The sequence below is a fragment of the Lolium perenne genome, chromosome 2, assembly GCF_019359855.2.
Source record: "Lolium perenne isolate Kyuss_39 chromosome 2, Kyuss_2.0, whole genome shotgun sequence".
Taxonomy (NCBI): Eukaryota; Viridiplantae; Streptophyta; class Magnoliopsida; order Poales; family Poaceae; genus Lolium; species Lolium perenne.
Genome location: NC_067245.2, coordinates 31,136,284 through 31,207,121, shown reverse-complemented (window position 1 = coordinate 31,207,121; position 70,838 = coordinate 31,136,284). Strand labels below are relative to the sequence as shown.

Genomic DNA, 70,838 nt, shown 5'->3' with positions numbered 1-70,838 from the left:
CCGGCCCGAATGGCCGGTACTTCCGGTGGAAGCCGGAACTTCCGGCCATCCTGGCCGGAACTTTCGGTGTAAGTGGAATTCGTCCCCAACGGTCAGATCTGAAAGCTCCACCCATATAAATAGCTCTCTTCTCCAAAGGGACAAGTTGCTCAATCATTGCAAGAAAAATCTGCCAAGCTTCACCACCATTAGAGCCACCTCAAGAACACAAGATTTGCAAGATCTCCTTCCTCCCCCAACCAAAGCTCTTGATCTTTGGGGATTCGAAGGAGAAGACACCGATCTACATCCTCACCGAAGCGTTCTTCATTTCCCCCTCTCTTGTTTGAGGGATCTCATGCTAGTGTTCCTATTTGGTTCCCTAGTTGATTTGTGTTGATGTATTGTTGTTGATTGTTGTGTTGTAACAGATTTGGGAGCCTCCAATTTGGTTGTGGATGTGTGCCCCAAGAACCTTGTAAAGGCCCGGTTTCCGCCTCGAGGAAATCCCTTAGTGGAAGTGGGCTAGGCCTTCGTGGCGTTGCTCACCGGAGATCTGAGTGAAGCCTTCGTGGCTGTTGGTTTGGCTTTCGTAGCAACCACACTCCTCCAAACGTAGACGTACCTTCTTGCAAAGGAAGGGAACTACGGGAATCATCTCCGTGTCATCGCGTGCTCCACTCTCGGTTACTCTATCCTATTCTATCTCTATATTGCTTAGATATATCTTGCTTAGTTGTTAGCCTTGTCATATAGGTAAATTCACTTAGTTGCATATCTAGAGAATTTACCTTTTGTGTCAAGCCTAAATTGAAAAAGAACTAAAAATTGGTTAGCACCTATTCACCCCCCCCCCCTCTAGGTGCGGCATACGATCCTTTCAGATGATCATCCAAACCTTTTATGCATGATTAAATTTTTCTTCGAGGAACCTATTGGATTCAGCTGCTGGAGGTACTTTTATGTCCATCACTTTGGGTGCTGCAACAAAGCTTCTTGATGATATGATGATCAACTACTCTGAATGGCACACTGAAAGGACTCTTCAAGGTAAGAAGGTAAATTATGTTGAAGAAACCTCCTCCTTGAGTGATAAGATTGATGTTATTATGTCTATGCTTGTTAATGGTAGATCTCATGGTGATCCTAATAATGTTCCTTTAGCTTCATTGGTTGCTCAAGAAGAGCATGTTGATGTGAACTTCATTAAAAATAGTAATTTCAACAACAATTCTTATAGGAATAATTTTGGTAACAACAAATATATGCCATATCCTTCTAATAATGGTAATGGTTATGGTAATTCTTATGTTAATTCTTACAACAATAGTAGGAGTGTACCCTCTGGTCTTCAAGTCATGCTTAAAGAATTTATTAGTACACAAACTGCTTTCAACAAATCTGTTGAGGAAAAGTTTGGTAAAATTAATGTTCTTGCTTCTAAGGTTGATAGCCTTGCTGCTGATGTTGATCTTTTATAACTGAAAGTTATGCCTAATGAAACTAAAGATATTAAATCATTTGCTACAGCAAACGCTATCCAAGTTCGAATTAATGAAAATATTAGAATGATGGCTGAATTGCATGCTAGGTGGGAAAGAGAAGAAAAACTTGCTAAAGAGAATAATGTAGCTAAAGTTTGGACTATTACTACCACTAGTAATGTTGATGCTTCACATGTTGCTAAACCTCCTACTATTAATGGTAAAATAATTGGTGTTGGCAATGTTTCTACTTCTAATACAAAGCATGCAAAATTGCCTGAAACTGCTGAAACTGTTTGTGATAAAAGTGCTGAAATTTTTCAGAGCCACGATACGAGAAAAGTTACTGAGACGCCGTTGCTGTCAACCCCATCTCGGGGGGTTTTGAAGATCACCTCCGGCACCCTGCCGGAGAGGGGAATCATCACCGGAGGGCTCTACATCACCATGCCCGCTTCCGGACTAATGCGTGAGTAGTTCATCCTTGGACTATGGGTCCATAGCAGTAGCTAGATGGTTGTCTTCTCCTATTGTGTCATCATGTTTAGATCTTGTGAGCTGCCTATCATGATCAAGATCATTTATTTGTAATGCTACATGTTGTGTTTGTTGGGATCCGATGAATATGGAATATTATGTCAAGTTGATTATCGATCTATCATATATGTGTTGTTTATGATCTTGCATGCTCTCCGTTGCTAGTAGAGGATCTGGTCAAGTTGATACTTGTAACTCCAAGAGGGAGTATTTATGCTCGATAGTGGGTTCATGTCTCCATTGAATCTGGAGGAGTGACAGTAACCCCTAAGGTTATGGATGTGCTGTTGCCACTAGGGATAAAACATCAATGCTTTGTCTAAGGATATTTGTATTGTTTACATTACGCACAGTACTTAATGCAATTGTCTGTTGTTTGCAACTTAATACTGGAAAGGGTGCGGATGCTAACCCGAAGGTGGACTTTTTAGGCATAGATGCATGCTCGATAGCGGTCTATGTTCTTTGTCGTAATGCCCTAAGTAAATCTCATAGTAGTCATCATGATATGTATGTGCAGCAACTGTGTTTATAGTGTATAGTTTCATAGGTTGTACTATGTAATAATCTTCAACACATCATTTCTATTTTAGTTGAACTGGTAGCCTGTTGTGTAGTTTATTTTGTTTTAGTCACACTGTTTTAATTGATATAAGTTGTACTACTGTTGTAGTCACACTGTTATAATTAAGGAAGGGCATGCCCAAATTGTCAAGCTTTTATTTCTGTAGAATAATCTTTAATGGTACTGGTTTCCCTTGATATCATTCATAATTTGTTTGTACCGTCGTACGTTTTTTCTAGCTAGTTAGTTTGGGATGTGAGCCGGGCTTTGATTTAAAGAAAAACTCGTGATGCAGCCTCTGGTACAAGAAATGCTACACGAGTTGATGTTTCCATGGCCAAAAGGGACGAATATTTGATGTCCATCCATGAGTGTAATTATAAAATTGCAAATTATTAACCAGGACACATGCAGTGCTTCTTGTTCTACCTAAATAAGAATGGCCACCGAATCCGATGCTATCGTTAGGGAAAAACTAGAATTCAAATAAAACTCGGTACAGTTTGTGCTCATATGACTAGACGAACAAGGAATGTGAACATATTCATGTTGTTCCTAATTTTTTAGCCATATTAATTTCAGCGGGCATGCAGCTGTAGGTAGGTGGGTAATACAGAGAGAGAGAGCCAACAGGCCTAGCTTAACTAACTGGGAAAATCTGGTGGGTAACGAAGAGAGAGCGAGAGAGTGCGGATCTAGCTTAGCTAAATGAGAAAACCGAGACGGCCAGCGCATGCGATTCATTTGCTGATTGACTTGGATTCCACCCCCATAATAAAGCATGCATCTCACCGATCCGCTCACAATTGCAGTTAATTATGTGAGGCCAACTCAGCAATCCGTGGGACAACCCATCCCATCCGTCCAAAGAAGGAGCCAAGAGAAGATGAGAGCCGGTAGATTGAAAGTACGGCTGATTCATTGAGAAGTTGAACCCGTGTTCCCTCCAAAGTGAGCTTATAAATAGACGGCCATATCAAAACCGCGGGCGGCATCGCGTGCGTGACTCGTGACTGGTGACTTGTGACTTGTGACTTGTGACTTGTGACTTGTGACTTGTGACTTGTGACTTGTGACTTGTGACTTGTGACTTGTGACTTTGGACTTTGGCGAGGCGAGATGAGACGAGGCCATGGTGCTCCGGATCGCTTGCGAGCAGTCGGCCGACCAGTGTTCATCTTGCTGGTCGACGTCGCTCGATGGATTCATCAGAAGGTACGTGCGGTGACTCCCCTTGCCAGGTAGTTTCTTCTGTTTATGTCTTTGCCTTGTTTATTTTGTTTCCGACGCTAGACATGATTACTCAGCAGAAAAGCCCGTATCTCATCTCTTTGTTTCTTCTTCATGTGAGTAATAAAAGGGAAAAGGAGAAAAGGAAGCTGAAGTAGGCAGGTAGGAAGAGCAAACTGGGTCGGATGGATTAGTTTTGGGTGTACGTTCGTGTCACCCGGCTGGATGGACGCCACGCGGGCGGGGATCTAGTAAGTGATACCTTCTCTTCTGATACTATTTCATATTAAATTGCAATATCAGTATTACAGTAATGGTTTTATATGTTTTTTTTTGCTATATACTGAGATGTAAGATGCATATTGTCTTCTCCTCATCTGTTCAGGGCAAATGGTGTACCCCTTGAGAAGATTTATGTCCGCCGGAGTGGGAATGCCTGTGAGTCATGTCTTCTCCTCATATACCATTTGTATTTACTTGCAAAGGTTTGAGTATCGCTGGGCCTGGCCCATATTGGCGCGTGCGGGAGTACGACGAGGATGACCAAAGGTTTGAGTATCGCTGTCTGGGGAGAATAGGGAACCAGTTAGTCCTCAATGAAAGGGTATAGATAAACAATGCAGATGAATGATCACTTCTGATAAATTGTGTGGACAGTGCCTGAATTTTCTGAGGAATGATCTAGAGAGTAAATACTAACCAAGTACTGCCCTATAGTAGCAAAATCGTGTGAAAGTGCCATGTATTGTTTGTTAATATGTTAGGCCAAGCAAATAGATGACGACACTGACGTTTCAGAATTCCGACTTCTATGCACTAAATTTGATCCAAGTGGCCCATTCATAGCATTGTGCCAATTCTCTTAAGATGGAGCAAACTATTCTCTTATTAAATTGACATCACTCCTATATTTTTCTTAGAATGGCATGATACCTCAAATGTTAACTCAATAGCGCGAGTTCATTACCCATGTAATCAGTTGCAAGTAAAGTGGGAATGAGATAAGAGGTTGCAATAGTCAGCTCAAATGAAAATGCCTGGCTCAGTTTGTCACTGCAGCACAGAAGGATGATTCAAACCATTTTTTCTTGTCTCGCTTATGATTGATAAACAAGCCACACATGATAACCAAAGATAAACATACACTGATTGCGTGCCCCGACGGATTCCCTTCACGCGGAGGGAGACGTTATCCGGGCGGCGCGGATGGTGGTGTGCGGCGGCGGCGTGGTGTTCTCTGAGATCCGTCGTCGTGGTGGGCTGCGGCGTCGAGCTGGTGGCTGGCGCCATGGCCGGCGGTCTTGTGCAGGGGCCTGGGCTGCGCGTGTTCGCTCCGTGACGGTGGAAGACGCCTCCTCTCGCCTGCTCCCGGCGAGGTTTGGGGGTGTCCTCCGTCTCCGGCAGGTGACCGAGACTCCTGCTGGTTCCTGCTGCCTCGGCCTGCTGGAGGTTGTCGCGGTCCGGCGTTGTCTCGGTCGTGGCCATGGGATGGCGCCGGCGGGCCCAGATCTGGGCCGGCCGGTCCAGATCTGGGCCGGCCGCCTAGGTCTGGGATGCATCCTGGTGCTCTCGGCAGGGGCGGGTCACCTGGTCTCTCTCGCGGGCCTGCTCCGGCTCGTGAGGGCTTGGGATCATTGCCCGGTGGGGTGGTCAGGCAATGGTATAGTGACGGCTCAATATCACCAGCCCATTTCTCATTCTTGATAATGGCATCACGGACAGTTTTCATAAAGAATTTTCCAAAGTGTTAGAGTTCTTCAATACACTTAGCATTGGGGAATCTGGTAATGAATTGGTTCTCTGCAGCCACCTTGACATAGAATCTCTACTTATACCCTATGGAATCTGACCAGACTTGGAATTCATGTTCCATATCTCTAAATGTAACATCACCACGAACTACTGTTATCTGAGCATAATTCAGTAATTCTAAGGACTATACTTCAGCTTCCACATCATGAATCAAATAACAGCCTTGCCCAAAATCAGGGCTCCCATAGTATGGTGCACGATACTCCCATGGATCCCTCTTACAGAATCTTGATATGGTGGTTCTTGCCACAGTTCAGACAGCCAAGAAAATTTTCATTCCTGACATTCTGGAAGGGTAACATGCTCAAAGGAACGTCTCTACTAGCTGCAGCAGCCGATGGAGGTACACATGACCTCATCGGCGCCGTGCTGACCAATGGAACTATGGAAGACGTATTGGCTGATCTTCCTGCATTCGACTCAAGCGGATCTGGGGTTCTACCAGGGTTCACAAAACTTACCACGGTAGGTTGATGCGGAACAGTTGATGAAGGAGCGGTGGCGGATGAGTTTGCGGACGAATCAGCACGCGCTCCGGCCATTTCTTGCCGGTGAGCCCAGCGGTCGCGGTTGCTTGTCGCCGCCAAATCCTCCTTCCTCTGACGCTCCACCAACGCTCGTTCCCTTGTCGTCTTCTCAGTGATGCTGATGGTTTCTGCCCTACGCCGGTCTTCTTCCAACCTCCTCTCTTCGCTGCGACGGTGTTCTTCTGAGCGGTGCCTCATCTCTACCTCACGCCTCCTCTCCTCCTCCTTGCGGCGATCATCCTCCCTTCTTGCGTGTTCAAGCATCTACCGGAGCGATCTTGGAGTAAGGTGCATGGCTGGAAAGGTCAAGGCTTGTCAATGGAGGGTAAGGAAATTTTGATAAAATCGGTCCTGCAGGTCGTGCCTACATATCCAATGGGGTGCTTCAAGCTGTCACAGAAGACGTGCTCTAAGTTAACCTCCATCGCCACTGGGTTTTGGTGGGGGTCAGTTGATTTACATGGGAATCCCCTCCTCTTGTATTACTGGTATTTATATTCCCATTACTACCTGCTGGATGCCCTTCCTCCTCCCTCCCAGTTCTCGGTATTTTGGGTGAATTTTGTTGTGCACCCCCATTAGTATTTTCCACACCTGTAGCATAATAATTGGTAGGGGCGGAAGATGGATCAATGACTTCCCTGGTGTTGCGGTCAGAAACCCACCGGCGAGCAGCGACGGGCAACACAGGAGAGCCGGGAGCAACTTAGGGCTGCGGCTGGCCCTGGTCCCTCCGAGCGATGGCCCGCAAAGACTCCGGCACGCACGTCCGATGCTGGTGCAAAGGCGTGCCACCTGACCTATACCTGGTCAGGAAGGTGATGGAGATGCCTCGCTTAGTTTCCTGCATGGCATACACGTAAACATTAAATACGAGCCTCGATCGGCTCTCAGGTTGTCCTGTGAATCGGCTCAAAGAGCCGATCCACCCATGATTCGCACGAGGTGTACGAATATATGGTGGTCCTGCTTGATCAAGATAAAGCTAAAACGATCTACGACGATTTAGGGTTTTCACCGCATAATCGGAACGTCCTACTCGTGATTGGGCCTCGCGACCGCGTACGGTGATCGTAAGCCGATCCTAGACAGGGCCTAAAAACCAACACGAGGTTGATCCCCGGAACATCCTGTCTAGGGCTAGCAAACTACACCCTACGCGCCGCTGGATCCTCCAACCCTTTGTAAGGCCTAACTATGCAGATATTAAACTAATCCTTGAAGAACAAGGAGCAACCATAACGGATCGGATCTACTAAATAACGATCAAGCGGGGTGCCGCCCCTACACCTAAGATAGGTGTAAGGGCGGCTAGATGTCTAAGGGTTGCACTACGACAGCATATGATACGAAGAACAATGCTAACCCTAACACATCTAAGATAACTACGTTGCTCACCATCAAAAAGGCTTCAGTACGAGCAACGCATGAACGACGAATAAACTTGTACTGCCTAGATCGCAAGATGCGATCTAGGCAGCATGATGCTTACCCGGAAGAAACCCTCGAGACAAGGGAGTTGGTGATGCGCCTAGATTGATTTGTGATGAACGTGATTGTTGTTTATTTCATAAACCCTAGATACATATTTATAGTCCGTAGACTTTCTAACGTGGGAATAATCCCCACCGTGCACGAGACAAACTCTAACTAACCGACACGTATCCTACTATATTACAGATACACGGGCAAACTAGCCCAAACTTTGCATAACAGGCCGATTCACATATTTCTTCCATGTATATTCTTCAAGCCCATCTTGATCGCGGCCCACCTCTGACTCGGTCAAATTCTGGTGATAACACATGCCCCCTGGTTTTGGAATTGATAATTCCAAAATCACTCTGTTCTTTCTTCATCGGGTCATGTCGTGGCAGAACCGTCGCAGTATCCTTCATCATGATGCCTTGCCTTCTCAACTTCTCCGCGTGACCTGGCAGTTTTTTTTTGTTAAGCATCACTTCCTCGGAAACTGCTGTGGCATTGAATTTCCACTATATCCCCTTTTATTTAACCGCTCCAAACAGTTCGCTTCCGCATCCCCTTCGCATTAGCACTCCAAAAGCCCTCCTGCGCCACCATGTCTTCTTCCGCCTCTGCTTCATCGAATCTTTCCACCCAGTCCTCCTCTTCCCGCGAGCCGACGCCGGAGCAGAACCCGGAGGAGGTCCATGCGGCCAACACCCGCCGTGCCATCGAGGCCGGGGAGGAATCTAGCCATGATTTCTCCGTCTGGTCTGAGGACGACAAGTCCTTGACCGACGGAGAAAGTGACCTCCGCTTCCTCGCCGACGGGGAAACGGAGGAGGAGAGCGATGATGATCGCTTCTCCTGCGACGACTTCACCTCTCCCGAGGAGGAGGAGGAGGAGAAGGAGGAGGAGGAGGAGGACGACACCTCCTCCGACGAGCCGCCGGCCAAACGCTTCTGCCCCTGGCCGGGGAACCTCAGCGACTTCGACAAGCGGCAGGCAGCGGCCGACGAGGAGGATGAGGACAATGAGGGCCCGGCCGGCGGCCGCTGGAGCAGCGACGACGAGCCCGCCGGGAGTAGCGCCGACAGCGGCGACGACGGTGATGACGAGGGCAGCGACGGCCCATAGATAGGACCATTAGCATAGGATCAGTAGTAGTAGACGGGGCAATGTATCCCCTAGTACTTCCTTTTGAGAGCAATCAGCTCTTTATGTAAGAAATCTTGCTTATCAATGAAGAATTTCCCCAATTTGATTTTGCCGATTTCCCTTGAGCCAATTTAGCCGATTTCCCCTCATACTGATTTTGCCAATTTGTCCATTTAGCCAATGCTTAATGAGCCGATAGCAACTCATCGGTCCTTCATAATTCATCCTTCAATTCTTCAACTGCTGACTTTGAAATCTGGTGGATAATGTGGAGTCTTCAAGAAAACCCTTAAACTCCTCCCACCAGGTCCAGTGATCCTCTTCTGCAAGAATTCACCATTTTTGAAGAAGGTTGCGACGAGGGATCAGCCGATGACATCCCAATCGGCTTCTAAAACAGAGCATCTACCAGACCAGCTGCCCCCCGAGCCTCAGTCAAGGCGAGACTAGCGGTGAGGATGCACAGATCAAACAAAGGGCTTTGAGCTCAGGTAATCTGAGACAGCCACCACGCAAAGCGAGCCAAACTTGCCCCCATTGATCACCTTCCTTCCGCTGAAAGCCGATGTTGTAGATGAAACACCAGCAACTTAATGAGAAAGAGGCTGCCTTGCACGCCAAAACTGATGCTTCTGACAGTACTGCTGAACTGGCGCAAAGGGTTGGAAGTCCTCGAAGAGAAGATCCAGGCACCAAAATCGGCTCATTGTTCATTCCCTCGAGGAAACAGAAGGCCTCACAGCTGAACTGAAAACCGACCTGGTCGAAATCCGCGTCTTGAACACGCAGCTGGTAGATCTTGTGTAATCGTACTAGAGTCGATGGCTGTGCATCGGCTGTATATCGTGATGCTGATTTTTTTTTTACTGGCCGATTTTCCTATCGGCCCCCAACATTTCACTGCACACATGTTCATCTGCACATGTTCATCTGATTAGGTGCCCCCCGAGCCGAATCTGTCAGGTAACTGCAGATATCGGCTCTGTAGTTAGCCAAGGCACTGTATTTGCACGTCGGCTCCGGTAGGACCAATGTTGATTTTTCCTAACTCATCAGCCGACGTAGAACCGCTGCCAAGTAGATCGATGTTGAACACAAGCAGAACATGTGGTGAGGATAATTTTGGCCGATTGCTGGAATCGGCCTCCATATTGAATCGCTCAATGAAGGTTTTGTAATGTTCCTTCATAGATCCTTGGGGCCGATCCCAAGGATCGGCCTCGCCACGTTTGCTCATCGGTTTGTTCTTGCTACACGGTCAGGCCGGTGGATAAGACCAGCCTAACCCTGCCCTTCGTCACGTCGATGCGCTCGCAGTCGTCCAAATTGATACCTGAGAGTGGCTCTTGGCCTGCTGTTTCCCAAGCGTTCATGCCAGCCGTTGAAATCTCGGCTGAGTCATCGGCCTGGACGACCTCTACCTCATCTCCATCCCACTGTATTACGCATTGGTGCATCGTGGAGGGAATGCAACAGTTGGCGTGGATCCAATCTCTTCCTAGCAGAACAGCATAGGTGCTCTTGCTATCGACGATGAAGAACGTCGTAGGGATGGTTTTCCTTCCTACGGTCAGATCCACGTTCAGAACACCTTGTGCGTCCGACGCTTGGCCGTTGAAATCGCTCAATGTCACGTTGGTCTTGATCAGATCCGAGCTAGAGCGTCCCAACCGACGTAGCATAGAGTATGGCATAATGTTGACTGCCGCTCCGGTGTCCACGACATCTTGTTGACAGGCCTCCCATCGATATAACCTCGCAAGTACAGGGCCTTCAGATGTCTGTAGCTTCTTTCTCGTGGCTTCTCAAAGATAACCGGCCGTGGGCCGCAGTCAAGTTGTGCTACAGGTGCCTCGTCTAATCCTGGAGCGCTGAGCTCCGTAGGAAGGATGAACACCATGTTTGTGCCAGCCGATGTTTCATCATCGGCTTTCCTTTGCTTGGGGCGCTACTCCATTTTTTGTGGTCGACCCTCTTCATCCAGGGTTCGCTGGATCTTCGCGGCCAGATCAGGCCGCGCCTTCCTTAGCGTGTGCAGGTATAACCTTTCGGCTTCCTCCAAGCCGCGCAGTCGCTGAACCCTACGCTTTTGGGAACGGCTGAGTCCATCAGGGCACCACCTTGGCCGGTGGTACCTGTCTTCTTCTTCTTCATTGTCTTCCAAATCCTCGAGATCTTCCACCCGAGGGGACTCAGCGTGCTTGCTTCGAGGTGGGAGAGGCCCTAGACGTTTGAACACGGACACGTTAGCTGCATCCTTCCTCTTCTGTTTACATTCTGGGCAGTTGCCGATTGTAGGCAATCGGCTCATTCCTGAATCCCAGCAGTGTCTGAAGAAGGGGCAGTCCCAGTGCCTATCCTCGTCGTCTTGCTCCCTCGATTTTTCCTTGGCACGGCGCTCGTATTCCTCCTCGTCGCGATCATGCCGACGATGTCTCCTGGCGTCCCTAGCCAGACGGTCTCTATCATCATCGTCGCTGGATCATCGGCGTTGGCTATATTGACTCACGTACTTGTTGAGGAGGTGATCAGAGAGAGGTCGCTGATATCTTACGTTCCTTACTTCTCCCTCTGTGATATAGCGCTTGCCATCATGCCGGAGCCGATCGCGTGGAGCGGCCTCCTCTGTGTCCTTGCTACGAGAGCAGCTGCCCTCGTCTCCATCCTTGCCAGAGTGGTGTCCAGGTCCTACCATGTTGATGTTGAACGAGAATCCTGGCTGGCAACCTTCAGGGTAAGTGCACTCCACCATGTTAACAGCGGGGAAGGGGTGGGTGTCGACCTTCATGGCGTACTGGTTGAAAATCAGACATCCTTGTTCTATCGCCATTTGGATCTACTGATGCCACACCCTGCAGTCGTTGGTGGCATGGGAGAACGAGTTATGCCATTTGCAGTATGGCTTTTCCGTTCAGCTCCTGTACCGTGGGGATTTTGAGGCCTTCGGGTAACTTCAACAGCTTCTCCTTGAGTAAGAGGTCGAAGATTTGCTCAGTTTTAGTCACGTCAAAATCAAACCCTCTGGGCGGACCTGGTGGCTTAACCCATTTGCAGGACACGGGGGTTGCCCCCCGAGTCCATTCAGCCACTGCTACTTCTTGATCTCCCGCAGAGCCTTCGTCTTCATCTACCTCAACCAGGACTACCGCACGCTTGAATTTGTCCTGGTACAAGTCCGGGTGGCGCTGTTCATATAACGACAGTTTCTGAACCATGTGCGCCAGTGAAGGGTAGTCTGCTTGGGAGGCCATGTCCTTGATTGGTGATGCAAGGCCCACCACCGCCAACTCAACTGCTTCCTTTTCAGTCACACGAGCCGAATAACATCGGTTCCTAAGATTTCTGAAGCGCTGGACGTATTCTGCCACAGTTTCTCCACGCTTCTGACGTATTTGTGCTAGATCGGCAAGGCCAGACTCGGAAGCCTCTGAGTGATACTGCATGTGGAACTGTTCTTCCAACTGCCTCCAAGTCCGGATCGAGTCTGGTGGCAACGAAGTGTACCACCCGAAAGCCGATCCTGTGAGGGACTGTGCGAAGAACCTCACACGTAGCTCATCTGCTGTTGAGATCGTGCCCAGCTGTGCCAAGTATCGGCTCACATGCTCGATGGAGCTGGAACCATCTGATCCATTGAACTTGGAGAAATCAGGGAGCCGATATTTGGGTGGTAGCGGGATCAACTCGTACTCGTTGGGGTACGGCTTGGAATAGCCGATTGTCCTCCTTTTCGGCACCATGCCGAACTGGTCTCTCCGGATGGTTCTGATTTGCTGGGCGGGGCTGGCTGCAGGAGTCGAACTCTGAAGATTCACCGGAGTGGCATACTTAGCCAGCCATGCTTGCTTTTCCAGCTCTGAGCCAACTGCAGGAGCTGAGCTCTGGAGGTTTGTCGGAGTGGCATATTTAGCTAGCCACGTCTGCTTCTCAAGATCTATCGCTGACGTTCCTCCTGCTTTTCCAGAAGTCCCTGCTGCTGCGGCCTGGTTTGTGAGCGCCCAGTTACCGCAGTCTGGCACGTATGTGCACGTGTATCCGTGAGGGATCTCCTTAGGCGCCTCGTGCAAGAACTGGTAGTCACTAGGGTCACCACCGATCTTGTAGACGACGAATGTCGGTGAATTCGGCACTTCTGGTGCTGCCAACGCGAATGGCAATGGTGGACGGGACTGGAGTGGCATCTCTCCTTGGTATGTCCCGAGAGCTGGTCCTGACGGAGAGTACTGGTGCCTCATGATCTCCTGGATCACCCGAAGAGCGACACGCTCCAAAGTGTTCACCAGGTTCTCAGAGTGGCGGTGCAGCGAGTGAGCCACCATGTAGTTAATCTCCTGACGCAGGGACCTGGTGCGTTCTTCTGACGGGGCGGACAGGTCTATTCCATCGAGCGCACCTTCAGGCGAGAACCCTTTCCACCTGATGCCATGTGAACGGGTTCTGTGAAAAGAGCCGATGAGGTCGGCTTCGAGGATCGCTTTGACCTCGTCATACTTCTTCTTGAGCTCCTCGGTCAGATCCTCGTACGTGACTGGGGTGCCGTCCGCCATCTCAGATGTAGATGGCGATGTGGTTGATGTCGAAGATTATCCCACCGGGCGTGCCAGAATGTGTTGCGGTCAGAAACCCACCGGCGAGCAGCGACGGGCAACACAGGAGAGCCGGGAGCAACTTAGGGCTGCGGCTGGCCCTGGTCCCTCCGAGCGACGGCCCGCAAAGACTCCGGCACGCACGTCCGATGCTGGTGCAAAGGCGTGCCACCTGACCTATACCTGGTCAGGAAGGTGATGGAGATGCCTCGCTTAGTTTCCTGCATGGCTCTCAGGTTGTCCTGTGAATCGGCTCAAAGAGCCGATCCACCCATGATTCACACGAGGTGTACGAATATATGGTGGTCCTGCTTGATCAAGATAAAGCTAAAACGATCTACGACGATTTAGGGTTTTCACCGCATAATCGGAACGTCCTACTCGTGATTGGGCCTCGCGACCGCGTACGGTGATCGTAAGCCGATCCTAGACAGGGCCTAAAAACCAACACGAGGTTGATCCCCGGAACATCCTGTCTAGGGCTAGCAAACTACACCCTACACGCCGCTGGATCCTCCAACCCTTTGTAAGGCCTAACTATGCAGATATTAAACTAATCCTTGAAGAACAAGGAGCAACCATAACGGATCGGATCTACTAAATAACGATCAAGCGAGGTGAAGGGCGGCTAGATGTCTAGGGGTTGCACTACAACAGCATATGATACGAAGAACAATGCTAACCCTAACACATCTAAGATAACTACGTTGCTCGCCATCAAAAAGGCTTCAGTACGAGCAACGCATGAACGACGAATAAACTTGTACTGCCTAGATCGCAAGATGCGATCTAGGCAGCATGATGCTTACCCGGAAGAAACCCTCGAGACAAGGGAGTTGGCGATGCGCCTAGATTGATTTGTGATGAACGTGATTGTTGTTTATTTCATAAACCCTAGATACATATTTATAGTCCGTAGACTTTCTAACGTGGGAATAATCCTCACCGTGCACGAGACAAACTCTAACTAACCGACACGTATCCTACTATATTACAGATACACGGGCAAACTAGCCCAAACTTTGCATAACAGGCCGATTCACGTATTTCTTCCATGTATATTCTTCAAGCCCATCTTGATCGCGGCCCACCTCTGACTCGGTCAAATTCTGGTGATAACACCTGGTGAATTGGAACTCATAAAACCCCTTCTTGATGGTACCAATTCTTGAGCTGGGGACCAGTGCAGGGTCCTGGCAGCCAATCTTCACTCTAACATAAGCAAAGTTTCTGAGAAAATTCATATCAAGAGCCAAAGGCACTCCAGCCATGCTTGCAACATAATATACTGTGGATTTGTTTATGTATTTCATGGGGATCCCTCCATGACAGCAAAGGGCTCAATATCACCAGCCCATTTCTCAATCTTGATAATGGCATCAGGGACAGTTTTCATAAAGAATTTTCCAAAGTGTGAGAGTTCTTCAATACACTTAGCATTGGGGAATCTGGTAATGAATTGGTTCTCTGCAGCCACCTTGACATAGAATCTCCACTTATACCCCAAGGAATCTGACCAGACTTGGAATTAATGTTCCATATCTCTGAATGTAACATCACCACGAACTGTTATCTAAGCATAATTCAGTAATTCTAAGGACTGTACTTTAGCTTCCACAGCATGAATCAAATAAAAGCCTTGCCCAGAATCAGGGCTCCCATAGTATGGTGAACGGTACTCCCATGGATCCCTCTCCTGACAGATACTGATATGGTGGTTCTTGCCACAGTTCAGACAGCCAAGAAAATTTTCATTCCTGACATTCTGTAAGGGTAACGTGCTCAAATGAACGTCTCTACTAGCTGCAGCAGCCGATGGGGGTACACATGACCCCATCGGCGCCGTGCTGACCAATGGAACTATGGAAGACGTATTGGCTGATCTTCCTGCATTCGACTCAAGCGGATCTGGGGTTCTACCAGGGTTCATAGAACTTACCATGGTAGGTTGATGCGGAAGAGTTGATGAAGGAGCGGTGGCGAATGAGTTTGCGGACGAATCAGCACGCGCTCCGGCCATTTCTTGCCGGTGAGCCCAGCGGTCGCGGTTGCTTGTCGCCGCCAAATTCTCCTTCCTCTGACGCTCCGCCAACGCTCGTTCCCTTGTCGTCTTCTCAGTGATGCAGACGGTTTCTGCCCTACGCTGGTCTTCTTCCAACCTCCTCTCTTCGATGCGACAGCGTTCTTATGAGCGGCGACTCATCTCTACCTCAGGCCTCCTCTCCTCCTCCTTGCGTCGATCATCCTCCCTTCTTCTGTCTTCCTCCCAGCGTCGTTCCTCCTCCCACCTTCTCTCGTCTTGACGCCTTTCCTCGGCCGATCTGAACCGAGGATTGTACGGTGGTCTCTGGTACCCACCTCTCATCGGAGATCTGCGTGGTGGAGAACGGCGAGGGGGACGTCGATCCATCTCACTGACCACTTGTGCGCAGGATCTCCTGTCACCAGACCTCACCCCTTGCCAGATCCTCGGTGGAAGAGACGGTGGAGCTTGGATTCGGGGTGGATTTGGATCCCTCACGAAGATGACACCACACGTCGCCCTCGATCTAGGGTGTGGGGAGGGGAGATTGCGGGAGATGCGACCGAGGGGTGTCCCAGATAACCCACGGCCTGGACTCTCCAGAACTGTATTGGGTTGAGGCCTGCTAGGTGAAGCTTCAAACGCCATGGCCTCGTAGCGGGCCTGCAGCCCAGCAACCACGTTTCCCGCGCGTACACATGACGGCGAGATCGGTGGCGCTGACCCCTGCTCCGCCATGTCATCACCCCCGAGCTCACGGATCTGCGGGTCAATCAACACACGGTAGGTCGGGAACCATGGGCGGATGCAGGTACAAGCCTATGGGGGCCATTGCCCCCACTCAATTTTCACTAACAGGCTAATATGTTAATTTTTCACCATTGATGCCCCCTCTCACAAAGCTAAATACAACCCTGATGCCACAAATTGCCCCCTCTCAATTATATCCCTGGCTCCGCCCCTGCCGGGAACATCACCGTCATCCCATTCTCGATCTGCTGATCACCGATGATCCTCCCAATCTCCAATCCTGCGCCATCCAAGAGCAAGGTGATGTCGTGAGCGATTCGGAGAATTGAGCAGTACCTCCGCTGCCCCTCGTCAAAGTAGATCGCCTTCCATCTTCGACACCTCGCCGCGGTGCTGAACTCCGGTGGACGGGGATCCTCGGCGGCGGGGCGGCGCCAGAAGTGGGCAGCGTGTCGCCCTTGCGACGTGCGGCTCACAAAACGTGTCATCCTTCCCTGCTGTAATAGAGGATATATCCTGAAGACAAAATTAAGTAGCAGGGACTCACACATGTATTGTGTTTGGCAAAACAAACATACCTCTTATTAACATTCGCCGATAGCAATTAGAGAGGAGTAAAACCAAGTGCAATTAGAGTACTCCCTCCTATTAACATCGTCTGCAGGTTGTCTAGTTTTGCCTGCTAGAATGTGTCCTCGGCATTACGAGTTACCGATGAATGTGTGGCTATTTTTCTGTCGGCAGATGAACATGTCTGGAGTTTTGGTCGGATCCCTCTGGAACTGCATATCGAATCGACAGTTTAGTTGTGTATACACACATGTTAATAACTCATTCCAACCCCTCGCCTCGAATCCTTCTCCGCTCTTTCTCCACTCTAGTTGTCCGTCCAGCGGCTAGGGTTTTTGCGAGTTGTGTATCATGTTCGTGGCAAGGATTCTTGTTGAGACCACATCGTCAAACTCCCATTCCCACAACAGCATCGAGCTAACATTCCTAATATTCCCACGTTGTAGGCGGCTCAAGGCGCAATTTCATTTGGAAGATGTTGCACACCTTCAGGGCCTGAGAGGTCGTTCTTCGCCGTGGCCATACGAGGGTCGAGATGAAGGTAATTTCTTTTTCAAGAACACGCACGAGAATTGCGTGTCTTTCATGTTAAGATAGAAAGAGGCTTTAAGTACAAGAAACTCCACCGGAACTCAGATCACAGGCGATCGAGCTCCCAACACCTCCACTGAGACTCACGCGCTACTCCTCGCCAGTGCCCACATCTCCACACAGTTTTGCTCTTTTCCATTGAGCAAACTCTACTCTAAGTTAATTTCTGAGAAAATGTTATTCAACTTTTCTCGTACTACGTGACAATATGGAGATGGAATTTTTGTTCGGAATAACTTTTCACATTTTTCCTCTGCGGTTACTTCTTATGGATGACCTAATCCGAGCTATGATTGAGATTGATCGTAAGATATACTTGTGTTCAACTGTAGATCCGCAATAAGCTGTAGATGGTCCAGTTCAACACAAAACGCTAGGCTTGCAGACCGCCAATTTGCAGGAACATGTGGTCGATTTTAAAAATATATGGTTAGGCTTTGTGTTTTGTCATGTCTGTCTTTCTTATCTTAATGAAATCAGTCTCAACTATACAATGAAATTTCTGTGACATTGTATCATTTTGAAACCCATTATAATTCCAGCTATCTATCATGTGGTTCGCATTATTTTGTCCAAAGTAATCTGATAAAAGATAGAGTGAAATGCTGAAAAAATATGAGAAATTATATGGTGTTGTACAATCAAAGCCAAAAGAAAACCGTAAAACTTATTTACTTGCGGACAAATCTCAACGTAGCCTTAAGCAGCATCTAACTCCTGACGGGGCGCCTAGGGTGGCATTCAGAAATATATAAACCCGTAAATATGTCAACAACTTTAGCACTTTCGTTTATCACCTCTCTAGGTAGCGAAGGTTTCCCAACAAAAAAGACAAGGTCAGATTGACCTCAGGATATGCATTAAAAATGTATATGTTCGCGCTTTTTGTTATATTGGAAAGCTAGGTGCTGAAACAGAAGGTGTTGAAGTTTATCAATTATTAGTGAGCCGCAACTTTTGTGACAAGAATTTTACTAGAGTCAGCGACCAGAATCTTTCACCAATCGCTTGTGCAAACTGATTTGCACGGCATCACAGGCATGGTGTATGTCAAGAATAAACTACAGTTTTCTCTTGGAAGGAACAAAGTAATGCAGTAAAACCTAGAAAAGAGTGCAAACAAAAGCAGAAGTACAGAAGGGCACAATTTCCCCCATTTATAACAATACAGATATTGAACAGGATGGTCTCCATACTGATGACAAGAGAGATGATTTGTTCCAACTGGAAGCTCCATAGCCACGCCTTATGCAGCTTGCCTTAATTTATGTGTCTTCATCTTCAGTCGGTCCATGAACTGAGAATTAGCCTTAAGCCTCCCTTTAACATAAGCATTTCTAGCATCATCGGCCAACACGTCCGCTTTCATGGCATCTTCCACAAGAGCATACAGTGTCCTCAAGCAATCCTTTCTGTTCTCCTCCCGGTGATCAAATCTGCAGAAGTAATTGAACTGTTATCTACAAGTAGCAACAAGTGATGTTGTAAGAGTACTATCCAACCTTCTACCTTTTCGATGAAATAAAACACACTGGCTTTTTGCGTATTCTTGAAAAGAAAAGAAAAGAAAAGAAATGAAATGAAATGAAATGAAAAGGAGTACCATCCTGAAGTCTGCACGAATGATAAGCCGAAGAACCTTCATCTTAATAGGGTTTTTCACCATAACACATTTAAACTAAAATTTAATACTCCCTCCGATATCCATAATAACTGTCATGGTTTTAATTCAAATTTAAACTAAAAACCAAGACACTTATTATGGATCAGAGGGAGTAGCATTCTTAACTGTTTTCTGTATCAAAACATCAGCTTATATTCGCCAAAGCAGAAATTTTAAGCATACCTAATAAGCACCTTCGAAACTGAGCGGACACCTATCAGCAAACCTCACTGCTAAGTGCAGAGGCAGCAGCAACATAGAGATCGAACCAAATTGACTTACATGTCGAGAATGTTGAACATGGCAACCAGAAAATATAGGATTCCAGAACAGATATTATTTTCGCTTAACAAGTAAAGGAATGTGTACTTGGTTAACCATGTTTTTTTTGCATCTGATAATTATTAACAGTTGCAACCTTCATCTAACGAATGTTTCATTTTACAACCAGGATGAATCTGTGTGAAATTTCAAGCATCGACTATAGTCAATGTTATATTAAGGCACAGATGCATTTAGAGTAAGTACAGTTCTGCAGACAGTATAAACATTGGAAGCAGGATCATTGGGCATACCTTTCACTGGTTATTGTAAGCTCATCTTTTCCTGAGTTATACCTCTTTCCAACAACCTCACGTAGTCGACGGAAAGCATGCCGGGAAAGTCCCAGTTCCTTGACAGTTACACTGAGTTTAACTTTCCTATTTTTGGGATGCCATGCATCACCACCAGGAGCAAAGACAATAGTTGACTCCCACCTTAGAACAGGTCCCGCACCAGGTGGATCATTCAGCTCAACACTCTTCTTATCTTGTTCGGAAAGTTCATCAACAGTTGGTGGCTCTGCTTCCATTAGTTCTGTGCACTCTGAGACCATCTTATCCTCAAATTCTTTGAATAGCTCATAAGCCTGCTCAGGTTCAAGCTCCCCCCTCTCGCACATGTCCCCCAACTCATTAAATTTGGCATCCACCTTTTGCTTTATCTCATCTTGATGTAAATATAGCATATAGAAAAGGAGTCAAAAACATATCAACCACAGAAAACAAAATTATAGAGAATATCAGAAGGGCACAGACAGAGTATATACAGATATGAAAGTATGCTAAGGTATGCACACAAAATCTGATTTGGAGGATCTTCATATCTAGAGCTAGGTACTAACCTGCAGAAGTGAATAGCTAGGGTGTTTGCAACTACGCACCCGATTGAAAGCAAACCAGATATAGCATGTTAAAGGGGCCACATATCAGATAAAGATGTGCATTCGGTTGACAGGATATGATGATTGCCAGTATGCTAATATGAATGAATACCAACTCTATCTTTATAAAATAAGTCCTCGGTACCAAAATTATCTACAAATGCACAGAACAACCCTCGGCCCCCTGTTTCGTAGAAACAGTCCATCTGAAGACAAGCATACTGGGCATACACCTACTTTACGTGCCCAGAGACGCATAAAAAACTAATCTAGATATCGTGGAACTAGTGTGACAAATAACTCTTATTTAGATATCGTGGAACTAGTGTGACAAATAACTCTTATTTCTCATTATTTTGTTGAAAATATAAACTGCTTCATCTATGCTTTAGCCCGAAGTCCGTCAAAGGAAACTAGTACATTCTCCAAAAATTTGGATTTCTGCGCGTCAAGAACCCCACACCATCTCAACGAATCTGTGAGGTACCCCTCCTAACTTCCATATCCATATGCATCCTTCCCCATTGATTCCCTTGCAAAATGATGGCAAGATTGCGGCCTGTGTGAGCCTGCGAGGAACCCTGCCTAACCCTTGGACGAAAACTGCAGACAACCCGTTCGACGAAATGCGCAGGACAAACACCAGGCACCTGTGTTCGCACCGCCGTGCCGACAAGACGTCCCGTTCCGTCGGCGAGGCCCCGGACCGCCTCAGCGCCCTCCCGGACGCGCTCCTGCACCACATCATGTCCTTCCTCAAGGCGTGGGAGGCGGTGCCAACCTGCCTCCTCGCGCGGCGGTGGCGCCACCTCTGGGCGTCCGCGCCCTGCGTCGATATCCGCACGAGCTCCTCCAGCCGTGACGGCACGCCAAGCGAGCTCCGCGACTTCGTGAACTGCCTCCTCCTCTTCCGTGACGTGTCGGCGCCCGTGGTCACCCTCCGCCTGCGCACGACCGACGAGGACGAGGAGGAAGCCTTCGACGACGACGATGCCGACGCGTGGATCATGGCCGCTCTAAAGCGCAGGGCGCAGGTTATACACGTCGTCGGGCATCGGAAGTTTCCCGCGCCGTTGGACAGCATCTCCTTCGTCTCCTGCCACCTCAAGGTCTTGAAGCTGGCCTATGCGAGGCTCGATCGCGGGATCCTTCGGCAGCTTTCCTCTAGCTGCGCATCTTTGGAGGAGCTGGATCTCAAGGACTGCGTGGTGGCGGGCACTCGGATCGAGTCTGCCTCTTTGAAGACTCTGATCATGCTGAAGTGCACCATCAATCTGGACTTCTCCGTGGCTGCTCCGAACCTCGTGCTTCTGCACCTCGTCACACCTTATGGCCGAGTTCCGTCGTTTGAGAACCTCAAATCACTGGTCACTGCCACTATCATACTTGACGACTGCTTCTTGAGTGCTGATTTTGAACGCGGCAGCGATGATGATGATGATGATGATGACGGTGAGTTTGGTGAAACCACTGATGATGATAGTGATAAGATCGACAATTACAAGATTGGATATGGACATGGGTTGCCTCCAAAAGGATATGAGCTTCATGGTTACAAGGATAAGTATGGTTATGGCAGTGATATCGACCGCGATGAGAATACCTACAAAAAATATAGTGATATTGCAAGTGGCTACCTTAGCGATGGCCAGAATTTCAGCAAAGAGGGTAACTATCATGACTATGGAGGGAATGATGGATGCAATTATAGTACAGTTTTAGGTGGCTGTAATATTCTCGACAGCCTTTCGAGTGCTACCAGTTTGGAGTTGTTGGCTGATGCTGGAGAGGTATGTATAGGCTATCACCTGCTTTGTTGATATCCCTCTTTCAGCATGTATATGTATCCTGCTTCCTATGTAGCCAAAGTTATTTACACAGAACAATTGTTCTCATCAAAAACAATTTGTTCTCTGCACTAGAACACAGAGTGTCCATTAACTATACTTCTGATTTGCAATACTACCTATGTGCAGCTGACTTTAAAAGGAGTCTGCTTCATGAAAATACCTCTAGCTTAGATATGGAAATGTGTAGCTTTCATCAATTACTTTTAAGTTTTGAGGCGACCGCAGTCATCATTTCAAGTCATTACAGTTACTGTAGCTATTGGCTAATTTTGGTTTTTTTTCTCCGTATTAAATAATTCTCTTGCATCTGTATGCCAAATATGAAGTTAATGCAGATTATCATTGTTCTTTGCTGAATACTCTCTATGTATGCATTATGAAGGTGGTTCTGAGTAGAGAACTGAAAAGGTGTCCAACCTTTATCAACCTGAAGACCTTGTCCCTCGGTGAATGGTGTATGGCTACTGATTTTGATGCATTAATTTTCTTGCTGCAGCATTCACCTAATATAGAGAGACTTTTTCTCCACCTGAAATTGGTATGTGTAGTTACATATTTGTCGTATGCTACCTGATTATTGCGACACTTTGTATAAGTCTTGTGTACTCTAACCTGATTATATATATATGACTTGTAACAATTTTATTGTTCTGTAAAAAGGACTTCAATACCAGAGAGCCATCAAAAACAGGCATCGAACTGGTGGAGAGATCATTTACTTGCAATCATGTTAGAATTGTGAAGATCAAATGCTCGAAGGATGATGTCAGAGTCCATATGTTGGCACATTTGTTCATGGCAAATGGTATATCCCTTGACAATATATATGTCCGCCGCAGTGGGAGTGCTTGTGAGTCACACATTCTCTTCATCTGTGGTTTCATATTTATTTGTGTTATCATCATTACATACATTATCCGTTATCAGGTTACCACGTTTGTGAAAAGATAAATATGGTAAAATGGACATCTTGTCAGACTATTCTATTAAGTGATGAAAAAGCTACTCCGTTCACTCAGCCATTATCTTATTTTGTGCCAGATCTTCGTGACCAGCAGTCCATGAGAGATCTTGCCAAGAACGAACTGGACTTCTGGGGGGAGTAACTGCCAAGCATCTGATAGGCAAGAAATTAACCATGATTTTTGTCTGATGCTGAGGTGTGCTTTCAAAGCCGTGACATATATTTTGGTATTCTTGGTGGAGAAGTTAGAATGCAAGATTAAGTGTGGAATTACGTATGGCGGTCCACTTGTCAGAATGCTCTTATGTAGCGCGAGTTGAGACTTAGTAGTAGTTTGCCTGTTGATGTAGTCTGCAGCGGATCCTTCTCGTTGATGTTTTCTGTGGGAAAATTATTTGCTTGTGTGGAGACATTGTTGCCTTTTTGTTTTCACAGGGATGACACTTTTGGCTTTCTTTTTGGAACGGAACCACCTTCTTAGCTTGAATGTTCCAATGTGCTGTTGCTGCGATGCGGTATGCTATGCTTCGGTTCAGTATTTAGTGGGCATGACCAAACCCATGGACGAGCGGAACTTGGAAGAGTGCGCCCTGACATCTTTTTCGATAATGGAGCTTTATATTACTTAATAGTTCAATATTACATGTGGCTTCGCATAACTGAGATGCATGCAGCTGTACCAAACCAGATGACAAAGCGAAAAAAGTTCTCGGTGAGTATATAAACGCTCTGGCATCATCTATCAGGTGGATAGGGTGGCGTCTACCCTGTGTCAGTTACAAAGAAGGCGTACGTCCTTGCTCGCCTACATTTCCCATTGAGCAGGTTTAGTGATGGCATGGTGGTTCTTTGGGACGCGTGGAAGACTGATCAATAAAAATACAAAATAGAGACAGGAAATAATGGGAGAAGGAAAACTAAAATTAAAAGTTATGTTCTGCAAATTTATTTAATCTAAAGAAAAAAATTAGGTAAATAGCTTAGACTATACAAAAGTTTAGAAACAGTGTGTACTAACAAGATTGACAAAGTTTGTGTAGATCGAAAAGTAGAAAAGGGAGAATTAGCAAAATAAATGGAAATTTGGAAAAATCTTGGGGTATTCTAGTAAAATAGTGAAAATACAGTTTTGAAGTAAAAGTCAGAATCATTTTTTTATTTACAAAATTAAGTGCTTCCTAGATTATTTTATATGTACCAGCTCCATATACATGTTTTCTAAACAAAAGTTACTTTTCCCATATCCCCGATTTTAATGTTTTTGGGAATACTTAGCTAATGCCTAACGATGGATTATCGTGTATTGGAAGTTGTTGTGTGGAAGACCGGTTGATAAAAAAATACAAAATATTTATAGAAAACAATGGAGAAACGATTAGAAAGATTCAAATTTTTGTTCTATGGATTCGATTAATCTAAAGAAAAGGTGAGGGAAATAGCTTAAACTATGCAAAATTTAGAAACATTAGTTGGCAACATTGAATTTATTGAAAACATGAAGATTGGCAAAAATATGTTAAAATTAAAAAAATATAGAAAAATGAGGGAAGAATTAGAAAAATAACAAGAAATGTGAGTTTACATATCAAACTTACGGTATGATAATATTTGAAGGAACATTCTATTCTCCGGATATTTGAACTTATTTTAGGGAGGTTTCCCTCTAGAGAGTAGAGACCATATATAGGATTGCGCGGTGGCGCCAATATATAGGCACCGTTGCAAGCTAGTAGCTGTGCGTGCCTGCCGCGTAATTATGGAGTCCGATTGTAAAGCTTCTTATGGAAAGACGGCGGTTGTCGGCGTCGTCGGCGCGATCAGGATAACAAGGGAGAAGGTCTCCGGCGGCGTGCTGGGGCAGCCGCCGCCATTGATCAGGGACCAAGACCTGGCTGCAGTAACGCCAGTGGTGGCGCCCAGCTCCGACCTTCACGTGTTCACCTTCGCGGAGCTGAGCGCAGCGACAGAGGGGTTCGCCTTTGGAAACTATATAGGCGCGGGCGAGTTCGGAACTGTGTACAGGGGATTCGTCGAGGACGGCGTCCGGCCGGGGCTCCCGGCGCAGCACTTCGCCGTCAAGCGGTCGCGGGACCTTGACTACCGCATCGAGATACTACTGGTACAATCTGCCGATTGCAAATCATCTTCAAATACTATGTTGGCTCAACTCTAATTGCTCTTGAACTCCCGTCCGATGATCAGAAGGAGGCGATGTTCCTGCGCAAGTGCAGCTGCGGCATCCTTGCCTGGTGAAGATGATCGGCTACTGCTACGAGCGGCGGAACAGGCTCCTTGTGTACGAGTTCATGGCCCATGGCAGCTTGGACAACTACCTCTCCAAATGTACGTATGCAACACCATATATAATTAGTTCTTTCATGTCAACTACTCCGTGGAATTAGTTGCTAGCTAGTCGCTCGGTATTGTCTAACAATTCTTTTTTTAGACTAACAGGGAGCGCTCCCCAGCTTCATTTTCATTGAAAATGAAACATAACAGAGTTTTTGATGACAAGGTAATAAAAAGAATCCACCTCAGGATTGAAGCACCTAATTCAGAGAAAACCTAGCTAAACTGGGGGGGGTCTTAAGCACCTAAGACGATCCAGGGGAAAAGAACGACAGTTTTAACCAGCTAACCCGAACTCAGAGAAAACCACCACCTCTACGAAATATTCAGCTAAAACGCAGCAGCCTCACGCCAGGAAGCCAAGCCTCATCATATCACCACATGAATGCTGCCAGATTCCTCCGGGTGCTTCAGCAGGTAGGTTTCGGAGACACGTCCCTGATGGAGAAAAGTCGTAGATGATTTCCAGGTAGAAATCCAATCAAAGAACGTGCACTTCAGTCCAGCATCAGCGACGGCATCATCTTCAGTTTTCTCACCAGGGCAGCTTTGAAGCTTTCCACCAGATCCCACTCCAGGTTTTTGAAGGGGATCCGCCAATTCCTTAGGTATGACAGGATTAGCCCCCACACCTGTTTCATAGAAAGCCAAGTTTTTCTGTTAAACACCATGTGGTTCCTATTGTTCCAAATGCTCCACATAACAGCAGATGAAATAACATTCAACTGCTCAAATCTCTTATTGCAAAGCCATTTGGATGCAAGGGATAAGTAATCGATAATTTCTACATCAAAAATCTCTTGCACAACAATCCAAAGCAATCTAGATACTAGGCAGCCAAAGAACAGGTGTTTAACAGATTCTAGCTCACTACAAAGCTCACAAACCAAAGGTTTTTGTATACCTCTGTGCCTAAGATTATCTCTGATCATGATCTTGTTTTGAGATAACAGCAAGAGAAAATCTGCACTCTAGGTGGGATTTTTAGATCCCAAACAGAAGACAGGAAAACTGGTTGAATTCCTCTAAAATTAATGACATCATATAGAGATTTAGAGAAATAAAACCCTTTTGATTCATATTTCCAAATATGTTGGTCCTCTTCATCAGAAAAAGTAATAGTCTCTGCAATCTCTACTAACTCAAACAACATTTCCATCATGTTAAAAGTTCTCCTAAAATCTCATTTTAGCTATTGCTCATCCCACAAATCAGCAACAGTTTTCATCTATTGATTAACTACACAATAAATGTCCCAATATTGGGTAGACAAAGGTGCATTTCCAAACTAAGTGTCTTCCCAAAATCTAACAGTTCTACCATTTCCTATTTTTCATTTATATCCAAATTTATCAGCTCTAGATGCCCACATCAAACCCTTCCAGAAAACACAAGGATTTATGTCCTGTTAGCAAAAGATGTTAGGATTTCTGGTGTTATACTTAGCATTCACTATTCTTTTCCATAAACTACCCTCTCCATGGATATATCTCTTAATTCAGGAGCCAACTAGACAAATATTTAAATCTTGGAGATTAGGTATACCAAGCCCACCATACTATTTCTTCATACAAATAGAAGGCCAGTTGAATGTATTTTCTTATTTCCGTCTACATCATTCCACATACAATTAGCTATTTCGGTATTAATAAGATCTAGAGCAAATTTTGGGAATTTAAATACGGAAAGCATATAAATAGGAATACTAGATAAAATAGGCTGAATGAGTATTCTTTTTGCTTCCATGGATAAAAGTTTCCCCCTCCATCCTGCCATTCTACCAAGAAGATTATCAACTAGAGGCTGCAAGTCTTCACTTTTCAACTTACTAAAATGCAGAGGCAGACCTAGATACTTAACAGGGAATTTCCCAGCAACACATTGGAATATATCTAAAAAAGGCGCAAGCTCTACATTCTCCATGTTTATAGCCTTCAAATCACTCTTGTGATAGTTGATTTTCATCCCTGATACTTGTTCAAAGCAAGTAAGGGTTCACTTAAGATTTATAGCATTTCTCTCATCATTTTGTAAGAAAAGTAGGGTGTGTCATCTGCATATTGCAGACTAATCGCCCCATCAGGAACTAAATGTGGGCACAAGCCTATGATCATGCCACACAGGATGCACCTTTAGTTACCATTTTAGAGAAAACATCTACAACAAAATTAAACAACAGGGGAACAAAAGGATCATCATGTCTTAGACATTTACCAGTAAGGAAGAAATCACCCTCAACATCATTTACCTTGACTCCAACAGACCCTCCTTGGATAATTTGCTTAATCATAAAGATTATTTTATCCTCAAAACCTCTAAATTGCAAAATTTCATAAAGGAAATCTATATTTACTCTATCATAGGCTTTTTCATAGGATTTTTTCTAACAATTCGTTAACGGGAAATTTTCAGAACAAACGGAAACATCTGTAGTACACAACAATATCAGAAAATATCGCTGTTTCTGACGAGTGTTAATCCCATTCAAATTTAATTTGGATCTTCTCCAAGTGTTGAAGATAACATTTTTTGGGTACCAATCATAATACCTACGTGCCAAATAAGGAATAAGTGCAAACTCAAAGTCGCTTCATTTTAAAAGTGCAACAAGAAAAGGTTGGTTTAAGACTGACCATGGTGAGCCAGTGTATGGTAACTTTATAGGCATTTTATGCATGCAAAAAATCTGATGTGACTTGGCATGGTCAACAACATCAAGCCTCCTACTAAATGAATTTTTATTTTATTCCCCTGTAATTAATGGGCAATTGTACTAATAATCCATTCATATAGCAAGCTGATTCGAATAAATGAAATCCTAGCGACGGCTTATCTAACGTTAGTTGCACACTTGCATTGTGATACAACATGCAAGATCAATTTCTTGTGTGATGTGCGCACAAGAAGATTAAGCAATACTATGATATACTAAAAAGGATTAAATTAGACTACAATATCAGGTGAAATATTAACGAGTTTCTGTCGTGTGAACCATTCAGGTACTCATTCCATGATGCCGTGGTCAACTAGACTAAGTATTGCGCTAGCTACTGCAAAAGCGTTGGCATCCCTCCATGGAGAAAAGAAGCCCTTGATCTGCGGCGACTTCAAAGCCTCCAACATACTACTCGATTCGGTGATCGATCGACCATCCTAGATCACCTTAATTCCATTACACACTGAAAGATCGAGATGTCACCTAGAGGGGGGGGTTGAATAGGCAATTACAAACTCTTGCGGATTTGTCTTGTAAGAATGCGGAATTAAACTATCATTTAGTTTACAAGCACAAACCCTAAATATGCTAAGCTCAACTAAGTGTAACAATAGAAACTAGAGCTAAGCAAGATAGGCACAAGATATATGTAGCACAAGTGATAGCAAGATATATGTACTTCAAGCACGATGGCTATCACAAAGAAAGAGAGCTCGGGTATAGAAATAACCGAGGCACGCGGAGACGAGGATGTATTCCCGTGTTCCCTTGCTTTGCAACAAGGTACGTCACATTTGGAGGAGTGGAGGTCCCACGAAGGATTCCCCGCGCCACGAAGGCTCACCCTATTCTCCGAACCACACCCACGAAGGATAATGGCCCTTTCCTTATGGTTAGCTTTTCCTCCGCTCCGGAGATGGCAAGCTCCACAACCACTTCACAAGCTCCACGAAGGAGAAGCCCGGGCCCCTTCACAATCTTCCACGAAGAGATCACCGGGACACCAACCAAGCCAACTAGGAGGTCACCCTCCAAGAGTAACAAGCTCACGGTCTCTCACTCGAACAAATCGTGGTGGAGAGCTCAACACTATGCAATGATGCAAAGCAAGAACACTAGAGGTGTTCAAATCCTTCACTCTCAAATTCCACCCAAGCAACAAATGCTAAGATGAGATTGGAGAGGAAGAACAATGGGGAAAGTCAACAAAAGACTCCAAGATCTAGATCCCAAGAGTTCCCCTCACTTAGAGAAGAAATGGATTGGTGGAGGTTGTAGATCTAGATCTCCTCTCTTAGATCCCTCAAGAATGAGCAAGAATCATGGGAGGGAAGGGAGAGGAAGCAAGCTCAAGAGGTTCAACAATGGTGGTCAAAAACGTGCGCAAGAACCCTAGAAAACTGTTGGGGAAGAAGCCCCTTTTATAGCCAAACGAAATATGACCGTTTGGGGCAGATCTGGGAGTTTTTCGTGCAGCCTGGCGGAAAACCCGGTCAGACCGGGCCAGGGACCGGGCCGCCTGGCGGAAAACCCGGTCGACCGGGCCAGGGACCGGGCGCCCCTGAAAGCCCCCTGGAAACCGTCCGGATGGCACCGGTCTGGGAGCCGGTCTGTGCCGGACGACCCGGTGAGACAGCCGGCGCGCCGGGCCAAACATGAAAAACATGATTTACAAAAACCATGATAACTTTTGCGTCCGGACTCCGATTTCGATGATCTTGGGCTTGTTGGAATGAGAACAACAAGACCTACAACTTTATGCATAGAAACATCATTGTCCACCCACGGAGTAAAAACCATAAGATGAATGTTTGACCTATCTATAAAAGAGACACCGGTAAAACCTCCAAGATTGAAAACGCAATAGAAGATGCATATGGATTCCGTTTTAGATGAACTTGGGCTTGTTGTAAAGCTAGCAACAAGCTCAAGAACCTCACACAGAGAAACACCAAGAAGCAATAAGATTTATGGAATGCAAATCATGCAAAGGGTTGAGCTCCCTAAGACGATGTGATCAAGTTACCCAACCGAAAGCCCCTCTTGATAGTGCGGCTATGTATCCTATAACCCGGTCTCCCAACAACCACCTTGAGACCGGTAAAAGGAAATCCTAGCAAGGCCATACCTTTGCCTTGCGCATCCCGCTTGATCTTGATGATATCTCTTCAAGCTCCACTCAAGCCGGAATGCCTCACTTGATCATCGTTACTTCGTGAAGACTCACAAATGCTCCCCCATACACTATGATGGGAAAGCTCCATTGATATACATCTTCACATGTCCATTATCATCAAATGGACGTCAAGCTTCAAGCATATGATCCTCTCGAGATGCTCAATTTCAACTTGCCCAACTCAACCTTGATGACGATCACCACTTGACGTCATCCTCTCATGGGCTATATGAGATCTCACTTTTGATGCATGCCCATGGAAAGATACCTAACCCACATAGACAACACAAGGGAACATATATGATGGGTTAGTTCATAAAGCATAATTGAGACGGCTTACCATACCACATGATTTCTCGTGGCACATTCTTCATGCTTCATGTGTTGACCAAACTTTAATCTATTCTTCACTCTTTGTATTGGTCAACCTAGTATCTTCTCATGCTCTATCATACTATCTTGAGGTGTATATAGAATTCTTCACTTGGAATCAAGCACTCAAGATCTTGATCATTCATTGCTTATCACATAAGCTAGAGCATGGCTAATATTGAGTTCCACATAAGAACTCCATCTTCATTTCTTCTTCTTGATCATATCACATATATATCTTCAAATCGATGATCTTGATGCCAATACACAAGGTATATATTTATCTTCATGGCATCAATACTTGAATCCAACTCATGGAATACAAGTAGAACCTATGGAATATTCCTTCATATAAACTCAATGAAAACATTAGTCCATAGGGGTTGTCATTAATTACCAAAACCACACATAGGGGCAATATACCCTTACAATCTCCCCCATTTTGGTAATTGATGACAAACACAATAAGAGGGTTTATATAATGAATATTAGAAACAAGTACGCAACTTATCCGAGAATAAGTTGTATACAAGAGGTTGTATTTGATATGGTCAAGTAACACAAAGCAACTAGTCCATATCAAAACCGACTCTACTCACACAACTACAACAAATGCAATGGATGTGAGTAGAACCAATATATATAGAGAAAACTCCCCCACAATGTATGCACGTGTGATGAACATGAATTCATTGCATACATTGTCAAGATTAACCTTTGGGATAGTTTCCACTATATATATACAACCATGCAAGACATATAAATATGGAATGCATGAGAGGCAAAACACTTAAGCACAAACCAAGCTTAAGTATAAAACCATTCCCTTAAACCCTCTAAACTTCTCCCCCATTGGCATCGATTGTCAAAATGGGTGAAAAATTTAGAAGGCCAATATAATGTGAGTTCCTCCCCAAAGTGTGCACTTCTCATACTTTGAGTGGAATCAAGTGCACATATCCAATGATGAATACTTGAAGGAAATCAAACTATATTGAGGATCAAAGATTGCATAAAAATAACATGGTGAAGTGAGCTTCAACAAATAAAGCAAGCAATCAAATATCCAATTGGACAAACAAAGATATCATGATAAGAAAGATATAGTGCTCTAAAAATAAGAAAGCTCCCCAAGGTTCGTGCACAATTTATAATGTTTGCATTTGAATACAATATGCACAAACATGGAATCCTCACTCCCTATATATCATTTAGAACACAACTAAGATAAAGAGAGTATGCTTATCAAGAACAACTTGAGTCCAACAATTACGAGATATGAGTGCATGAAGAAAATAAATAAACCAAGCACTCATAAATTTTCTTTACCAACCCACTAAAAACAAAAGGGGTAAAAGATGGCCGGCAAAGATCAAGGATATCAAGGTGATGGATTAACACTCTTATGTATATGAGTTTCTAAAGTGGACAAAGTGATCCATAAAGAAACATGCACACACAAGAGGTTAACAAAATAGATAAAACAAGATATCCAAGATGAAGTCATAAAATATACCAAAGGATGTTTGCTTAAGAAGCATATATAGCCAATGGCTCCAATTTTCACTTATGGTATATATGAATGAACTTCAACCAAGTTAAACCTCAAAAGCATTACAACTAACAATAAGGGAAGTAGAGCTAGTTGGAGTATTTTGAGAAAGGCAACAAGTATCACAAATACGGATTTACTTCACAAATTCATCAATATTGCACACAAGAGCTCTTTGAGGAATTGATATGCAATAAATTGCTAGAGGGCATATTTGTGATAGGTGAATCATAAAATATGATATATATATATATAACCTATCATATGCATCTTCTCAAATTACTCAAATGTTCAATAAGAAGTTTTACTTTAAAAGGGTTTTTCAAGAACCGCAATATTTTCGAAATAAATAGTTTCATGCCAAGATACAACCTACAAGAGGTTGGATGCTATATGAGAGTGCATGAATAAGATACTTGTTACCGAGATAGCAATGGCTTGATGTAGTAGATAAGAGTTCATCGATCATCCTAGCTTGACTCCAACTTTCATATGGTGACAACACCTTCCTTATAGATGAGATAAGCCTCCATTGCATCTCCAATGTACCTAAAACATCATTCAAGTACATCTTGGTCCCCAAACTCATTGGGTCCAATATGGTTAGACTAACCACAATATATAGGACACACTCCATATAAACATGTGCATATTTAGATGAAATTTGAATTTCATGCACATCTTAGCCATTTAGGATTTGATGGAGTATATCCTACATAATGGATCAAAAGAAAGCAAGCATGCTATAAGTATAAACAAATTACATATAAGCATGCACCAAAACTTTTAAAGATCCAAGAAAGATATGCTTTGGACAAAACACCAAAAGAATTAAATAAGGCATAGAGGTGTTTACAAAACAAATTTGTTGTCCAAATTATATCTAAGAAGCAAATCTCAAAAGATTTGTTCAACAAAGTTCAACAAATGAACTAAGAAGAAACCATTGAGCATAAAGGATGAAATAAAGCAAACATGCTCAAAGATTTATCTCATTCAAGCTAATAAAATATGTAAGAAGGAATGAGATAGCAAAACTCCCAAAGGAGCAAGGTTCGAACAAATAAACCAAACCCACTACACTTTTCACAATGGCACAATGTACCGTAAGGAAAAGGTATGTATTCCAAAACAAACACTTGATATGAATCAAGGGGATTTATCAAAAGATTTTTCAAAGGGACAAGGAAGACATATGGGAATTATAAAGATTTCTTGGAATAAAATAAGGAAGTAAGAAACAATCCAAGGTGAAGATGATCCAAAAATTTAACCACATACAAGGTTATCAATTGTCAAAGACAATGAGTATATTGGAAATAATTTCCGGTGGAGTATTGACAATGATAGTAAGGATCAACTTCACAATAAAAGGCATAGGATAAGTATATAGAATTATGCACTATGCACGGATGAAGATTCTTGATAACTTCAACTAGTCACACAATCACGCACGGCAATGATTAGAATAACTTGAAGCAAACGGTGTCCCAAATAAGATATAGAGATATGTATTTGAGGAAAAACCGCACCAAGAATTTCATATTCAAACAAGAGCCCACAAGATGAGTAATAAAATATTTTTATTAGGAATGGAGCTTGTTTGAGCAAACATGCCACCTAGGAGCAAGATAATTAAGAGCATCAACTCTAAGTGGCATAACCTCATATGTTCACATTTTCTAGGCTTGTGATATGTACAAAACATATTACTCCCCCATAATGTGATAAAACATTTCTTCTAAATAAGAGGCAACTAAAATTCAACTAGAGATGATTAATGGATATTTAAAATTTGAATTTCTCATGAGTATGGCACACCACATAGTGACTAGATAATCTTGCAATATCAATACTAAGTGGTGGTACCCATGTACACACATTTTAAAGGAAGAGAGATGAACAAAGCATATCACTCCCCCAAAATGGGATGTTCCATTAATCACTTCAAAGAGAGCCAAATAAGATATCATCAAGATGCATTAGGCTCAAAACAATACACAAGTATATGATGAGTCAAACAAACATACTTGAATACACAAGATCGGCAAGTAAGACACAACACATACATACACATATTTGGTACAAAACCAAACATGCAAAGGGGCAAGTAACTTACCATAAACATGAAGAGTTGAAGTATAAGTTACCGCAAAGAGGAACATTGGATATAAGATATAGATGATAATCCATACGACTTGGCTTGGTAAAAATATAATATATGAAGATCCCTTAATTCTTCATGAATTAGCCAAGTCTCCAATGACCTCCACACGCACCTATTGATCACGTTTGAGCTTGTTGGTCCCCAACCAAGTTGGGTCCTAAGAGGTTAGTCACAATAGGCTTGGCAACCCAAATGGTCCTTTTCTTGAGAGCACTTTGAGTTCCAACAAACTTGGCAAACACATTGCCATCCTTATCCTTCCCTAGAGAATAATCATCATCAACAATTATAGGGTTAGATAAGGTACTACCTAAACATGAAGAAGCAAAGTGCCCCTTCTCACGGCATAAGTAGCAAGTGTTCCCCTTTCTCTTCTTTATTGATTTCTTCTCTTGGGGAACAATGTCTTGATTCTTCTTGGGAAGTGGCCTATCTTCAACTTGAGGTCGAGCATGAGCTTGACCTTGACCTTGTGGCCGTTTCCCTTGTTGTTTCTCACTCAAGTGCTTCTTTTTCTTCAATGGGCATGATCTAACATGATGCCCTTCAACCTTGCACTTGAAGCAAACCAACTTGGCCGAATCATTGACTTTGTCTTGGCCCTTCTTCTTGTTGTTCTTGCTCTTGGACTTGTTCTTGTTATTGGAGTTGAATCCAAGTCCACTCTTGTCATTGGGGGATTGTTGCACACTTAGCATCTTGTCAAGTGTGGATTTCCCTTCATGACGATTTTCCAAGTCTTTCTTCAAAGAAAGGACTTGGGCCTCGAGCTCTTTTATTTCCTCTACATGGTTAGTAGAAATACAAGTACTAGAGGAAGTAGAAGCTTCATTGTTAGAGCAACGAGGCAAAGCAATTAATCCAACACAAGGTGTGTCACTAGTTTGACTAGATGGATTACAAGGACTAGCACATGGCAATATAGCATTTGTAGTAGAGATTGTGCTAATGTCCATATGAGTCTCACAAGATGTTACCTTAGTGATACTTGCCTCATGAGCTAACTTTAGCTCATCGTAGGAAGTTAGAAGATCCTCAAGAGAGTGTGAGAGCGTTTTATTGCTTTCTTCCAATTCCCTACAATTGCTAGTTAGCCAATCAAGTTGAGCCCTTAGCTCAACATTCTTCTCTAATGTAGATGCTTCACAAGAATTAGAGTTAGTAGCACAAGCATCATCAATAGATTTTTCATTTTCAAGCTCATAGGATTCAATTTTTTGTGTGAGCATAAAATTAGTATGCTTCTCATCTTTTAGCTCTTGCTTGAGGAGATTGAATCTCATTTCCCCATTTTCAACATGGGACTCCAACTCCACTATGGTTTCCCTATATTTACTCAAGGTATCCATAGAGTGTTCGAGATTAGCACGAGCTTCTTTATTACCATGAAGAGAAGAATATACCATTGCCATATTATGCACCAAGATATTATATTCTTCATCATTATCATCATCATCACTCTCATCATTAGAGGAAGTGTTAGGAGTCAAAGTAGGAGATACCTTTGATCCATTTGCCATAAGGCACATGTGCATACCGGAGGATGAAGATAAAGAAATTCTTGAATCCTCATTTGAAAACATGTCTTGATCCATAGAGTGTTCGGTTTCCTCTACATTGTTAGTCAACAAAGAACTAGAGGAAATAGAAGCATTTTGATTATGGGAGCAAGACAAGGCAAGCATATCATCATGAGATTTATGTAAGCAATTTACACATGATATGCAAGGACTATCAACACAAGCATGTAGATTAATTTCAATGCTAGATGTGTTTAAGTCCAAAGAGGAAGCATTGCAATGGGAAAGAGATGAAGAATCATCACTATTGAGCACAATATCAATATTGCACTTTTCCTCACCACTCACCATATCATTACCTCGTGTCTTGCTACACGTTGGTGAAGTGGAAGAAGATGAGAACTCATCACGGCCGGAGGTGGAAGCAACTTGGAGCTCTTCATGATGTGAAGAAGAAGAGAGCTCCTCGGAGTCACCACCGACCAAATGAGAAGTGGATCCACCAAACATTTCCTTAAGCTTGATCCACATCTCATGAGTCGCTTTATATATATCAAGAACCTACGAAAATCGGGTCTCAAGGAGAATAAAAGCTCATTAGATACTTGAGCTTCAAGATGTAAGTTTTTCTCATCCTCTAAAGATAGATTTTGAGAATCCATCGGAGGAGAAAAACCGACATCTAGAAATTGCTCTATATGTGGACACAAGGTCCGAAGCTTACAAAGCAAGCAATTCCTCCATAAAAGATAATTTGTGCCATTAAAGACAATTGTGTCATTGTGCACTATACTAGCCGACATCTTTACTCTCAAGGCGGTGAAGCCTTAAACAAGGAGAGACCTTGCTCTGATACCAATTGAAAGATCGAGATGTCGCCTAGAGGGGGGGTGAATAGGCAATTACAAACTCTTGCGGATTTGTCTTGTAAGAATGCGGAATTAAACTATCATTTAGTTTACAAGCACAAACCCTAAATATGCTAAGCTCAACTAAGTGTAACAATAGAAACTAGAGCTAAGCAAGATAGGCACAAGATATATGTAGCACAAGTGATAGCAAGATATATGTACTTCAAGCACGATGGCTATCACAAAGAAAGAGAGCTCGGGTATAGAAATAACCGAGGCACGCGGAGACGAGGATGTATTCCCGTGTTCCCTTGCTTTGCAACAAGGTACGTCACGTTTGGAGGAGTGGAGGTCCCACGAAGGATTCCCCGCGCCACGAAGGCTCACCCTATTCTCCGAACCACACCCACGAAGGATAATGGCCCTTTCCTTATGGTTAGCTTTTCCTCCGCTCCGGAGATGGCAAGCTCCACAACCACTTCACAAGCTCCACGAAGGAGAAGCCCGGGCCCCTTCACAATCTTCCACGAAGAGATCACCGGGACACCAACCAAGCCAACTAGGAGGTCACCCTCCAAGAGTAACAAGCTCACGGTCTCTCACTCGAACAAATCGTGGTGGAGAGCTCAACACTATGCAATGATGCAAAGCAAGAACACTAGAGGTGTTCAAATCCTTCACTCTCAAATTCCACCCAAGCAACAAATGCTAAGATGAGATTGGAGAGGAAGAACAATGGGGAAAGTCAACAAAAGACTCCAAGATCTAGATCCCAAGAGTTCCCCTCACTTAGAGAAGAAATGGATTGGTGGAGGTTGTAGATCTAGATCTCCTCTCTTAGATCCCTCAAGAATGAGCAAGAATCATGGGAGGGAAGGGAGAGGAAGCAAGCTCAAGAGGTTCAACAATGGTGGTCAAAAACGTGCGCAAGAACCCTAGAAAACTGTTGGGGAAGAAGCCCCTTTTATAGCCAAACGAAATATGACCGTTTGGGGCAGATCTGGGAGTTTTTCGTGCAGCCTGGCGGAAAACCCGGTCAGACCGGGCCAGGGACCGGGCCGCCTGGCGGAAAACCCGGTCGACCGGGCCAGGGACCGGGCGCCCCTGAAAGCCCCCTGGAAACCGTCCGGATGGCACCGGTCTGGGAGCCGGTCTGTGCCGGACGACCCGGTGAGACAGCCGGCGCGCCGGGCCAAACATGAAAAACATGATTTACAAAAACCATGATAACTTTTGCGTACGGATTCCGATTTCGATGATCTTGGGCTTGTTGGAATGAGAACAACAAGACCTACAACTTTATGCATAGAAACATCATTGTCCACCCACGGAGTAAAAACCATAAGATGAATGTTTGACCTATCTATAAAAGAGACACCGGTAAAACCTCCAAGATTGAAAACGCAATAGAAGATGCATATGGATTCCGTTTTAGATGAACTTGGGCTTGTTGTAAAGCTAGCAACAAGCTCAAGAACCTCACACAGAGAAACACCAAGAAGCAATAAGATTTATGGAATGCAAATCATGCAAAGGGTTGAGCTCCCTAAGACGATGTGATCAAGTTACCCAACCGAAAGCCCCTCTTGATAGTGCGGCTATGTATCCTATAACCCGGTCTCCCAACAACCACCTTGAGACCGGTAAAAGGAAATCCTAGCAAGGCCATACCTTTGCCTTGCGCATCCCGCTTGATCTTGATGATATCTCTTCAAGCTCCACTCAAGCCGGAATGCCTCACTTGATCATCGTTACTTCGTGAAGACTCACAAATGCTCCCCCATACACTATGATGGGAAAGCTCCATTGATATACATCTTCACATGTCCATTATCATCAAATGGACGTCAAGCTTCAAGCATATGATCCTCTCGAGATGCTCAACTTGAACTTGCCCAACTCAACCTTGATGACGATCACCACTTGACGTCATCCTCTCATGGGCTATATGAGATCTCACTTTTGATGCATGCCCATGGAAAGATACCTAACCCACATAGACAACACAAGGGAACATATATGATGGGTTAGTTCATAAAGCATAATTGAGACGGCTTACCATACCACATGACTTCTCGTGGCACATTCTTCATGCTTCATGTGTTGACCAAACTTGAATCTATTCTTCACTCTTTGTATTGGTCAACCTAGTATCTTCTCATGCTCTATCATACTATCTTGAGGTGTATATAGAATTCTTCACTTGGAATCAAGCACTCAAGATCTTGATCATTCATTGCTTATCACATAAGCTAGAGCATGGCTAATATTGAGTTCCACATAAGAACTCCATCTTCATTTCTTCTTCTTGATCATATCACATATATATCTTCAAATCGATGATCTTGATGCCAATACACAAGGTATATATTTATCTTCATGGCATCAATACTTGAATCCAACTCATGGAATACAAGTAGAACCTATGGAATATTCCTTCATATAAACTCAATGAAAACATTAGTCCATAGGGGTTGTCATTAATTACCAAAACCACACATAGGGGCAATATACCCTTACACACACCATCAATTGTTTCCTGCCAAGAAGAAACTATGTCAACCAATATCACTTGACCCTACTTGCTAATGGCTGCCTCCATGGTTTCCTCCTATCCAGGATAACAATGCAAAGCTCTTAGACCTGAAGCTTGTCAGAGATGAATAAAGAGACAACTACTATTGCGATCTTGGGAGTTTGCCCATTTTTGGGGTTCAGAGATGCACGACACCAGAGAAATTTATGTTCCCCCCTCTCACAACGAAGCTCACAACGAAGATCGACGTGTACAACTTTAGGATGGTGTTGGCACAGATCATGGACCCGGCGCTAAAGGGCATCTACCCGGTGGAAGCGGCACAGAAGGTGGCCTTGCTCACGTGTAACTGCCTCCAAATCAAACCCATGGAAATGCCAGACATGTCGAGCATCGTCCAGGAGCTCAAGTTACTTACCAATGTCGGTGTCGCGGAGGACATCTGTTAGGGTCGTGCGAACGCGAGGCCGTAATCTTAGGCTTGGTTTTAAACTTCATGTAACATCTATCAATGACATTGCTTGAATATATCATGGGCACTATTTTATTTTATTTGTATATCCTTTTCAAACCATCATTATTTGGGTGTCTATGTGTTAAAGAATGTTCTTACCGTATTTGAAATACTTCAGTCCATAATTTGTCGAAACGTTTTTCTATGGTGTTCTTTCAGATCAGATGAGATCGTCAAAATTACTATCAATTACATTCTTAAGTGATACCCTTATTTCATATAAATAAAAATTTGTATTAAAGGTTAGACTTATGGACCTTTTCTTTTGTGCCTTTCATGCATCTTCTGTGTCCTTAAATTCTTGCGAAATTCTTCTGAGGCATCACAATAGTTTTCTAAAAATTTATGTATTTTGGTTTCTTGTAGAGTTCGGGAAGTGGTGACATTTTACCTATGGTACATATGTTGGCACAATAAAAATAAATAGGAATGATAAATATTAAGGGGCAAGAGATAAACAAGAAATTTGAAGTTTAAATTCATGGCTAAGAATGTAGAAATGGTGGAAAATAACTTCAACTATAAACACGTGTAGGAAACAAGAATCAAAATTCTACAATACAAAAAGACTGAGGAATAGAAATAAATATGGGGTTGAGGGGTAATTGTCAAGATATTTGGAAGATCATGTGAAATGTTCAAGGGACTTGTGGGGATTTCAAAATTCAAAGAAATACAAATAAACTAACCTATTGAGATCTTCCAAATTTCTATGATTTCTAAACATTTCTGAATGTTACGTATCTTTCATCGTACAAACTTAACCGGAATTTATACTTTTTTTGTAAATTTATTTTTTTGAACTTTTGAAAAAGATAGTTTTTTTTGCTGATTGCACATCATCAAAACCAAGTTCGACACACAAAGTGAAAAAATGTCGATGGTATTAGAGACTTGAGAACCAAAATAATGTGATGTTTGAGAGCTTGGAGATCAAATTTAGACTTTGACACCCCCGCAAAAAAAAGGTGGACTTTGACAAATGATTTTCTTGAAACACTTGATCTTAGTTTCCTCGAGTGCTCGGCGGGTGCAATTATATATGCTGAGGACCTTTGCATGTTAGCTGTGTGCGTGCCGCGCCGGCTATGGGGTATGGTCCCAGGGAGTCGTCGTCGTCGTCGTGGAGGTCGCTCCTGGATAGCTGCCTCGGTGCGACCAGGGCGGCAGGAGATGAGATCCGGGCGAGCCTCGAACCGGGGCAGCAGGCGCCGTTCGTCACCGACAAGGACCGCTTGTCGTCGCCGGTGGCGACCGGCTCTGACCTGCACGCGTTCACCTACGCGGAGCTGAGAGCGGCGACCGGCGGCTTCCCTTCCCGCAACATAATCGGGGAGGGCGGGTTCGGCGCTGTATACAGGGGCTCCCTGGAGGACGGCGTCAGGCCGGGGCTCGTGGCGCAGGCTGTCGCCGTCAAGCGGGGGTTGGCCAACGACTACGTCGAGGAACTGCTGGTATGCACTTCCCAGTCCTCAATTTCATTTCCAATTTCCGGCCGGTGAGCTGATCATCAACCTCCTCCGCAATGATCAGAAGGAGGCGATGTTCGTGGCGCAGCTGCAGCACCGGCATCCGAGCCTGGTGAAGATGATCGGTTACTGCTACCACGGGAACCAGAGGCTCCTCGTGTACGAGTTCATGGGCCATGGCAGCTTGGACAACTACCTCTCCAAACGTACGTACGCACGAAAGCTCCAGATTAACGTGTTGAATATGTCGGTCTGTCCCCATATGTACAAAAATAATAATTCTGCGGTAGGAGACGAGCTTTTGAAGTTATGCACATTCAAAATGTAGTACTCTCTCCTCTTCCTTTTAATTGACTTACTGTATATATATAAGGTTGCACTAAATCCAAGTTAATTATAATGAAACGAATGGAGTATCAGCAGCTCAGTTTCAGCACCCTCCGTGACGTTACATAATTTATATTTTTTGCTGATGATAATTTTCTTGATGTGTTCCAGCTATTCGTTCAGTGCTGCCGTGGTCAACCAGACTAAGCATCGTGTTAGCTACCGCGAAAGGGCTTGCGTCCGTCCACGGAGAAGAAAAGCCATTGGTCTGCAGCCAATTCAATGCCTCCAATATCCTACTTGACTCGGTGAACATTCTGCATGTTTCTGTTTTTTTCTTTTAAGCAAGGCTTTTTTAACAGCATAATAAACTTGTCATTTTCATTGATTAAAAAAGAAGTTTAAAGATGTCTTACAAACAAAATCTTGCCGATAACGGCTAAGACTGAAATAAAACAAAATTTGACTCTCCTGGCATTATATTACTCAACGTTTTGCCATGTCGAGGCACCACAATGACGCATCTTTTTCAATTTTTGGCACAAACATGGTTGATGTAGAAAATTAATTTCTAAAAACACAGGCATTCAAAATCTCCCAAGAAACTAACATATCAAAAAAAAAAAAATCCATAGCTTTCCATGACTGACCACTCTTTTTAACTATGCAATTGAGAGTAGACTTGTAGTGTCAATTCTGACCCAACCAACTGATAGTTTGTCCTCCTTCTCCAGAATAACGATGTCAAGATCTCGCTCTCAGACCTAAGGCTCAATACGAGATCCCTCGATGGCACAGAAGACACCACTCGCGTGGGAAGAAGCATGCGTGGCTGTGCGCCCGAGTACATCATGTTGGGCCACCTCACCGTGAAGAGCGTTGTATACAGTTTCGGGGTGGTGATGCTGGAGATTCTGATAACCGGCAAAACGTCTTTTGACTTGACCAGACCCGCCAAGAAACGGCACTCGGTGGATTACGCGAGGCCATGTCTCAAGGATCCCCGCAGGCTGGCACGAATCATGGACAGGGCACTGAAAGGCGTTTACCCGGTGGCAGCGACACAGAAGGTGGCCTTGCTAGCGTACAAGTGCCTCCGTGCCAATCCCAAGAGAAGACCAGACATGTCGGCTGTCCTTGAAGCACTCGATCATGTTACAGCCATCGCTGATGTGGAGGAGACGCCCATGATATTATGACAACCTCGCGTCCGTGACCTTGAGCTTCTTTGTTGATTTCATGTACAAATTGCTAATCAATCTTTCTACGACGCCTTGTTGATATTATTTTTATTGTTTTTCTATTTGAACTTTTTTTTTGCAAGCTATATAGTACTAGCATTGTTTTTTCCATTAAATTTTAGAACCGTCTAAATATTGTCTTTTGTTCGTTAAAAGTGGTCTAACTGTCTATCACGTGTGCAACATTTTGGGTAATAAAAATAAATACTCTCTTCATCCTAAAATGTAATTTGCATATTGCTTTTGGTTATCAACAACTTACAACTTTAACAATGTTCTATACTTATAATATATCCATAAAATAATATAAAGATATACTCCGTAAAATGAAAGAACTCTCACTACGGGAAAATAAGTCTTTGCCGTGCAACTATTTGCACGGCAAAGGGCTCTATATGCACGGCAAAGACTTTGCCGTGCGACTCCGCACGGCAAAGGTCGCACGGCAATGCCATCGACGGTAAAGGCTTCTTTGCCGTGTGACTCGCTAATGTTGCACGGCAAAGGCTTTGCCGTGCGACGCCGCACGGCAAAGGTCGCTTCTTTGCCGTGTGCCAAACATGTTTTATCTAAAAAATGTCCACTGGTCTGGGAATCGAACCTAGGACGCAGAGTAGGGAAAGCATGCGACCTTGCCACTGGCTTAAGTGTTTGTTTGTTGATAACTATACCACGCCACACCTTTTGAGATGGGAAGAAATTCAGTTTTTACATCTTTGCCGTGCGCTTACACTAGGCAAAGCCTTCTTTGCCGTGTGTTTTTTAAAAACACTAGGCAAAGGCTACTTTGCCGTGCGCCAACGTTGCACGGCAATGCCTAACGCCTTTGCCGTGCACCGAATCTTTGCCGTGCGGTGTGTTGGGCCATTGCCGTGCACCTTTCTTTGCCGTGCGGTCTCTTCCGTCGTTGCCGTGAATCGTATCTTTGCCGTGCGCTCGTGTCTATCTTTTCCGTGGCCAAGATCTTTGCCGTGCGTTTTTACCTGTGCACACGGCAAAGAAATCTTTGCCGTGCGGGAACACACGGCAAAGAAAGCCTACACGGCGACGCCTATTTTTCCCGTAGTGTCTGTGAGGTAAATGAAACTATATCATTTGTACTTTTGTGGTCAAAGTCGAGCATATTCCCAATCCATGTTGTTTGGTAGTATATTTTAGTGGTCAAAGTCCAGAATCAATGATTGTGAAAAAAAATCGTAGTACTAAGAACTAGACATGGAAGAAAAAAATAACACTTCGGTACACCCCTTGAAGAAATGGTCAAAGGTGTATTTTTGTATATTCGCTATGATGGGTTTGGCCGAGTTGGCTAGTTACCTACTCGATCAATCATGTGTATCTCAAGGTGGAGTATCATAACATGGATGCTTGTGGATCAGCAAATCTAAAGTTCAGAAGGAGGCTATAAACCTGTGAAATCTCAACGTCAACTACACTGTATATTCTAGAATACATAAAAAAATGACAAAATCTATACAATTTGTCATATTTTATCATTTTTGTGTAGCTTAGAATACAAAGTAGTCTGTATTGAGAATTTATACATTTGTAGTATACATCAGTGGCTATCTCTAGAATTTTATTTTTTAAACTTTGAAATACGAATTCCGGGTGTTAGAAATAAAGGGCTACATTAGCTCGGTATTTATTTTAAGTTTCCGTTGATTATTCGTGCCTTCGCGACTTGTGTTCTTTCAGTATCCCCTCTAATCATGGTTAATTTGACTGTTTACCCCTTCTTTGTGGCTATCTTCCTAAATCTCGGTCTTCCCTTTAAGTTTGGGGAACTTCATCCTAGAGGGCGGTGACCCCCAACATCAAATTACTCGGCACCCGCTATCCTGCGCTCACGAGTAAGAAAGAGGAGGAAGAATTAAGTGAGCACAACATATAAATCTGACACAGTATAATTTTATCTAGTAGAACATTTTCTTCTAGAATTTTCATTTTTGGGGGATGATTTTGTTTTTTCTCAGGCACATAATACTCTTCTTTTTTAGCAATGGCAACATATACTAATACTCATAAACTGACAAACAGAATTCGGCTATCGCTTAGGCGCAGTAGTCTGGATTAGCTAAATGGCCCAATGCAGGGTAACAAACGCGTCGGAATGCCCAAAGGCCCACTGGAACGCAAATAACGCCGCCCTATTATTGTTACCTAGAAGGCGAGATTCAAGTGGTCGCCTCCAACCCCAATTTCGGATTTCAAAAGCGGCAAGAACTCCACACGATTTCCGCGAATCACTCTGTAAGTTCCCGCTTCTTCCTCCACGGATTTTCATTTCGCTCTCCATCTGCATCTTCCTCCATCGATTTTCCTGCATAAATCTTTACACTGGGACTCCCTAAACCCGTATGCAGGTCATCTGCTCGACGAAATGCACCCTACAACCACCCACCGCTCGGAGCCCCGCTCCCGACGCCGAGGTGCCGCCACGGTCGACCGCCTCAGCGCCCTCCCGGACGCGCTACTGCACCACATCATGTCGTCCCTCAAGGCGTGGGAGGTGGTGCGCACCTGCGTGCTCGCGCGCCGGTGGCGCCACCTGTGGGCATCCGCGCCATGCGTCGACCTCCGCGTGCGCTACTCCGGCCGTGACGACGATCCGCCCGAGGAGTTCCGCGACTTCGTCCACCATCTCTTCCTCCTCCGCGACGTGTCGGCGGCGGTGGACACGCTCCTCCTCCGGTCGAGCGACGAGGATGCGGGATACGACGAGAAAGATTCCGACATGTGGATCAGGACTGCTATCAACCGCAGAGCGCGGGTTGTTCATCTTGCTGGGCATCGCAAGGACATCGCGCTGCTGGACCGTGTGCCCTTCGTCTCTGGCCACCTCAAGGTCCTGAAGTTATCGCATGCCAGGCTCGACGGGAGGATCCTCCAGCAGCTTTCTTCTTGCTGCACATCTTTGGAAGAACTGGATCTCAAGGACTGCCTGTTCACGAGCCATGAGATTGTGTCTGCCTCCTTGAAGACTTTAATCATGGTCAAATGCACCTTCAATTTGGACTTCTCCGTCACCGCTCCAAACCTCGTACTGCTGCGCCTTGTCACTCCTTCCGTCCGCGTTCCGTCATTTAAGAACTTTGGGTCACTGGTCACAGGCACTATCATACTTGATGACTCTTTCTTGAGTGATGATTTTGAGCAGATCAGTGATAAAGATGATTGCGATGAAACTACTGATGACGATGGCGATGACTCTGATAATGACATGAGTGATGATGATTTTGGGAACAGCAGTTGTGATGATGTTGAAGAAAGCACTGATGGGGAAGATGGCTATGATAAGTCTAAGAATTATAAGGTCGGATATGAACACAGTTTCCCTAAAAAGGCATACCGGCATGGTGGTTCCAAGGACAATTATGGTTATGGCAGTGATATCGATAGTGATGACAACACGTATGAATACAGTGAGATTGCAAATGATGCGAAGTATGGCTACAAAGGTATAGGCCAGATTCCAAGAAAAGGCAATAATTATGGTGAAAACGGTGGTGGCAGTGATAGTAAGATTCTAGGTGGTTGTCATATTCTTGAAAGCCTTTCAACTGCTACAAGTTTGGAATTCTTATCAGATGCTGGAGAGGTAAAACTATCACCATATTTTGCTCATCTCTCTCTCCCTCTCTCTCTCTCAGGTACTTGTTCCTCGGCATTTGACGAAGCGATAACAATCTAGAGGGAAAACAATTAGTGGGGATGTATCCCAAAGCAGTGTTATGTTCCCTCCAACAGTACACACATGTCCAACGAGCACATATATTAGCTTCTGCTCCAGTGTCAACACCTGGTTACAGAAGTTCAAATAAATAAAAGTACTAGTTTGTTAAATCATCAAAATGTTGTAGGTGAATTGATTAGATATGAAAGGGTGTAGCTTTGGGGGAGCATTATTCACGATTTATGTTCTCTAAGGATTGTTTGTCTTTTTTTGTTGTCGTAAATTGTGTATCTTTTCAGCTGGTCCTTTTGTACAGTGTTGGGTTCCTTATTTCTGCACCCAGGTGCATATGCACCCTTTATTTGAAATGCATATTAAACATATTTCTAAATGTCAAAAAAATAAAAATAAAAATGCTTCATGTATACCTTGACATGTTACATGTTAATAAAGTTGTTTCAGTAAAAACCGATATGTTTTGTGCCCTGTACTAAAAAGACAAATTTTTGGTGTTAAAATAGTCTATTTCTCGAGGCATTATTTGTCTTTTTTACACAGGGTACAAAAATTATTGGTTTCACGAGAAATTTTACGTGTGCACATAGAACATGTCCCTCTACATGCTAAATTTTTTTCCTAAATTTTTTTACTTTTTAAAATATGTTTTATATATACCAGGTGCATATGCACCCATGATCAGTTTTGGTTTTTCGAAAAAAGATTAACTATATTTGGTCAAGAGTGTATAGGGGTAATGTCCCTTCAATAGATACTTGCTTCAGAAGATAGATGGGTCATACTGTACCAATAAGTGCTAAACCTATAATAATACATCACTATATCTTGTTTTCCATTTTGTTTTTTGCGATGGTTATGTTTGTTTTATTCTATCTATTGAATAAAACGCTGATATGCAGTTTGTACAGTCTAAATTTGTTCGAGTTACTACCATTTTTTGCTAAATGCTCCTTTGTCTGCAATATGAAGGTTGTTCTGAGTAGAGAGTTGGAAAGGTGCCCAACTTTTAGCAACCTGAAGACCCTGTCCCTTGGTGAATGGTGCATGGCTGCTGATTTCGATGCATTAATTTTCTTGCTGCAGCATTCACCTAATATAGAGAGGCTTTTCCTCCAACTTAAACTGGTATGTGTACATACATGGTGTATGCTACTTGATTCTTGATATTATTTTCTTAGTTTTTAGTATCTGAGTAGATGCCTAATAACAATTTTGTGATCTGCAAAAGAACTTCAACACTAGGAAGGTATTGAAAACCGGTATAAAACCATTGGGAAGATCGTTTACTTGCAAACACCTTCGAATGGTGAAGATCAAATGCTCAAAGGATGATGCTAGAGTCCATACGTTGGCACATCTGTTCAGGGCAAATGGTGTACCCCTTGAGAAGATTTATGTCCGCCGGAGTGGGAATGCTTGTGAGTCATGCCTTCTCTTCATATACCATTTTGTATTTACTTGCAATATCAGTATTAGATTACTGGTTTAATGTTCCTATATGACTTACTGAGATGTAAGATGCACATTGCCTTGTTCATGAAAAGCTAAATAATATGTTTAATGAGCTTGATATATGTTGTCGCTATTTTGTTGAATGAGAAGTGTATTCTGTTTTTAAGTACATGGTCCTAATCTACACACTCACCCACTTCCTGATATTTCTACTAGATCTCCGTGGCCAGAAGTTTATGAGGGATCTCGCCAAGCAAGAACTCATTGACTATGGGTCAGACAACTGGATGTAACATTCCTTATGCAGTTAGCAAGTTAGCAAGGCCTAGTAACAAACCATGATCTCCACGAAGCAAGACGGTGCTTTCAAAGCTTCGACGAATCTTTTGAAGCCCTTATTTAGTAACATGGATGATTGTACTGTGTGTGGCTATCAAATTGTTTTTATGTTCTTCCAAGAATCTTAGTGGGATGAGTTGAGACTATTAGCTAGCAGTACGTGTGGTATGTAGTAACTTTGCTTTCGTCCTGGAAGATACATGGATACTCCTCGCTTGAATGTTTTCAGGGTCATGCAGCTGGGAGCCTGAGATGCGATGTGTTATGTTCCTGTCCTTTATGCATAGAACCCTGTTGCTCCCAAGTTGGCCAGCCTGCCTTTCGGTGAGTTATAATTACTTTTTGTGTCTTGCAGATTTAGCTGCGTTGTTTTGGAAGGAAATGACCGTCATTCTGATTCTGACGACAATGCGTCTGTCAGTTCTTTAGTTGGATAAACACAAAGTATAGCATAGCCGCACACCCTTGCTTGGCAACAAACTAATGAATATACATGAATGAAATATCACATGTTACATTACCCCGAAAATAATGACAAAATTTATTAAACAACATTTGATAATACAACTATAGGGTCCATTTGCTAGTTTTTTATTTTTATTTTGGGAGACCTCTGTATGTACTTTTTTTTTGCGGGTAGACCTCTGTATGTACTTACAACATGTATTTTCTCAACTATCTGGACGACCGAATTAATTTCGATCGGGATCCATGTACCATTTGGATGCTTCCTAGTAGATAGTCAGAATAGGTCATTCATCTCGGATATTGATTTAACATTCGATTAGTCCAAATTTCAATCATTTAACGTCATAAAGTAGTCGTTCTGTGCAATTTGCATGAACAATACATTGTTTAGCTAAATTATGAGCCATGTACATTTTTTCTTATAAATTAAATCAAACTGAAGGAAGCCTAACTTAGGACAAAGCTAAAGCATCTTATAGTTTGAAATGGAGTGAGTATCAATATTTAGTTTAGTTCTTAAATGTTGGTGAGGATGAGGAAGGCTATAAACTGGTGTGGTTATTACACACTGAACGTTCTACAGGAAAATGGCCAGCTTGATTTCAAAATCTGCATAGCATTCACAGTTTGGCTTGTCCTATGAAATCTAGTGCAAATGATTCTTAGAAAATAATCCTATGAAAATTAATCCTACAAATTAAATAACAATTATAGGAAAATTTCCTATTGGATTTAATCCTACAAATTTGCTATGCAATTTTTTTTGAATCAAATAGGCCCTAATATGTGTCTAAGGGCAGAGTGAGCTCATTTACTAGAAAATAATAATGAACCATTTTGAACCAATAGGTGTTTTTCCTTGAATAAACTGCCTGTATACAATGTGAACTTGATTCCAGCTAATACCATTATTTGCTGAATACTACCTCCATCCCAAAGCTTATGGTTTATATATTTTTTTTAAAGTCAAACCAAGTAAAATTTGACCAATTTTTTAGAAGAATCTATCAACAAATATGAAATTTGTAGATACGGTATGAAAAAATATTTCATTATCTATCTAATGGTATTAATTTTCTATTTTACATGTTAATGTGTTTTGGAAAAAACTTAGTCAAACTAATATAAGCCTTAAACTTCGGGAAAGAGGTAGTACTCTTTTATCTGCATATGAATGTGGTTCTGAGTAGGGAGTTGAAAATTATCCAAATTTTAGCAACCTGAAGACCATGTCCCTAATGATGTATAGCTGCTGATTTTGATGCATTCATTTTCTTGATGCAGCATTCCCCATTTCCCCTGATATAGAGAGGCTTTTTCCAACTTAAATTGGTATGTGTATTTACATATTTGGTTGAGAGAATTCCTTATTTGGCCCTAGTTGAACTTTGGCTTCCTTTCTTGGCCCTGAAAAATAATTTCATCCCTTTTTGACCTGCCAAAGTTCAACTAGGGTCAAATAAGGGAGGTCAAAAAGGGATGCTACTTGGTTCTTGATTTTATATTCTTAGTTTTTTGTATGTTAGCGTAGGCTTACAGTTCTGGTGATGTGCAAAAGAAATTCAACACCAGGAACGCATTAATTGGAAACAAGTGTGAAACCAATGGGAAGATCGTTCACTTGAAAAGACCTTCAAATGGTGAAGATCAAATGCTCAAATGATGAAGCGAGAGTCCATACATTGGCACATATGTTCAGGGCAAATATTGTACCCCTTGAAAATATTTATGTCTGTCGGAGTGGGAATGCTAGTAAGTGATACCTTCTCTTCACATGCTATTTCATATTAACTTGCAATATCAGTATTAAAGTACCAGTTTTATATGTTTGTTTGCTGCATATTGAGATGTAAGATGCATATTGCCTTGTTCCTGAAAAGCTAAATATGTTTAGAGGGCATATAATCTGCTTGATATCTGTCATTATTTAGTTAAACAGCTGTTCTTTTGTACATGGCCCTAATAGTACACCTATAAACTTCATGGTATTTCTGCCAGATCTACGTGGCCAAAAGTTTATGAGGGAGCTCGCCAAGCAAGAACTGGATGAGTTTAGGGACAACTGGATGTAACATCCAGTTATCTAGCTTTTTTCCTAGCAATTAAATCCTGCATGGTAGAGTCCTAGTGGAATGGATGATGTGTTGTGTGTGGTTATCAAATCCTTGGAATGTTCTTCCTATGCAGCTGAGAGCCTCAGATGCATTGTGTTATGTTCTGGTCCTATATGCATGGAACCCTGTTAATCTCCGGATGGCATGCGGTGTTGTGTTGGCGAGTTCAATAAAGCCATAAACAAGAAAAGCAAAAGAGAGACATGAAGCACCAGCCGTAAGTAAAACTAGCTAACATCAGCCTAACCAGATTAGTACCAGCCTTCCAGCAGACTGCAACATTGTTAATAAGATAGTCATATTGTAACTTAGTCGTAGCAAAACAAAAAATTCCTGGACAAAATACCATCAGCCAAGCACTTCTCTCAAATGGTGAAAGTCCCATGAAACAAATTACTTGCCATATTTTGGTAACAATAGCTGCTTTGAATTGAAGTAGCACCAACCAGACAAAAAAACAGTGGCACTGCTCAAATTACTTGCCGATGTGGTAACAATCAGACACAAAACTACCCTGATCATCACATCACAGCCAGCTTCCCAGATATGCCTGCCTGAGCAAAAACATCTCCACATAAAGAGAGGAGCGACCGGGTCCCAGAAGCAATAAGACCGAAGTGTGTACTGAACATGAAATATCAAAATATTAAGCTACATAACACGACTTCCCACGAAAGACTGCAACCATGATTTTCGTGCTTTTTAATAATGCAAACTGAAATGAAACAGAGGAGAAGAGTAGAATAGTTCAATAGCATAGATAATACATCTGTTTAAAACAATAACATGATCCACAAGATATCATAACAAGCACGAAATGATGACTCGGAAGTGCTAGTGCTTCTGACATCCAAATTGTTCAGTTCTAATAGTAGTACTAGAAACTAATAAGAAAAGACATGTCTCATACTATGAGATAGATAGCTGCTCCAGTGTTGCACATCAAACAAGGGGAGTCCAAGACAATAAGATGGAGCAGGGCATCTTACAGCACAATGAGGAATGGAGGCACATTGTTCACAGCCTCTTCTTCGTGTTGCGTCTCAAACAACGGAAGCGAAATCATGCTCTCTTGGAGGCGATGCTTAGTAAGCGTCAGGTAGTTTTCATGCTCTTCGATTTCAACATTTCCTAGGAACGTACCATCGATTCCGCAATGCAGCAGCCGCCAACCCACCTGGATCAACAGCTCGCGCTCGTTGATCGCAACCATCCTCGGGACATATTTCAGACGCAAATCAATCGGCGGCGCTGCCACAACAGCTCGCAAGTTAATCCGAAACTGAAAGCCCCAGGTCTCGGCATCATAGTCCTGCAAGACCCAAACATCTAGAGTGACGCATTCAAGGGTGGTGCTTGACAAAGCAAGGGCGCCACCTATGTCCAGCAATGCCACCATATCATTATCGCCCAGCTGTGCCGGACGGCTCATCTGGCGGAATGTCTCGGCTACGGTGTCAAATACGGTAATGCTGAGGCCCATTGGCCAGTGCAGGCTACCACGATGATGCACCGGTGGGCAAGTGGAGGAGTCAGCGGCAGGAGAAGCTATCAGCCACTGGATGAGTCTTGGCTGGTCTGATCCCACCGTGAGGACGAAGTAATCAGGCGATTCATATTCAACTCTGGCGTGGCTCATGACCACCCAGAGAACCCGGTGTTCTCCAGATGTGTGGTGCCGGTAGAAGGCGACTACGGTGACCGTGCTGAAGCCTGGTCGTAGTGGAGGATGTGGCAGAGAAGCACACCTGTGGGTGGTCGGGTTGCAGATGTAGAAATCAGCTTGCTCCGACAGGATGAGGAGGCCGTCACAAGCGCCGTGGTGTATAACGTCGACTATGGTAGCGGGGGTGTACCGGATGAAGAGCCGTATCTTTTTATCAGTGGAGACACCGGCAGCAGCGCCACTGAGATAGGGGAGGTGGCAGATGCCCTTGTGGTGTTCGATGATGGGGAGCGAGGGCTGGCGGCGGTGGTGGTCGTGGATGAACTTGTCGGTGGAAGTGCCGCTGCGCCACGACCTGCGGACGGCGCGGCAGCGGAGTACGTCCTTTGGCGGCAACCGGAAGAGGATCTCGTCGACGACGAGCCACTCCGGCAGGTCGTCGAAAACGGTCGCGCCGCTGCTGTCCGGCATGCTGGCCGCTCGATCGCTGGTAAAGGGGAAAAAGAACAGGCAAACATCAGTACGTACGCGGCGTGCGGAATGCAGATTGGGCGACGGATTCGGCGCAAGAAAGAACTGCTTCGATCTGTCGGCTTAAAAGAAAGAATGGAAAGACTGAGACTAGAGGATTTACTCTGGAGCACGGTCGAGCAAGGGCGGCGGCGACTTCCGGCGCGACGGCGTTCCCGGCGTTTCTGCGCAGGAAGACGAGCAAAGCAATGAGCCGTGCACTTGGGCAAGGAAGAGATGTTCATAATGACCATAAATATGTGGAATGGTTGGCATTTGTGTCAACGCCTTATTACCATTAATCTCACAGATGAACCTGATAAGTTTGTATAGAAGCTTACAGATTCCGGAATGTTCACTGTTAAGTCTATGTATCTTGATTATATGAATGGTCATACTAGATTCTTACGCAAATATTTGTGGAAACTCAAGATCCCTTTAAAAATAAAAATCTTCATATGGTTTCTTAATAATAAGGTCTTACTTACTAAGGACAATTTGGCAAAACATAGGTGGACAGGATCTCAAAAGTGTTGTTTCTGTAGTACTAATGAAACGGTCCATCATTTGTTTCTTACATGCCCCTTTGCTACTATTTTTTGGCGGATGATTTACTTCGCTTATAATATTTTGCCACCTACTAGTATTAATAATATGTTTGGGAACTGGTTGTATGGAGTTCCGAAGAAAGATAAGTAGAAAATTAGGATTGGTATATCTGCTATATGTTGGGCAATATGGAATACTAGAAATGATATGATTTTTAATAATCAAAAGGGTACTAACTTTTTGCAGGTAATTCTTCGAGCTGTGCATTGGATACAGTTATGGGCTTTCCTGCTACCGGAGGAGCAGCGCAAGGATATGGATACTGGTTGCAACAGACTGCTGGTGCTTACTCAGGACTTCTATTACCGGGCTACTGGGTGGCGACACATTAATAGGATAGAGTATGGCTAGCCTATTTAGATGTTTGTTGTTCCGTTGGTTGGTTTATGTGGTAACCATGACGGACCCATGATTGTTTTTCTTTCTTTCGTACTTGTTACTTGATACTTGAGACTTTATATGTTTAATAAAAGGTCGTGTGCATCAATTGATGCAGAGGTTGGGGCTGTTGCTCCTTTATCGAAAAAAAACCTTGGGCAAGGAAGACGAAATCCGGATGTGAATTATTGGCGAAGCTGTGTGAAGAGGAGGATGGGATGATGGGCGGTGTGAAAATGCTGTGCACTGACTGCAAACGCCGCCCGTCGATGGGACAAGACGAGCTATGTAGCCTTTTCTAGGCTGGTACAGTATTGATGAGGGGAGAGAAGCAGCATTTTGACTTGACTGATGATCCGTTCAGCCCAGGTTTTTTTTGCCTCGTTTTAAAAACAAAACAAAAACCACGGGCACCTTATCCAAAATACTGGCGAATTTTTTAAAATAATACATTTTAAAAAAAGCCGGCAATATTAAAAAATTTCAAAATTTCACAAATATCTGACTAGGTCGGCCACCACTAAGCTCATCTCCAACGGGGCGACGCATTTCAGCGTCCGAAAATATCCGTACACGTCTGTTTGCGTCAGCCTAAATGGTCGAAATCGACCGCGCTTCGTTTGCATCGGGGTGGCTCGAGCAGCACGACATATTTTTTTTCTCGAATTTCCATATTTTATAACATGAAAAAAGAATTTACATAGTAAGAGAAAGGAAAAAACCCTAAGAATGCCTTCGCCTACTGGTTCTCCTCGTCGATGTGGATCACGACGAACTCCGGTACCACCCACGGCCAGTTGGGAAGCGGCGGAACATACGCCGGGCGCGCCGGCGGTGCTGGAGGCGGAGGAGCCTAGGCATGTGGCAGCGGTGGAGGAGCCCAGGCCTGTGGCGGAGGTGGCGGAGCCCAGGCCGGAGCTGGAGGCCCCCACGGGTTGCAGGGAGGAGGTGGAGGTGGCGGTTGAACCGGTAGCGTGGCCGAGTCGTGTAGCGCCAGTCATAGGGCTTCTTCCTCCGATAGGCCCGGCGGCATGATGCCGGTGGCGTAGCGGGGCAGCGGCGACTGCACAGGTCGGTCCACCTCGAAGACGAGGAGGCCGAGCCTCGCGATCTCGTCGTCCGTCATGTTGTCCGGGTACTCAAACTCCCGGCCCTCCGCCATGGCCAACTGCCATTCCTGGAAAATGCACGCGACGTAGTCATCGCTGTCGTACTTGGCCTCCTCGTTCTGGTATTCCAGCGCCTCGTTCCAGTCCTCCTCGTGGTCGCCGTCGTGGTCGTCGTGGTCGTCTTGCGCAGGCGTCGGCGCCTGCCGTCTTCGACGACGAGGCACCGGTGGACGGTCGAAGGGGAAGTCCCTGTCACCCATGAACCCCGCCCTCCTCCTCCGATCCTTCTCGGACAAGAGCCAAATGCGCCTGCTGTCGGAGTCGATGGTGTAGGCTGGATCGGCGCGGAGGTCCGGCGGTAGGTACCGCCTCCTTCGTCGGATCTCCGCGCTCCTATCTGGCTCACTCGCAAGCACGGGAGGGATGGGCACCCGGAGGTAGCTGAGCCGCTAGCCGCCAGGCATGTGCACGTCCCCCAGGCGTCACACGACGTCTACTTCGCGTGCCTCCCCACGTTGACGGGCAGCGCCACCCTCTGCGTCCGCCCCCTTTCTTGGTGCCGCTGCCGGATGCCTCGAAGTCATTCTTCTTCTTCCCCATGGTGCTGCGATGGCGCGCGGCGGTGGAGGTGGAAGTGGAGGTGTGGGCGATGGCAAGAACTGTGCCGGTCAACTTTTAAGGCTGGCCGCGCGCGGGAAACGATGCCATTGAAGGCGGCGCAGAAGCCCAGCCGCCGCCCGCCAGTGCGCACGTGGAAGAGACAGCCGCGATATTGATGGCGAAGGCTGCGGCGCAGACGCGGAAGCGCTGACCGCGGAAGCGACGGCCGCGGAAGCGATGCCCTTGATACAGGCTCGCTGCTAGATGGGCCTGGTGGAGAAAGCGCGCAGTCACTTGGAGCGTCCGCACAGCGTCCGCCGTGATGCATTCCAGGCGCAAATATGCGCCGGGTTTGCGTATGTGCGGACGGCCCGGTCACTATGCGTCGCCCCGCTGGAGGTGGTGCCAAACGCATTTTCGGCCCGGGCGGACGCAAACGGTCGCTCAGCGTCCGTTTACGTCGCCCCGTTGGAGATGCCCTAAGCCGATTGGCTGATAGTCGGCTGGACTGGCGCATGGCCATGTGTTAGCTGGCAAGACCGATCCGCCAACGGTTGGCCGAGCACCAACCAACGGACTGTAAGGGCGTGTCTGGTTACCTGGGCCGAATTCTTGCATCACTGGCGCAGTCAGACGGGAGCCCCATCTCATTCCGGACGGGCCACGTGCATCTTGAGGCTGTTGTTTGGTAGGCTGTGCAAAAAAAATTGGCCCAGCAGAAACGAATGGCTCAGTCCGTTTGGTTTCATACGAGCCCAGTAATAGCCTCACCACTTATCCACATGGTGACATTACCTCTCACCTCCTCACCTATCACAAAGCCTCACGCCGCCGTTCCCAAGTTTCAGCACGTCGACGATCACGAAGGCAGACACCATCATGGCACCCCCGATCACACCGGTCAAAACCGTCACCACGTCGCCGACCAAGAAGGTGAAGAGCACCATGACACCGTCGGTCACGCCGATCAGAAGAATGGGCACATCGCCGACCACGAAGATGAAGACCACCATAGCACTGTCGTTCACGTGGGTCACAAGCATCACCATGTCGCCGACCACGAAGACGAACACCACCAGGACACCGCCGGTCACAAGCGTGGGCACGTCGCTGACCACGAAGACGAAGAGCACCACGACACCGTCGGTCACGCCGGTCAGAAGCATGGGCACGTCGCCGACCACGAAGATGAAGACCACCATAGCACCGTCGTTCACGCTGGTCACAAGCATCACTATGTCACCGACCACGAACACGAACACCACCAGGACACCGCCGGTCACAAGTATGGGCACATCGCCGACCACGAAGACGAACATCACCATGACACCATCAGTCACAGCACGTCGCCGACCACGAAGACGAACACCACCATGACTCCACCACCATGGATTATCACCTCTCACTTCTCACCTATCATCACCACGTCGCCATCCATGAAGATGGCGAGCCAGAAGTTGAGCAAAAATACTCCAAACCTTAGTCACACATCGTACAGATTACAGTAAACTTGTGAGTCATTTATCTATCAGTGTATGTACACCGAAACAAAAACCTGTCAACATGAAAGTCATGCGGAATGGTGAGGTGATCCTACTCTTGAAAGGAAATCTCAAATGGTTGAGTCTGTGCGACGAATTTGACAAAATTCGCTTAAAACTTCATACACGAAATTGACGATTTACGACCGACGAACCTCGAAACCGATTGTGGGAATTAGTTCGTATCATCGACACGCATCTTTTTCGTGTACATCTTATTTCGATTCGGACTATGTTTGTGTTGATTTGAGAGAGGGTGTGGAGTAGTGTAAGGGAGATTGAGCGTAAGCAACAGCTCGTGCAGTCGTTGCATCGCTGGAGCCAAAGTGGCGCGAGAACGGGCCTGCCCCTGGAGAAACTACCGAACCAGGCGTTCCTCCAGGGCCTGGCCCGATGCTGCTTTGAGAACCGGTTCCTGCAAGAACGCGGCTCGACCCAGGCAACCAAACGGGTTGCTGGCCCGATGTGAGCCAAGGGGCATGCAGCCTACCAAACGCGCCCTAATTGGCCTACCGGCGGCCGATCGGCTTTCTATCCCCCGGCACCTACATGATCACTGCAACGACGTACTTAGCATAGCAGTTTAGTCCTTCATCCTGCGTTTTCCCGTCATTTTATTTCACCACCCTCGTTAACCGTCTTCCCGCTTAGAGCATCTTCAGTCGCGTCCCCAAAACCGTTCCGACAAATGCGTCAGATGGGCTGTTTGGGGGACACCGCAAGGAGGTGCCGCTTTTGGGGTGCCTCTGTTTCCAGTAGGGCCCCCCCAAATGTTGCCCCCAAACAGATTTTACAGCAAAAATAATAAGTAAAATTATCGTCACCGTTCAAAAGAATTATTCCCACCATAGTCATCGCGGTCAGAGTATCGCCATAGTCAACGAGATCAAAGTAGCCTCAATATTACAGACTGGGGTGCTAATTGAACATAACTAGAAGAAGGGTTTGGCGACATCGACGGTGCATTTTGAGTTGTCGCTGGCCCATCAAGCACAACGAGTTCGTCGAGATTTGTCGGTGATGCAGATGCTGACACCAATGTCGTCGTCGTCGCTGGGGTGATCGTCGATGCCGATGCAGGGGAGCTGGAGTTGATGCTTATTTGGTGGTGCAGATCGATGCAGGTCGAATATCGTGTTGAATCGGCCGTCTCCGGTCGCTTCTAGGCCCATCGGTATGGGTACGAGGAGCGCGGCCGTCGCCACACTACAGGCTGCCGAAATTAAATCGACGGATCCCGCGACGGGTTTTTTTTATCCCTGCCACCTAGGGGTTGCTTCGGTGAGGGCGGCGGCAATGGCGGCGGCTGCGGCAGGCTCCAACCAGGAGATGGAGCCTCCGCCAAGTTTGCCTCCACCCCGATGCACGCGTCGATGCCATGGGGCCAACCGTGTTTGGATGCTCCCAATGGCGCACCGTTGGTCGCGCCGCCGCCCTTCGGGCGACCCTGTGCTCGTCGGCAGCTGTCTGCTCTGCTAGCGCCCCGTCTTGTGACCGCTCCTCCGGCGCCCTGTCATCCGACCGTTGCTCCGGCTCCGCCTCCGCCTCCACCTGGATTTGGGGTGCGAGTACCTAGACCACATGCCGGCGCCGGTGCGCAGCCTCCTCCTCTGGTCGACCCGCTTGCTCTCTAACCCATTGTAAGTACTCTATCCCTTCCTCATCAGATTAATGTCAATGTAGATTAGATTGATGTCAATGTAGATCAGATTGATGTCAATGTGTGTTGCATGTTAGTCATAAGCATTGCATGTTAAGCATGTCAATGATGAGTAGGATGAATGGCATGATGATCTTGAGCTTATGAATGGCATGATGATCTTGGGCTTATGAAGGGCATGATGATCTTGATATTGTGAATGGTATGATAATATTGAGCTTGTGAATGGCATGATGATCTTGATCTTGTCATTTCCATGATGATCTTGAGTTTGTCATTGCCATGATGATCTTGAGCTTGTCATTGCCATGACGATCTTGGGCTTATGAAGGGCATGATGATCTTGAGCTTGTCATTGCCATGGAGATCTTGAGCTTATGACGGGCATGATGATCTTGAGCTTATGAATGGCATGATGATCTTGAGCTGGTGAATGGCATGATGATATTGAGCTTGTGAAGGGCATGTATCGCCCACTCTTGCCATTTTAATTGCATCTGTGGAACTGGCTCTTCCTGGAAACCTTCCCGGAAGGGCACATAGGGGAGGCACGTGACATTGCCGTTCGGGTGCAACTTCGGGAAGCCAATGAAGGGTTCACAGAAGCCCACTACCAGCTCACTAAGCCTAGGGCTCACGCCTGGCGTCCTGCTAACATGGGAGACAGTCCCAGGCAACGACTGCCTGCGTTCTTCGTGCAGCTGGATAGCCAGGACCTCCGTACCCTCGTCATGCCGTCCTACATGTAGCAGCTCCTGATCAGGAAGTACAAGCTGAAGAACAATAACTTGCCGGTGAAGGTGGCCTTGTACATGGGTGAGCGCTACGAACACAAGGGTGCAACTCAAGTGGAGGGTCGGGCACGTCGGCTTCATCAAGTCCTGGAGCAAATTCGCAGGTAAGGCTGAGCTTAGGGTCGACGACACGCTCTTCTTCACCCCTGCCGACGACGGATTCTAGATCGACATGTACAATAAGGAGAGTTCCTGCTCGAGCATCTTCACCTGCAAGAATCATCGCCAGGGCCCTTATGCTGATCCTCGCTATTAAGGTTGTCTGCTTGTTCTCTGTCTCTGCTTTCGTGAAGTTTTAGTTGTTGTGCTGGCCGCGGGAGGCTGTTAAACACTTGCTTTTATGCACGTGTGCCCGTAATATTGGCTTCTACAGGCCGTTGAACATTGCTTTTGGACTTGGGTAGTCTGCCCCCAGGTTTAAGTAGACGTCTTATGCTAGGATTAGGGACTAAGTACTATGTTACATGTGTATATAACTATGTAGTATGCTTATGATCGTCTTTGTGCTGTTTTGTGCTGTTATGTTATGGCAAGGCTACCATATTTGAATATGGTGAGGATAAACACAAGTTGGGTGTTTAAAATGGCAATCAAATGCATGTGATGTGGCTGATCACAAATGAAACACTTTTTCCAGACATCCAAACAAAGTTGCACTTGTGTATGCACAAATGCAACCCAGGCGATCAAACGATAGGCCGAATCTAGCCTGTGGCAATGCCCACCGGGCTGATGGCGTGTAACTCACACGTTCGTTGGGAACCCCAAGAGGAAGGTATGATGCGCACAGCAGCAAGTTTTCCCTCAGAAAGAAACCAAGGTTTATCGAACCAGGAGGAGCCAAGAAGCACGTTGAAGGTTGATGGCGGCGGGATGTAGTGCGGCGCAACACCAGGGATTTCGGCGCCAACGTGGAACCTGCACAACACAACCAAAGTACTTTGCCCCAATGAAACAGTGAGGTTGTCAATCTCACCGGCTTGCTGTAACAAAGGATTAACCGTATTGTGTGGAAGATGATTGTTTGCAGAAAACAGTAGAACAAGATTGCGTAGATTGTATTTCAGTATAGAGAATTGGACCGGGGTCCACAGTTCACTAGAGGTGTCTCTCCCATAAGATAAACAGCATGTTGGGTGAACAAATTACAGTTGGGCAATTGACAAATAAAGAGGGCATGACCATGCACATACATATTATGATGAGTATAGTGAGATTTAATTGGGCATTACGACAAAGTACATAGACCGCCATCCAGCATGCATCTATGCCTAAAAAGTCCACCTTCAGGTTATCATCCGAACCCCCTCCAGTATTAAGTTGCAAAGCAACAGACAATTGCATTAAGTATGGTGCGTAATGTAATCAACAACTACATCCTTAGACATAGCATCAATGTTTTATCCCTAGTGGCAACAGCACAACACAACCTTAGAACTTTCTCACATCGTCCCTGTGTCAATGCAGGCATGAACCCACTATCGAGCATAAATACTCCCTCTTGGAGTTACAAGCATCTACTTGGCCAGAGCATCTACTAGTAACGGAGAGCATGCAAGATCATAAATAACACATAGACATAACTTTGATAATCAACATAACAAGTATTCTCTATTCATCGGATCCCAACAAACGCAACATATAGAATTACAGATAGATGATCTTGATCATGTTAGGCAGCTCACAAGATCCGACAATGAAGCACAATGGGGAGAAGACAACCATCTAGCTACTGCTATGGACCCATAGTCCAGGGGTAGACTACTCACACATCACTCCGGAGGCGACCATGGCGGCGTAGAGTCCTCCGGGAGATGATTCCCCTCTCCGGCAGGGTGCCGGAGGCGATCTCCTGGATCCCCCGAGATGGGATCGGCGGCGGCGGCGTCTCTGGAAGGTTTTCCGTATCGTGGCTCTCGGTATTGGGGGTTTCGCGACGGAGGCTTTAAGTAGGCGGAAGGGCAGGTCGGGGAGGCGGCACGAGGGCCCCACACCACAGGCCGCGCGGCCAAGGGGGCCGCGCCGCCTAGGGTGTGGCCCCCTCGTGGCCCCTCTTCGTCTCCTCTTCGGACTTCTGGAAGCTTCGTGGCAAAATAGGACCCTGGGCGTTGATTTCGTCCAATTCCGAGAATATTTCGTTACTAGGATTTCTGAAACCAAAAACAGCAGAAACAAAGAATCGGCACTTCGGCATCTTGTTAATAGGTTAGTTCCAGAAAATGCATGAATATGACATAAAGTGTGCATAAAACATGTAGATAACATCAATAATGTGGCATGGAACATAAGAAATTATCGATACGTCGGAGACGTATCAGCATCCCCAAGCTTAGTTCTGCTCGTCCCGAGCAGGTAAAACGATAACACAGATAATTTCTGGAGTGACATGCCATCATAACCTTGATCATACTATTTGTAAAGCATATGTAGTGAATGCAGCGATCAAAACAATGTATATGACATGAGTAAACAAGTGAATCATATAGCAAAGACTTTTCATGAATAGCACTTCAAGACAAGCATCAATAAGTCTCGCATAAGAGTTAACTCATAAAGCAATAATTCAAAGTAAAGGCATTGAAGCAACACAAAGGAAGATTAAGATTCAGCGGTTGCTTTCAACTTGTAACATGTATATCTCATGGATATTGTCAACATAGAGTAATATAATGAGTGCAATAAGCAAATATGTAGGAATCAATGCACAGTTCACACAAGTGTTTGCTTCTTGAGGTGGAGAGAAATAGGTGAACTGACTCAACATTGAAAGTAAAAGAATGGTCCTCCATAGAGGAAAAGCATCGATTGCTATATTTGTGCTAGAGCTTTGATTTTGAAAACATGAAACAATTTTGTCAACGGTAGTAATAAAGCATATGTATCATGTAAATTATATCTTACAAGTTGCAAGCCTCATGCATAGTATACTAATAGTGCCCGCACCTTGTCCTAATTAGCTTGGACTACCGGATCATCACAATGCACATGTTTTAACCAAGTGTCACAAAGGGGTACCTCTATGCCGCCTGTACAAAGGTCTAAGGAGAAAGCTCGCATTGGATTTCTCGCTATTGATTATTCTCAACTTAGACATCCATACCGGGACAACATAGACAACATATAATGGACTCCTCTTTTATGCATAAGCATGTAACAACAATTAATAACTTTCTCATATGAGATTGAGGATATTTGTCCAAAACTGAAACTTCCACCATGGATCATGGCTTTAGTTAGCGGCCCAATGTTCTTCTCTAACAATATGCATGCTTAACCATAAGGTGGTAGATCTCTCTTACTTCAGACAAGACGAACATGCATAGCAACTCACATGAAATTCAACAAAGAATAGTTGATGGCGTCTCCAGTGAACATGGTTATCGCACAACAAGCAACTTAATAAGAGATAAAGTGCATAATTACATATTCAATACCACAATAGTTTTTAAGCTATTTGTCCCATGAGCTATATATTGCAAAGGTGAATGATAGAATTTTAAAGGTAGCACTCAAGAAATTTACTTTGGAATGGCGGAAAATACCATGTAGTAGGTAGGTATGGTGGACACAAATGGCATAGTGGTTGGCTCAAGTATTTTGGATGCATGAGAAGTATTCCCTCTCGATACAAGGTTTAGGCTAGCAAGGCTTATTTGAAACAAACACAAGGATGAACCGGTGCAGCAAAACTCACATAAAAGACATATTGTAAACATTATAAGACTCTACACCGTCTTCCTTGTTGTTCAAACTCAATACTAGAAATTATCTAGACCTTAGAGAAACCAAATATGCAAACCAAATTTTAGCATGCTCTATGTATTTCTTCATTAATGGGTGCAAAGCATATGATGCAAGAGCTTAAACATGAGCACAACAATTGCCAAGTATCACATTACCCAAGACATTTATAGCAATTACTACATGTATCATTTTCCAATTCCAACCATATAACAATTTAACGAAGAAGAAACTTCGCCATGAATACTATGAGTAGAAGCTAAGGACATACTTGTCCATATGCTACAGCGGAGCGTGTCTCTCTCCCATAAAGTGAATGTTAGGATCCATTTTATTCAAACAAAACAAAAAACAAAAACAAACCGACGCTCCAAGCAAAGCACATAAGATGTGATGGAATAAAAATATAGTTTCAGGGGAGGAACCTGATAATGTTGTCGATGAAGAAGGGGATGCCTTGGGCATCCCCAAGCTTAGACGCTTGAGTCTTCTTGATATATGCAGGGGTGAACCACCGGGGCATCCCCAAGCTTAGAGCTTTCACTCTCCTTGATCATGTTGCATCATACTCCTCTCTTGATCCTTGAAAACTTCCTCCACACCAAACTTAGAACAACTCATTAGAGGGTTAGTGACAATAAAAATTAACATATTCAGAGGTGACACAATCATTCTTAACACTTCTGGACATTGCATAAAGCTACTGGACATTAGTGGATCAAAGAAATTCATTCAACATAGCAAAAGAGGCAATGCGAAATAAAAGGCAGAATCTGTCAAAACAGAACAGTTCGTATTGACGAATTTTATTAGGCCATCAGACTTGCTCAAATGAAAATGCTCAAATTGAATGAAAGTTGCGTACATATCTGAGGATCATGCACATAAATTGGCTTAATTTTCTGAGCTACCTACAGGGAGGTAGACCCAGATTCGTGACAGCAAAGAAATCTGGAACTGCGCAGTAATCCAAATCTAGTACTTACTTTTCTATCAACGGTTTTACTTGGCACAACAAAACACTAAACTAAGATAAGGAGAGGTTGCTACAGTAGTAAACAACTTCCAAGACACAAAATAAAAACAAAGTACTGTAGGTAAAAACATGGGTTGTCTCCCACAAGCGCTTTTCTTTAACGCCTTTCAGCTAGGCGCAGAAAGTGTGTATCAAGTATTATCAAGAGATGGTGTGTCAACCTTACCTTGGGCTTTACCCTTACCTTTCTTATTGTTTTTCTTTCCCTTTGATTTAGGAAATATATGATTTCCTCCCGGTGTAGAGGTGAATTCCAGGGTGCCTTCTCCCACATCAATGACTGCTCCCAATAGTTTTAGCAGGGATCTTCCGAGTGTGATTTTTCCTGTCCCTACGCATTCAATAACAAGATAATCAATGGATATTGTTCTTCCAAGAATGGTTGTATGCACACCTGCAGCTATTCCCTTAGGAATTATAACAGAGTTATTAATGAGAGTTATTTCTTCTCCTCCTTCATCGATTCCCCAAAGTTTCAAAGATTTATAAATGCTCTCAGGCATAAGGCAAAATTCAGACATAATATCACAGTTGGCACGAAGAGTTCGATCACCGATAACAATTTTAACAGTAGGATCCCATAATGAAAGTTTAGAGTTCACTAAAACTTGTTCAAGACGATTACGAACATGGCAATAGTTATCATCCAAGCGAGATGTACTTATCTCGAGATTGTTTAATCTACTATAAATGCTAGTGAGGGCTGAATCAAAGTTATTAGCTGAATCATGTGATGCAACCAACTTCTTTATGGCATTAAAAGCTTGATCCCCATTGCAATGAAGGAAATCTCCTCCCACTAAAGTATCCAAAGCATATCTATAGCGAACCATAAGACCAAAATAAAAATTACTAAGGAGCAAACTTAGAGTCATTTGAGGTTCAGTTTTTCGATAAGAAGTAAAAATTCTAGACCAAGCATCCTTAAAACTCTCCTCATCCCCTTGTTTAAAAGTAAAGACTAATTCTTCAGGCGAAGAAGTAACAGGTTCAGAGCTAGACATGGTAACAAAAGTAACTAATTTTTTTGTATTTTTAATGTAGAGTGCAAGACAGTAAATAAAGCAAACTAGATAAAGTAAATGCGAGTAACTAATTTTTTTGTGTTTTTGATATAGTAAACAAGATAGTAAATAAAGTAAAACTAGCAACTAATTTTTTTGTATTTTGATTTAGTGCAGCAAACAAAGTAGTAAATAAAACTAAGCAAGACAAAAACAAAGTAAAGAGATTGAGAAGTGGAGACTCCCCTTGCAGCGTGTCTTGATCTCCCCGGCAACGGCGCCAGAAAAAGAGCTTGATGGCGTGTAACTCACACGTTCGTTGGGAACCCCAAGAGGAAGGTATGATGCGCACAGCAGCAAGTTTTCCCTCAGAAAGAAACCAAGGTTTATCGAACCAGGAGGAGCCAAGAAGCACGTTGAAGGTTGATGGCGGCGGGATGTAGTGCGGCGCAACACCAGGGATTCCGGCGCCAACGTGGAACCTGCACAACACAACCAAAGTACTTTGCCCCAACGAAACAGTGAGGTTGTCAATCTCACCGGCTTGCTGTAACAAAGGATTAACCATATTGTGTGGAAGATGATTGTTTGCAGAAAACAAAGTAGAACAAAGTATTGCAAGAGATTGTATTTCAGTATAGAGAATTGGACCGGGGTCCACAGTTCACTAGAGGTGTCTCTCCCATAAGATAAACAGCATGTTGGGTGAACAAATTACAGTTGGGCAATTGACAAATAAAGAGGGCATGACCATGCACATACATATTATGATGAGTATAGTGAGATTTAATTGGGCATTACGACAAAGTACATAGACTGCCATCCAAGATGCATCTATGCCTAAAAAGTCCACCTTCAAGTTATCATCCGAACCCCTCCGGTATTAAGTTGCAAAGCAACAGACAATTGCATTAAGTATGGTGCGTAATGTAATCAACAACTACATCCTTAGACATAGCATCAATGTTTTATCCCTAGTGGCAACGACAAAGACAACCTTAGAACTTTCTGTCACTGTCCCAAGTGTCAATGCAGGCATGAACCCACTATCGAGCATAAATACTCCCTCTTGGAGTTACAAGCATCTACTTGGCCAGAGCATCTACTAGTAACGGAGAGCATGCAAGATCATAAACAACACATAGACATAACTTTGATAATCAACATAACAAGTATTCTCTATTCATCGGATCCCAACAAACGCAACATATAGAATTACAGATAGATGATCTTGATCATGTTAGGCAGCTCACAAGATCCGACAATGAAGCACAATGGGGAGAAGACAACCATCTAGCTACTGCTATGGACCCATAGTCCAGGGGTAGACTACTCACACATCACTCCGGAGGCGACCATGGCGGCGTAGAGTCCTCCGGGAGATGATTCCCCTCTCCGGCAGGGTGCCGGAGGCGATCTCCTGGATCCCCCGAGATGGGATCGGCGGCGGCGGCGTCTCTGGAAGGTTTTCCGTATCGTGGCTCTCGGTACTGGGGGTTTCGCGACGGAGGCTTTAAGTAGGCGGAAGGGCAGGTCAGGAGGCGGCACGAGGGCCCCGCACCACAGGGCCGCGCGGCCAAGGGGGGGGCCGCGCCGCCCTAGGGTGTGGCCCCCTCGTGGCCCCTCTTCGTCTCCTCTTCGGACTTCTGGAAGCTTCGTGGCAAAATAGGACCCTGGGCGTTGATTTCGTCCAATTCCGAGAATATTTCGTTACTAGGATTTCTGAAACCAAAAACAGCAGAAAATAGCAACTGGCACTTCGGCATCTTGTTAATAGGTTAGTTCCAGAAAATGCACGAATATGACATAAAGTGTGCATAAAACATGTAGATAACATCAATAATGTGGCATGGAACATAAGAAATTATCGATACGTCGGAGACGTATCAGGGGCTTAGGGTTGACAGAATCCTGTAGGCTAACACAAGACATCGGATACCAAACGAATAGGGAGAGACATTTACCCATGTTCGGGGCCTCGGTGAGGTAAAACCCTTACTTCCTGCTTGTGTGATCTTGATTTATCGAGTAAAGTAGATTACAATGGGGTAGCCGATAGACTACTATGATGAACTCGCGGGGAGGTAAGGATTGTAGGGTTTGTGTACACTAAGTTGCGAGGGTTTCGTGTGTTCGTCCCTTCTTCGCCAGGCTCTCTCCTGGCCTTTATATAGCAGGCCAGGTCTCGAGAGTCCTGTCCAAAGTCGACTAGGTTACATTGAGTCCTAATCTATTCTTTCATTTATCGACATCTTCTTGCCTTGCTCATCAAGAGTCCATCTTCTTGTAGGTGTCCTCTATTGTAACTGACGTATGGCCCACCTTGGATTAAGACAATTGATACGTCTCAAACGTATCTATAATTTATTATGTTCCATGCTAGTTTTATGATAGTACTCACATGTTTTATACACACTTTACATCATTTATACGCATTTTCCGGGACTAACCTATTAACGAGATGCCGAAGCACCAGTTCCTGTTTTGTGCTATTTTTGGTTTCAGAAATCCTACACAGGAAATATTCTCGGAATTGGACGAAACGAACGCCCAGGGTCTTATTTTTCCACGGAGCTTCCAGAAGACCGAAGAGGATACGAAGTGGGGCCACGAGGCGCCGCCACCACAGGGCCACGCGGCCAAGGGAGGGCCCGCGCCGCCCTATGGTGTGGGGCCCCCGTGCCTCTCCCGACTCTGCCCTTCCGCCTACTTATACTCTCTGTCGCGAAAACCCTATTACCGAGAGCCACGATACGGAAAAAGTTCCAGAGACGCCGCCGCCGCCAATCCCATCTCGGGGGATTCAAGAGATCACCTCCGGCACCCTGCCGGAGAGGGGAATCATCTCCCGGAGGACTCTACATCACCATGATCGCCTTCGGACTGATGTGTGAGTAGTTCATACTTGGACTATGGGTCCATAGCAGTAGCTAGATGGTTGTCTTCTCCTCATTGTGCTATCATGTTAGATCTTGTGAGCTGCCTATCATGATCAAGATCGTCTATTTGTAATGCTACATGTTGTGTTTGTTGGGATCCGATGAATATGGAATACAATGTCAAGTTGATTATTGATCTATCATATATGTGTTGTTTATGTTCTTGCATGCTCTCCGTTGCTAGTAGAGGCTCTGGCCAAGTTGATACTTGTGACTCCAAGAGGGAGTATTTATACTCGATAGTGGGTTCATGCCTCCATTGAATCTGGGACAGTGACAGAAAGTTCTAAGGTTGTGGATGTGTTGTTGTCACTAGGGATAAAACATCAATGCTTTGTCTAAGGATATTTGTGTTGATTACATTACGCACCATACTTAATGCAATTGTCTGTTGTTTGCAACTTAATACTGGAAGGGGTGCGGATGCTAACCCGAAGGTGGACTTTTTAGGCATAGATGCATGCTGGATAGCGGTCTATGTACTTTGTTGTAATGCCCTAATTAAATCTCATAGTAGTCATCGTGATATGTATGTGCATTGTTATGCCCTCTCTATTTGTCAATTGCCCAACTGTAATTTGTTCACCCAGCATGCTATTTCTTGTTGGAGAGACACCACTAGTGAACTGCGGACCCCGGTCCATTCTTTTACATCTGAAATACAATCTACTGCAAACTATGTTCTCTGTTGTTCTTCGCAAACAAACATCATTCTCCACACCATACGTTTAATCCTTTGTTTACAGCAAGCCGGTGAGATTGACAACCTCACTGTTACGTTGGGGCAAAGTATTTTGATTGTGTTGTGCAGGTTCCACGTTGGCGCCGGAATCCCTGGTGTTGCGCCGCACTACACTCCTCCATCAACAACCTTCACGTGGCCTTCACCTCCTACTGGTTCGATAACCTTGGTTTCTTTCTGAGGGAAAACTTACTGCTGTGCGCATCGCACCTTCCTCTTGGGGTTCCCAACGGACGTGTGCATCACGCACCATCAAGACTGTTTTCTGGCGTCGTTGCCGGGGAGTTCAAGACACGCTGCAAGGGGAGTCTCCCACATCCAATCTCTTTACTTTGTTTTTGTCTTGCTTTACTTTACTTTATTTACTGCTTTGTTTGCTTTCTCTATATCAAAAATACAAAAAATTAGTTACTTGCATTACTTTATTTACTGTCTTGTTTGCGTTCTCTATATTGAAAACACAAAAAATTAGTTACTTGCATTTACTTTATTTAGTTTGCTTTATTTACAACTGCTAAAATGGGTACTCCTGAGAATACTAAGTTGTGTGATTTCACTAGCACCAATAATAATGATTTCCTATGCACACCTATTGCTCCACCTGCTACTACAGCAGAATTCTATGAAATTAAACCTGCTTTACTAAATCTTGTTATGAGAGAGCAATTTTCTGGTGTTAGTTCTGATGATGCTGCTGCCCATCTTAATAATTTTGTTGAACTTTGTGAAATGCAAAAGTATAAGGATGTAGATGGAGACATTATAAAACTGAAATTGTTTCCTTTCTCCTTAAGAGGAAGAGCTAAAGATTGGTTGCTATCTTTGCCTAAGAATAGTATTGATTCATGGACTAAATGTAAGGATGCTTTCATTGGTAGATATTATCCTCCCGCTAAAATTATATCTTTGAGAAGTAGCATAATGAATTTTAAGCAATTGGATAATGAACATGTTGCTCAAGCATGGGAAAGAATGAAATCTTTGGTAAAGAATTGCCCTACCCATGGACTAACTACTTGGATGATCATCCAAACCTTCTATGCAGGATTGAATTTTTCTTCGCGGAACCTATTGGATTTAGCTGCTGGAGGTACTTTTATGTCCATCACTTTGGGCGCGGCAACAAAGCTTCTTGATGATATGATGATAAATTACTTTGAATGGCACACTGAAAGGGCTCCACAAGGTAAGAAGGTAAATTCTGTTGAAGAAACCTCCTCCTTAAGTGATAAGATTGATGTTATTATGTCTATGCTTGTGAATGGTAGATCTAATGTTGATTCATTAGTACACAAACTGCTTTTAACAAATTCGTTGGGGAAAAGCTTGGTAAAATTGATGTTCCTGCTTCTAAGGTTGATAGTCTTGCTGCTGATGTTGATATTTTAAAATTGAAAGTTATGCCTAAAGAAGATAAAGATATTAAGTCATTTGCTACAGCAAACGCTATCCAAGTTCGAATTAATGAAAATATTAGATTGATGGCTGAATTGCATGCTAGGTGGGAAAGAGAAGAAAAACTAGCTAAAGAGAATAATGTAGCTAAAGTTTGGACTATTACCACCACTAGTAATGTTGATGCTTCACATGTTGCTAAACCTCCTACTATCAATGATAAAAGAATTGGTGTTGGCAATGTTTCTACTCCTAGTACAAAGCGTGCAAAACTGCCTGAAACTGCTAAAACTGCTGAA

The 70,838-nt window shown here is 44.5% G+C and overlaps 6 protein-coding genes across 7 annotated transcripts; 4 read left to right on the top strand and 2 right to left on the bottom strand.

Moving 5' to 3' along the window:
• Positions 1–18,325: 18,325 nt before the first annotated feature.
• Positions 18,326–19,964, bottom strand: LOC127331708 (uncharacterized). The gene is made up of 2 exons (XM_051357888.2): positions 19,516–19,964; positions 18,326–18,713 (listed from the first exon to the last, which is right to left on the bottom strand). The coding sequence occupies exons 1-2, from the start codon at positions 19,947–19,949 to the stop codon at positions 18,524–18,526; spliced, it is 624 nt and encodes a 207-aa protein (XP_051213848.1). The 5' UTR covers positions 19,950–19,964; the 3' UTR covers positions 18,326–18,523.
• Positions 19,965–20,500: 536 nt separating this feature from the next.
• Positions 20,501–23,366, top strand: LOC139835975 (uncharacterized). 2 transcript variants are annotated; one of them, XM_071825939.1, is made up of 5 exons: positions 20,501–20,627; positions 20,754–21,934; positions 22,377–22,532; positions 22,655–22,844; positions 23,036–23,366. In XM_071825939.1, exons 2-5 carry the CDS (start codon positions 20,771–20,773, stop codon positions 23,098–23,100), a joined length of 1,575 nt encoding a protein of 524 aa, XP_071682040.1. In that variant the 5' UTR covers positions 20,501–20,627; positions 20,754–20,770; the 3' UTR covers positions 23,101–23,366. The 2 variants fall into 2 exon arrangements, with proteins under 2 accessions (XP_071682040.1, XP_071682039.1); XM_071825938.1 differs by having other exon boundaries at positions 20,546–21,934.
• Positions 23,367–24,714: 1,348 nt separating this feature from the next.
• LOC139835436 (serine/threonine-protein kinase RIPK-like) lies at positions 24,715–39,646 on the top strand. The gene is made up of 4 exons (XM_071825291.1): positions 24,715–25,077; positions 25,214–25,305; positions 25,413–25,473; positions 39,380–39,646. The coding sequence occupies exons 1-4, from the start codon at positions 24,715–24,717 to the stop codon at positions 39,644–39,646; spliced, it is 783 nt and encodes a 260-aa protein (XP_071681392.1).
• A 1,153-nt stretch (positions 39,647–40,799) lies between these two features.
• On the top strand, positions 40,800–42,869 carry LOC127331705 (serine/threonine-protein kinase RIPK). Its single transcript, XM_051357885.2, has 4 exons — positions 40,800–41,165; positions 41,245–41,386; positions 41,679–41,815; positions 42,242–42,869. Exons 1-4 carry the CDS (start codon positions 40,800–40,802, stop codon positions 42,704–42,706), a joined length of 1,110 nt encoding a protein of 369 aa, XP_051213845.1. The 3' UTR covers positions 42,707–42,869.
• A 1,945-nt stretch (positions 42,870–44,814) lies between these two features.
• Positions 44,815–48,453, top strand: LOC127331703 (uncharacterized). Its single transcript, XM_051357883.2, has 5 exons — positions 44,815–45,001; positions 45,115–46,349; positions 47,412–47,567; positions 47,671–47,860; positions 48,111–48,453. The coding sequence occupies exons 1-5, from the start codon at positions 44,830–44,832 to the stop codon at positions 48,185–48,187; spliced, it is 1,830 nt and encodes a 609-aa protein (XP_051213843.1). The 5' UTR covers positions 44,815–44,829; the 3' UTR covers positions 48,188–48,453.
• Positions 48,454–51,550: 3,097 nt separating this feature from the next.
• Positions 51,551–54,249, bottom strand: LOC127331704 (F-box protein At5g49610-like). The gene is made up of 3 exons (XM_051357884.2): positions 54,132–54,249; positions 53,116–53,212; positions 51,551–52,968 (listed from the first exon to the last, which is right to left on the bottom strand). Exon 3 carries the CDS (start codon positions 52,950–52,952, stop codon positions 51,801–51,803), a length of 1,152 nt encoding a protein of 383 aa, XP_051213844.1. The 5' UTR covers positions 52,953–52,968; positions 53,116–53,212; positions 54,132–54,249; the 3' UTR covers positions 51,551–51,800.
• Positions 54,250–70,838: the final 16,589 nt, after the last annotated feature.

Bases quoted from the DNA above. Each gene is read 5' to 3' on its own strand.
- LOC127331708 (XM_051357888.2), bottom strand. From the start codon at position 19,949: ATGCTATATTTACATCAAGATGAGATAAAGCAAAAGGTGGATGCCAAA. The intron at 18,714-19,515 runs GTATGCCCAATG...TTACTTCTGCAG, and splicing joins CTTACAATAACCAGTGAAAG to ATTTGATCACCGGGAGGAGA.
- LOC139835975 (XM_071825938.1), top strand. From the start codon at position 20,654: ATGCATCCTTCCCCATTGATTCCCTTGCAAAATGATGGCAAGATTGCG. The intron at 22,533-22,654 runs GTATGTGTAGTT...TTCTGTAAAAAG, and splicing joins TTTTTCTCCACCTGAAATTG to GACTTCAATACCAGAGAGCC. The intron at 22,845-23,035 runs GTGAGTCACACA...ATTTTGTGCCAG, and splicing joins CCGCCGCAGTGGGAGTGCTT to ATCTTCGTGACCAGCAGTCC.
- LOC139835436 (XM_071825291.1), top strand. From the start codon at position 24,715: ATGGAGTCCGATTGTAAAGCTTCTTATGGAAAGACGGCGGTTGTCGGC. The intron at 25,078-25,213 runs GTACAATCTGCC...TGCCTGGTGAAG, and splicing joins ACCGCATCGAGATACTACTG to ATGATCGGCTACTGCTACGA. The intron at 25,474-39,379 runs GTAATAAAAAGA...TTTGGGGTTCAG, and splicing joins ACAGAGTTTTTGATGACAAG to AGATGCACGACACCAGAGAA.
- LOC127331705 (XM_051357885.2), top strand. From the start codon at position 40,800: ATGGGGTATGGTCCCAGGGAGTCGTCGTCGTCGTCGTGGAGGTCGCTC. The intron at 41,166-41,244 runs GTATGCACTTCC...CGCAATGATCAG, and splicing joins ACTACGTCGAGGAACTGCTG to AAGGAGGCGATGTTCGTGGC. The intron at 41,816-42,241 runs GTGAACATTCTG...CTCCTTCTCCAG, and splicing joins CCAATATCCTACTTGACTCG to AATAACGATGTCAAGATCTC.
- LOC127331703 (XM_051357883.2), top strand. From the start codon at position 44,830: ATGGCCCAATGCAGGGTAACAAACGCGTCGGAATGCCCAAAGGCCCAC. The intron at 45,002-45,114 runs GTAAGTTCCCGC...ACCCGTATGCAG, and splicing joins CGATTTCCGCGAATCACTCT to GTCATCTGCTCGACGAAATG. The intron at 47,861-48,110 runs GTGAGTCATGCC...TATTTCTACTAG, and splicing joins CCGCCGGAGTGGGAATGCTT to ATCTCCGTGGCCAGAAGTTT.
- LOC127331704 (XM_051357884.2), bottom strand. From the start codon at position 52,952: ATGCCGGACAGCAGCGGCGCGACCGTTTTCGACGACCTGCCGGAGTGG.